Source organism: Neomonachus schauinslandi, chromosome 1 (assembly GCF_002201575.2).
Source record: "Neomonachus schauinslandi chromosome 1, ASM220157v2, whole genome shotgun sequence".
Lineage (NCBI taxonomy): Eukaryota > Metazoa > Chordata > Mammalia > Carnivora > Phocidae > Neomonachus > Neomonachus schauinslandi.
This window is the reverse complement of record NC_058403.1, coordinates 80,698,144-80,759,091: the sequence shown is the minus strand read 5'-3', so window position 1 is coordinate 80,759,091 and position 60,948 is coordinate 80,698,144. Positions and strand designations below refer to the sequence as shown.

The window sequence follows — 60,948 nt, the reverse complement described above, 5'->3', positions numbered from 1 at the left end:
GAATGCTTTTCTCCCCACACTGGACCTTCCAGCTGCTGCTTTTTCCATTCTATGTCTTTGCTCAAATGGAAGAGGCTTTCTCTAACCACCCATGGCTCTCTTCTCCCTTTTACTACCACATCACTCCATTTTATCTTTTTCTGAGCATTTGTCCCTTTGAAGTTATTTATTACAAGCTGGTGTGCCGCCTTTCAGATGAGTGAAAGTCCTGACTGAGGGCAGCCTTAACTGTCTTGTTTTCACTTTATCCCCCAGTGTGCCTTGCACCTTGGTGGGCACCCATTTATTAAATGAATTAAAAGCTAAGGGGTGAAGAGATCTGTCAGGGACCTATTACACCTAGTTCTGGTTTGAGACTTACTGGCCCAGTCATGCACTCATTTTCATCTCATTCTGCATCATTCCATTTATTAAGCCACAGCTTTGCACCTAGGTATTGTACTGAGGGTGTTTTTTTTTTAAGATTTTATTTATTTATTTGTTTAGAGAGAGAGAGAGCGCGCGCGCGCGCAGGAACAGAGAGGAGGGGCAGAGGGAGAGGGAGGGGCAGAGGGAGAGGGAGAAGCAGACTCCCGCTGAGCAGTGAGCCTGATGGGACTCCATCCCAGGACCCTGAGACCATGACCTGAGCCGAAGGCAGGCATTTAACCTACTAAGCCACCCAGGTGCCCTGTACTGAGGTTAGAAGAAGGAATCAACTCGATTCCATTCTGTCCTCAAGGAACTCAGTTTGGTAGACTCAGTGACAGCAACTATGCTTTCCAACAGACCCTAAAAGGGCCACATGAAGATAACTTTCCTCCATCGATACCTGGTCAGAACCGCCCGCCCCCCGGGCCGCCCCACCCACCTCTGGGGACCAAAGTGACCCCAGGCTGCTGAGGAACAGCCGATCCCCCTGGGGTCCAAAGCCAGGGCCTTGATGAGTCCGCGAACGCGGCCATGCTGGTGAGATCTGCCCTTCCCTGTCTGGGGAGCCTAGGCGACCGCCACCAAGCTCCCCGCAGGCCAGGGAGCGGAGCGCAGGCGGCCGATCTCACCGCTGGGTGTCCGCGGGGCCCGGTAGAGGGCCGGGCCATCTGCCGTGAGGCCAGCGAGGCGCGGAGGCGGCCAGGGGCGGAGCTCGCGCCGGGGCGGGGCCGCGCCGGGGTCGGGGGAGGGGAGCCGGCCGAGCCGCAGCGCAGAGCCGGGTAGGGCCGCGGCCACCGGAAGAGTCGCAGTCTCCAGCGGAGCCGGGAGAGTGGGGAGCGGAAGCGGCGGCCGCGGTGGCGGCAGGCGGCGCTGGGACCCGGGAGCGACCGGAGAACAAGGGAGCTGGCGCCGCGGCCGGCCGCCGAGCTAGGCTGAGCCGCTGGGCCGCGCCGAGGGCTGTCGCCGCCCGAGAGGCCCGGCCCGGCCGCCGGAGCAGGCCGCGCGCGGGCTGCCGGGCCCGAGGCCGGAGCCATGGGGGAGACCAAGATCATCTACCACCTGGACGGGCAGGAGACGCCGTACCTGGTGAAACTGCCCCTGCCCGCCGAGCGCGTCACCTTGGCGGACTTTAAGGGCGTTCTGCAGCGACCCAGCTATAAGTTCTTCTTCAAGTCTATGGACGACGATTTCGGGTGAGGATGGCCCCCGCCTCACCTCCGGGGGACCCCGGCCCCTCCGGCTTCTCGGGGCCCACTCGGCCAGTTTGGACTCCCCTTGCTACACTGGCTTCTGGCCCTACTCTGGATTCCAGGGGGCGACTTGGGCATTTGGGGCGCCCCTGGCTTTTTCAGAGGCTGGAGTTCTAGCCCCTTTAGGGACTCTCCTTTTACCTCTTGTGGGGGACCTAGGCCCTCCTAGTTTTAGGGGGACGTCCAATTCCCCAAGAGCAACCAGAGTTCCAAGTCCCCTTCACCTCCTCAGAGACCAGTGGCCTACGTAGACGGACACACACCCCCTCCACCCGATTCCAGAGCCAGAGTCCCCAACCTTCTGCCCGCCGGGGAAGCCACCTTTTTAGCAGAGACTTGGGGTGTTTGGCACTCGGCCTTTGCCCTCTCCATCTTTTCAGCTCCCAACTCAAAGCCGTATTTGGAGTAGTGCATCCAGGGGCTATGCTGTGGGACTTTGAACTGGGGGGAGGGGGAGTTGGGGTGGCGGTTCAGGGGCCAGGCTGCAGGCTAAGGCCAGCAAGCCTAATGTTTATTTAGCTGTCTCCCCTTCCTTGTGGGGTGTTAAGGATGTTGTCAAAGAATTGGAGTGCGTGACCCCTGAGAAGTCCCCACTGGCCTAGGTGCTGATTTCCCTTCAGAATTGGGGCCTTTTTCCTCCAGATGGTGACCAAGGGGGAGACCTTGGAAAGGGCCTCAGAGCCTGGATGGGAGGGCCAGGAAGAGTCTCTTGGTGTTCTTCATCTTCCTCTGCCTGGCGGGGTCTTCTCCACCCATCTGCAGGGCTTTGGGCAGGCGGAGTTTGGAAGCAGGGACTTCCCCTTTAAGAGGGGATGGAATGTTGGAGCCGGAAGGTTCTGTAGCAGCTGGCCTGGGAGGGGGAGCCTGGCCCATCCCCTCACCCCCCCCATCTCCCAGGGGACTGGGGGAGGGGGAGGCCCCCAGACTTGCCTGCCCCACACTAACTGGGCACTGGGCCTGGAGGCCTGTGGGGAAGGCCTTCCCGGGCCCTGAAGGCCTAAAGGCTGTCTCTCCAGCCCCAGCCTGAGGCCTGCACTGCTCTTTGGAGCTGAGGCCCCAGAGCTGAATGAGGGGAGACAGTCTCCTCCCTGGTGTTGATGAGTCTGGCTTCTCTTCCAGGACCCCTGCCCTCTTGGCCTGGGAAGCAAGCACCTTCTCTGTCTTCTGCCTAACATGTTTTGCTGTCATCTTTCCCCACGGAACTCAGGGTTTGATGAGCCCATGAGAGCCTGTGTGTGAGAGTGCTTTGAATGTGGGACATGGGTCGTGCTATGCAGCTTCTGACCATTCTTGCTTCTTTTGTTGTTCCTATGCTGGGGTGGGGTACTCCTGGTGTAGTAATGATTGTCTGGCTTCAGTCCAGAGACAGACACCCCTGATGGGAAGATTCTGAAGAGGGATCGATCTGCAAGGGGTGAGAGTGAGGGAGCAGAGGCCTTGGCCTGGTAAGAGAAAAACAGAGTTGGAAGAGACCAAGATGCCGCCTCAGGGTATGGGATAGGGGAAATCAGCTAGAGTGCAGTGTGCTGGAGCCACCCTGGGACTGGATACCTTGAGGGACTGGGATAGGCCTGTGTCTCTACCCTCAACTCACCCCTGAACCCAATGGGCTTAGCCCCCACCTCCTAAACTTATACCTCTCTGGGCTACCTCCCACTCCCGCCAGACTGCTGTCAAACCAGGCCTAACCATAGTCATAGGAGGGTTCCCATTACATCTGCTCACGGTTGACTTAATATTGTTCTTTAAATCCAGTTCACTCTCTCTTTCTTAGCTTGACCCAATCAGTAATATGAAATCACAGGTCTGATTTTCTACTTGTATTTCTTTCTAAAATATGTTAAAAATACTTAACTATTGAATTAAACATTCATTCAGGTGCACCTGAAGCGATCTTGCATACATGAGTGGTACTTGAACCATCCTTTGCAAAATATTATAGTAGACTGTTTTAACAGGATTGAGAACAAACCTAAAGGAGGAGATTGATTTTGTTTTTATCCCCAGAAGGATTATTGAGCAGGAGAGGGCTAGAGCTGTCTTGTCACAGAGAACTGGTAGCTGAGAAGTATATATATTTCATTTATTTAACAAACTCTTTTTATGGTACTTCAGTGTGCATGCACTGATCTGAATGCTTTTCAAATCTTTACTCATTCAATCATCTTAACAGCCTTATGAAATAAGTAGTAATATCCCCAGTTTATAGATGAAGAAATGTTAAGTAACTTACCCAAGGCCACACAGCTAGTAAGTGGCAGAGCTTGATTCTGCATCAGAAATCTGGCTCCAGAGTCTAAGACCTTAATCACACAATTGTAGGTGTTATTATCATCACCATTGAACAGCTACATCCTCTCTGAGGGAGATGCTGAGCCTTGGCAAACTGTAGAGGTGATAGGGCTGCCACTTATCCTAGCCCCATGAGACCAGGGTTGGGCAGAGGCCAGCGACCTCTGCTGACAGATGGGAGAGTGGGTCAGAGGAGAAAGGCTGCTCTCCAAGCTTACCCTCTGAGGTTCTGGTTTGTGAGGACTGAGGACTCCCCAACTCCCATCTGGTCTCCAGAAGTATTTGTCAAGTTAAGGTAGGCCAGACCCTCTTAAATTACTTGGGAAATGGAGGAAGAATAAACATTTTCACCACTGATGGATGCTAGAGTGGCCTTGAGCTGTGGGCGGGAGCAACATGGGAAGTTGGACTACAAACCATGTTGCTCCCCGCTCCATGTCACATACTGCCCTGCCTCTGGGCCTTCTACCCTGAGCACACTGCTCGTCCCTTTTCTTCCCCAGGTCCAAATTGCCCCATCTGCATTTAGCTTTTAAAGTTATGGCACTTTATCCCATTTATCCTTACACCTACACAGCTCCTAGCCAGGACCTGACACCTAAGTAATACTCAACAGATGTCTGTCCAGTGAACACATCTGCTGTTCTTACGGTTCTGACCACTTCCCACTTGCCACATACTTGTATGAACTATCCATTGGGCCATAACCTCCAAGGACAAGGCAGGCTCCTGGTCTGGTGCTTCTTGAGGTTTATACAATGGCAAGCACAGGATTTAAAACCCACTGGGCTCTTAGCAAAGGCTTTTTAATTGAATGAACGATGATGGACGATGAGTGATGCGTAGATTTGTTTGGTCCCCGCCCTTAGAAACTTACACCTAGTTGGAAAGAGTATGGAACCTGCTAAAAATTGACACAGCTAATAACTAGCTTTTATTGTAAGCCTACGTCATGCCAACATTTACAAATCACACTTACCAGGATAAGACAAAGGTTTGGAAAAGTTAAGAAACTTCCCTAAGATAGGAGGGCTAACAAATAGCAGAATTAGAACCCAGATTGGTTCAGCTCTGCTTACGGCGTGTGTGTGTGTGTGTGTGTGTGTGTGTGTGTTAGTGCTGTGCAACCCTGAGCCATTCATCTCCATGGTGGGAGGGGGAGGTCTCTCTGAGGTCCCCAAGGCTGTTGCTGAAGATCAGCTGATCGTTATGAGTCAGCAGAGCCTTGGCGACCTGTCGGTGACCCCTAGAAAGAGAGGAAACATCTGTAGCATTGGAGCTATGTGGTGGGGCCTGCTCGGGGAGGGAGTGGTGGGGACTCAGCAGCAGTTTCCCACCACAGGGAGACCCCCTCCAGAGCAGGTCAGTCTCTGCCCTAAGACCCACATACCCCATTTTCCTTTGAGCCCCAGTTCCCATATTGGACTGCAAGCTTAGGGTAACCCTATGGCCAGCCTGGCTCATGACTCTGAGCTACCTCCATGTCCCTTCTTTTCAGCATGTTCTATCCCTAGGCTTTCTGCCATCGTGGGCTTGACCAGGATGATTAGAGCTGCTTTCCCAGGGTCTTTGTGGGGTTGGAAATGGTGGAGGAACCAGAGCTGGATGGGAGGGAGAAGGGCAGGCTCGGTCTTCGAACTTGGCTGTGAGTCCAAGAATGTGAGCATCACCAGGAGCCAAGCATGTTCCCGGCTCTGGGCAGAAGCTGCTCCAGGAACAAGGAAGGACTAGGCTTCCCAGCCTCCCTCTCTGCTCACAACCCCAGGCATGTGTCTTTCTCTTGCCCCTGATCACATCTTTCCAGCTCTGTACTCCTGGGGTGTTTGAAACAGTCTGGGGCCCTCAAACTTTTTCATTCCTTTCCCTGGCCCCAAACTGTAATCATGGTCTGACTTCTTGCCTTGATGCATCCCTAAGCCAAACTGCATGCCTATACACATCCCACCCCCTTCATGCCCCACATCACTGTCTCCCCCCACAACACCACACACACACATCCACATCTCCTGTCACGGTATGAGAAGAAGATGTGAAATACCATGGAAAGACCATAGGTTTTGCAGTCAGGCAAGCTTGGGGCTGAATTCCAACTCTGACATCTTCCAGGCTCTGTGACCTGGGACAAGTTACTGAATGTTTCTCCATTTCTTTACTCGTAAAATGAGAATCTTGTCCATACAATGAAGGTGTTGTGAAGATTATACATTCTAACTCTAGGGAGATAAGATGGTATAATAGGTAAGAATAAAGGCTAAAGAATCACGCTGACCAGGATTCAAATTCCAGCTTTTATTAGTGGTGTGACCGTAAGTGAATTTCTGAACTTACTAAGCCTTAGTTTCCCCATCTGTATCTGTCTTAGCATTGCTGCGAGTATTAAATGAAATGACACAAGCAAAGTGTTGGCCCATGATACATGCTTAATAAATGAGAGCAATTGGTACTATTATCATAAAGGCAGTGGAGGATGTTCAGTAAATACCTTTCCTCCTTCTCTTTCCTAATTAAACTCCTCATTCAAACCTCCCAGAAGAATGTCAGGATTCCCAAGAAGGGAAAGACAGAAATAAGGATGTACTTTTTCCTAGTTTAGGGTCAGAGGGAAAGAATAAGTCTAGTCCAGAAGAGATATATTGGGACTGGGTAAAGCACTCTCATGATTCTAGGGAGTAGCCACATTCATGAGGGACAGCAATTTGTCAGGTGTAATTTGCAGTCACCTGATTGATAACTGAGAGGACACCCCAGGATGGCATCCGGCCTGGGCAGGGCTGATGTCTTCCTGGTGGTGCTAAAGAGCTGTCCCTAGGTGACTCCCACTTCTGCTCCCATCTGAATAGGCTTAGGCTGGTGGCATGATTCCCAGTTTAGGGTGGAGGAGCCCCTGAGTTAGGATTGTGAGGACCCTTCCATTTCCACCCCAGAAAGCTCACTTGGACACCCCCACCCTTTCCCTGCAGAGTGGTGAAGGAGGAGATCTCCGACGACAATGCCAAGCTGCCCTGCTTCAATGGCCGGGTGGTGTCTTGGGTAAGAAGCCCTCCTCAACCCTTCCTCCTCCTGCGTTCCTGCGGTGGGCTAGACAGAGGAAAAGCGTTGCTAAGATTATAGCTGATGGTTTTATACTTCAATATTGGACTCTCCCCTGAGTTTTCTACCTGAACTCTTTCTCACCCCAGATTCTGTAGCCTTGGTGAAAGATGGGGGGCCGGGGGGAGGTGGAATATGGAGAGAGGGAGGGACAGAAACACTCATCAGAGACACAAATGTCTCCGACGCCCTTTGAGGCACTTTGCCTCAGGTTCCAGCCAACCTCTGCCTTAGACCACTGACCCTTGTTCTCTGCCTCCATCCCACTTCAATAGCTCATGCCTCCCATCCTCCCCATCCACCAGCAGTGAGTCCATTCCTCATCTCAGCTGACCTTGCATAGTCCTGTCCCTTCTACCTCCATGTCCCTTGCTTCATGCTCCCCAAGTCTGCATGCCCTGCCAGAAGCCAACCATCTGCTATTTCCCTGGTGCCCCTTGTACCACATTACCCACCCATTCTTTCCCCATCAGTTGGTGTCTGCTGAGGGCTCACACCCAGAGCCAGCTCCCTTCTGTGCTGACAACCCATCAGAACTGCCACCGCCCATGGAGCGCACGGGAGGCATTGGGGACTCCCGGCCCCCATCCTTCCAGTGAGTGTGGCCTGAGGGTGGAGCAGGCCCATGGGGGAGGGATGCATCAGCTCAGCCCAGGGCTGGGGGGAGGGAGCCCCCAGCCTGCCCCCTCTCCCACCAAGTCCTCTCTTCCCTGCAGCCCTCATGCTGGTGGAGGCAGCCAGGAGAACCTGGACAATGACACAGAGACAGACTCCTTGGTGTCTGCCCAGCGCGAGCGGCCACGCAGGAGGGATGGCCCAGAGCACAGTGCGTCTTCCCTGAACAGACACCTTCCCTCCCCACCCCCACCCACACCTACCCCCACCGCTTCCATTCAGCTACCCACTTCTCTGCCCTTTCCTGAGCTCTGGGTATGCCTGGCCCCAGTGCAGCCCCTAGCCCAGCCCTGTGTCCTCCCTTCCCTCCTGCATCGGCACTGTGAACCCAGCTGCCTCTGTTCCCTGCAGCAACCCGGCTAAATGGAACTGCAAAGGGGGAACGGCGGCGAGAGCCAGGGGGTTATGATAGCTCATCCACCCTTATGAGCAGCGAGTTAGAGACCACCAGCTTCTTTGATTCGGATGAGGATGACTCCACCAGCAGGTGGGGCTTTGGTTTCATTGGTACTATGGGGCAGGTGACCCCCGAGCAGCCCTGACCCCATCTCCCCCCAGGATGGTGGGACCCTGGGAGGGCTGTGGGCTTTGCATGGGGGACTTGGGCCCTGTGGTGCCTCTTGTGGGGCAGGGCTGGGCCAGCCTGGTGGGGAACGACTGTGGGCCCCCCAGGTTCAGCAGCTCCACAGAGCAGAGCAGCGCCTCACGCCTGATGAGAAGACATAAGCGGCGGCGGAGGAAGCAGAAGGTTTCGCGGATTGAGCGGGTACGGGGCCTGAGATACCAGGGTTGGGTGGGGGCAGACTGTGCCCTGTCCAGGCAGATCCAGGGTGTGTGCTTCCTTAGACCTCCTCCTATGGGGCCAGCATTTGAGCCTTTTAGGGGAGGGGTTGCCGAGGGCTCGCCTGGAGGAGGACCTAGGTGGGAGCAGTGAGTTCTTGCCAGCCCTACATGCTGCTCAGGGCCTCTGTCTATTCCAGTCCTCGTCCTTCAGCAGCATCACGGACTCCACCATGTCACTCAACATCATCACAGTCACTCTCAACATGGGTGAGTCTGGTGAAACAACACTCTTGAGGGCCTACTTTATGCCAGACACTGGGCAGACTTGAAGAGTTCCAAGAGGCACAAGATATGTTCCCTGACCCTGAGGAGCTTTCTCTCATAAACATAAACCAGTACATAAATCGATCATTTCAGTAGCTCGTGATCAGGGCTATGACAGAGACAAGCACAGAGAGCTGTGGAAGCAGAGGGATGGCATCGGGGAAGGCTTCCTGGAGGAAGTAATTTCTGATTCCTGTCCCGCTTCCCTTTTTCAGCCGATGCTTGTTGCTCTCTGATTTCTGCCCTAGGTACTGTCTCTAGGAGATAGCTGGATGTCGTAAAAAGAGCCCCAACCTTAGAATTTAAGTCTGTGTTTGAATCCTGGCTTTGCCACTTAATGGCTTAGAAAAGCCACTGAAGATTTTCGAACCTCAGTGGCCTGCTTTGTGAAATGGGACAAAGAGTCCCTGTGGCAGAGCTAGCAAGGCCTGAATGGAAGCATGCTTGACCATGCTGAACACAGGGCCTGATTCAGGTTCGATGAATGTTAGTTCCTCCCATCCCTTTCCACCCTTTTCTAATAAGGAACTCAGAATTTGGGTGGGAACCTTGTTCCTCTCTTAAGGTTGTATTACTCTCTGTAGAAAAGTACAACTTTCTGGGCATCTCCATTGTGGGCCAAAGCAATGAGCGTGGTGATGGAGGCATCTACATCGGCTCTATCATGAAGGGGGGTGCTGTGGCTGCAGATGGACGCATCGAGCCAGGAGATATGCTGTTACAGGTACCACTGCCCACCGGAGATGGTGGTGTGGATGGGGAGTAGGGAGATAATGCCTGCTCATTTAGAGGCCACTTCTTGGTAGGGGGAAGACCTGATCACCAACCTCAGCTTCCCTATCTACCTCCCCATCCCAGCTGCTTATCCCACTTCTGGCCCTCTCTCCCAGGTAAACGAGATCAACTTTGAGAACATGAGTAATGACGACGCAGTCCGGGTACTGCGGGAGATTGTGCACAAACCGGGGTATGGATGGGATGGGACATTGGGAAGGAGGGGGCAGGCATTTCTGGCTGTTAGGCAAGGGGATTGGTCTGGACTCCGTGCATCCTGCCCTCACTAGGGACACCCTTGCTTTCAGGCCCATCACCCTGACTGTAGCCAAGTGCTGGGACCCAAGTCCACGTGGTTGCTTCACACTGCCCAGGAGTAAGTGGCTGGGGGACTCAGCCCTAAAGCTGGTGCTTGGCACACGTGAACCCTGTCTCTCCTTCCTTCTGTGTTGCCCTGAACCCTCATACCTACCCTGTGGGGCCTGCCAGTGGGCAGCGTGGGCAGCCCCTGACTCTCATCCTCCCTGCAGGCGAGCCCATCCGGCCCATTGACCCTGCAGCCTGGGTCTCCCACACTGCAGCCATGACCGGCACCTTCCCTGCCTATGGCATGAGCCCCTCCCTGAGCACCATCACCTCCACCAGCTCCTCCATCACCAGCTCCATCCCTGACACAGAGCGTGAGTGTCCAACCCTGCCCCCGAGGCCCAGCAGATGAGGCCAGGTGGGAGGGACTGATGAAGGCCCACATGGAGACTCTTGCTTAAAAGTCAGAGGGGGCTGGAGAGGGGGCTGAGTTTATTCCAGCTACCTCACACTGCAGCTTCCCAGAGTGGACACCCAACCCTCACAAAACAATGTTTGCCTCTGAACCTGTATTGAGCACCCCGCGAGCCTCAGTTTCCTCTAGTAAAATGGGACTAATGATACGCACTCTACCAGGTTCCGGGGCGAGGGAGGGGGTTTTAACAAGAGGGTATAAGTGAAGCCTCGATCCCAATATGTGGCATAAAGTAAGCACTCAGCAAATGACTGCCATATTTATTATAACACACATATTATACACTTTGCTAAGCACCTTCATTTATATTATTTAATTCTCTCTTCAAATACCCTTGCAAAATATGGGGCGCCTGGGTGGCTCAGTTGGTTAAGCGTTGGACTCTTGATCTCCGCTCAGGTCTTGATGTCAGGGTTGTGAGTTCAAGCCCTGTGTTGGGCTCCACATTGGGCATGGAGCCTACTTTAAAAAACAAACAAATCCTTGCAAAATAAATATTAAAGTCCCTATTTTTACAGAGGAGGAAACTAAGTGTCCTAGAAGTCAATAATGTGCCCACCATTGGTCCATAGTTATTAGGTGATAGAGCTGCAGTGCAGACTCCTCTCCACCTAACTCTGTAGCCCCTTTCTGCCTCACCATTCTGCCTCCCACCCCCAGGCCTAGACGACTTCCACCTGTCCATCCACAGTGACATGGCCGCCATTGTCAAAGCCATGGCCTCCCCTGAATCTGGGCTGGAGGTCCGAGACCGCATGTGGCTCAAGATTACCATCCCCAACGCTTTCATCGGTGAGAGGGCCCCATGGTGGGATGAAGGGCGGGGTGGGGAGAGGTAGGGCAGGGCAGGCTGGGGGCTGAAGATCTCCCTTAGGCCACTCCTTGGAGCTGGCACCAGCTCCAGCCTTGTGGCTTCTGTGAGGTCAGATGAGCCCAAGTCAGGTGGGCCTCCCAATCAAGTGGCGGCCTTGCCCCCAGGCTCGGATGTGGTGGACTGGCTATACCACAACGTGGAAGGCTTCACTGACCGGAGAGAGGCCCGCAAGTATGCCAGCAACCTGCTGAAAGCCGGCTTCATCCGCCACACTGTCAACAAGATCACCTTCTCTGAGCAGTGCTACTACATCTTCGGTGACCTCTGTGGCAGTATGTGCCTCCCCCACCTCCTTGCTCTGTCTCCTGGCTGGGAGTGGGGAGGGGCCCAGGGATGTGGCAGCAGACTCCAGGGAGCCCACATGAGGCGTGAGCAAGGCAGCCAAGGTGGGGGCCCAGCTTGAGGCCTGACACGGGCCTCCCTCTCTAGTAGAAGCAGATCCCAGTCGGGCCTTTTCACCTGCTCTGCGTCCCCGTCTTGGGGCTGGCATTTTCTAAGTGCCTCCTCTGTTTCTGGCACCATGCTGGTTTCTTTCTTTCTTTTTTTTTTTTTTTTTAAGATTTTATTTGTTTATTTGACAGAGAGAGACAGCGAGAGAAGGAACACGAGCAGGGGGAGTGGGACAGGGAGAAGCAGGCTTCCTGCGGAGCAGGGAGCTCGATGCAGGGCTCGATCCCAGGACCCTGGGATCATGACCTGAGCTGAAGGCAGACGCCCAGCGACTGAGCCACCCAGGCGCCCCGTGCTGGTTGTTTCTAAGCATCATCTCACTCTCACTCAGTCCTCACAACCCCGCCTCCTCACCTTTGGGGAGATGGATCACTATCCCTATTTCAGCTGAGGAAACAGACTTAGAGAAGTTAAATAGTCCACTCATTCTCACAGTCAGACACAGAGGAGTTAGGCCTTGGGTCCAGGTCTTTCTGGCTCCAGAGTCCTTTTTCTTACTACCATTTGGAGCTGCCTAGGTGTGTGGTGTTGCAGAAACATTATCTTAGCAAGGTCAAAGATCTTACCGTTGGCCCCTGATCACCCTCCCAGCACCAAGCAGGTTCCACCAAGGCAGGACCTGGGGCTGGCTTGAGGCCCCAAGTCCCCAGCCTCCTCAGACCCTTGAGGGTGGGCTGGGCCTTGGGATGAAACTGAAAAAAACTGTCAGGGCTGAAACTGAAAAAAACTGTCAGGGCCAGCTTGTAGAGGACTCTGCAAGCTGCCCCAAGCTTGACTTGATCCCGAGAGAGTACAAAGTCAATGAGGCTTTTTAAGGAGGAAAGGTCTGCAGGGAACCCTCCCTTCTCCTCCTGAGCATATAGACAGCCCTTGGGAAGAAAGGGGAGTCCTCAAAACAGGACAGCATTGCTCAGCCTGGGAGCAGAAGCCCACTCCCAGCAGCCGCCTCTGCCTCAGGGAGCCTTTTGTCATCCCAGTGGCGCTTGCTGGCTGAAGTCCAAAAACTGACTTAAAATGCTTCAGGTTAGGTTCTAGGACTAGAAAGGCTGTTGCTGCAGAGCACAAGGTCATGATGGAGGGTGCATAGGGCTTTGGAGTTGGACAGTTCTGAGTTCAAATCCTAGCTATGCCCTCACTGTGTGAACATGAGTTAAGTGACAGCCTCTCGTTGCCTCAACTTCTTGATCTGTAAGTTAGAGGTAATAGTAGAACCTATCTCAGAGCTTTTTAGAGGTTAAGACAGTGTGTATAATGCTTTTAGCACCATGTTTGGCCCACAGTACGTGCTTTAAAAAATTCTCCATTATTCATAAATTTAATTGATTCTAAGGTGAACATTTCTTTCACATTTTGGTATCTCTGAAATTGGGGTGCATCTTATAATTAATGGTTTCTTAGACTCAATCCTGTGTGGTTATTATTATCATCATTAGAAGAAGTCAGCCCTGGCCCTGAACCTCCAGGGATCCCTAAAGCTTCTCAAGACAGCTGTGGTTTTTGCTCAAGACCTATTGTTCTATCCCTGGGGCCTCCTGGGTCTTTTACCCATTGGCCAAGACCCCCCAGAGGCCCAGCTCAGGGATATGCTGACAGACAGGTCTTTTTCTTCTCACTGGCCAAGATCTCAGCCTCCTCAGCAGGCTCAAAGGAAAGAATTGGGGACCCCAATTCTTTGGGGAATCCCCAGGAGCCCACAATCACTCCCCTCAGGACAACAGCTCGGAGGCTGAAATAGTCACCAGCTCTTGGGGCATGAGCCAAGGCAGCCCCCTGTTCCTCACCACCACCACCACCCCCATGCTAGCTGCAGGCCTTGACAGGTTGATGGCTTAGCTGGTAGACTCCACAGACAGCCTCCGCCCTCTCAGATCCCCCTTTCCTGACCTCTTCTTCCCTGGAAGGTTGGGCTGGCTTACTTAAGGAATTGGAACAAAGGGCTCCATCTGTATTTAGCATGGCCCGTAGGGCAATTCCAGCTCTGTCAGAGCTCTGGGACCTGGTATGATGAGGTGTGAGCAAGGGGTGTCCCAGGCAGGTAACACTTCTGGTGGCCCCGTTCAAGTAGTTCCAACATTGGTGGGGGCAGCCTTGCCCTTAAGGAGTGAACAATTTACTGTGGGAGCCAGAGTCATGAAACAAGTAATGTTAATACTGTGAAGAATGAGGCCTGGCTGGGAATGGGGTGGAGGGCACAGAGGAGGCATCTAAGTTGTTCTCTTTCTGAGCCCTTTCCACCTTCCCCAGCAGCACCAGGAAATCCATCTGGACCAAGAGCCTTCTGTATGGGGAGGCTCTGAAAGGCCTATGTTCGTTCTGGCCTATAATGGGTATTTTTTTTAGTCCTAGATGAAGGGAGAGGGCAAAATTTCACCTAAATTTCCCCAAACTGCTCCCTACTCTTTATTAATGACTCACCTGGAAAAATAAGAAGAAAGTAAGCAACTCCTAGCTTCTGCTCTGGCTACAATTTGGATTGACCTCAGGTGGGTCATTTAACCTCTCTGGACTTCACTTTCCTCATCTGGAAAAAATGTGACTAATGCCCTCTTCATAGGATGGTGGTAACATTTGCATGAGGTGAAGAGCTTTGTATCGTGCCTAATGACTTGCAGGTTTGCAATACCTGTCTGCTATTTCAGCTTCCCACACTCCCCCCAAGTGAACAGAGGAGAACATTGCCCATTTAAGATTTGTGCTCCTTCTGCCAGCTTACTGAGGAAGGAGGAGAAACTGTCAAACCTTTGGAAGGGGGCCTCCCTGGGCCTGGGAGTTGGGTGTCAGGATTGGGCATTGAGCATCTGAAGTGGGGGCTTAGGGCCTTCCTGAGGAGGGTTTTCCTTGTGTGGTTTGTGTCTGCAGGGTCTCCCTCTCCACCGTCTCAGGTAGGTGGCAGAGGGGGTCTGAAGAAGTGAGAGATCTCTGACCTGTGCCTCTGCTCATTTGTGGAGGATAAACTACCACTGCTGTTAGGTGTTATCACAGATGTACCCCCCTCACCTAGGCCGGGGACCTCTCTCTCCTGACCTAGGGGTGTGGGGGCATGGGATAGACCCAGCTCATCTGGCCCTCCCCTCCACAGACATGGCCAACTTGTCCCTCCATGATCACGACGGTTCCAGTGGCGCCTCTGACCAGGACACGCTGGCCCCTTTGCCGCACCCAGGGGCCGCCCCTTGGCCCATGGCTTTCCCTTACCAGTACCCACCGCCCCCACACCCCTACAACCCGCACCCAGGCTTCCCAGAGCTGGGGTACAGCTATGGTGGGGGCAGCGCCAGCAGTCAGCACAGTGAAGGTAAGGTGGAGGGGGGCGGTGGTGGGGGCACAGGCGAACCCCAAGCTGCTGCTGCAAGCCCTGAGCGTCGCCCGCCCTGGGCCTGCCTGTCCCCTACAGGCAGCCGGAGCAGTGGCTCCAACCGGAGCGGCAGTGACCGGCGGAAGGAGAAGGACCCGAAGGCGGGGGACTCCAAGTCGGGCGGCAGCGGCAGCGAGTCGGACCACACAACCCGCAGCAGCCTGCGGGGGCCGCGGGAAAGGGCGCCCAGCGAGCGCTCGGGGCCTGCCGCCAGCGAGCATAGCCACCGCAGCCACCACTCCATGGCCGGCAGCCTGCGCAGCCACCACACGCACCCGAGCTACGGCCCCCCTGGCGTGCCCCCTCTCTACGGTCCCCCCATGCTGATGATGCCCCCACCGCCCGCGGCCATGGGGCCCCCGGGAGCCCCCCCGGGCCGCGACCTGGCCTCTGTGCCCCCCGAACTGACAGCCAGCAGACAGTCCTTCCGCATGGCCATGGGAAACCCCAGTGAGTTCTTTGTGGATGTGATGTGAACAGGGCCCCTCCCCCACTTGCATCCCACTCCCGCACCCGGGCGGCTGCGTCCCTCTCTCCGTCCGTCCGTCTTTTTTACTTTGTCTGGTACCTGAAAGGGAAATAAATTGAACTAAATTCAGGCGCGCTAACTGCTCGCTGGGCGCAGCAAGGGCGGGGTGCACCCACCGATCGCCACTGCGGCCCCTAACCTGCCACCGGCCCCAGCTTGCCCCTCTGTCCACTAACCGCTGAGGGCCTTCCCAGGATCCTTCATGTTACTGGGACCCGACTTGCTGGTGCTGCGCCTTATTCCCCACACACACTTCAGGAGTTGAACCCAGCGGTGCCCTTGAGGGCCTGCTCACCCCTTTATCCCCACCTTCCCGCCCCCCGCCACCGGCACCCCCGCAGCAACCTTGCACCGTTCATTCCAGCTACATCAGCCCTCCATTAACCGCATCCCCTTGAGCATGTGTGCCAATCTCTTAACTTTTCCCCCACAGTACTGACACCAAAAAATACTTGCTTCAGCTGCCCCTCTTCCTGACTGTCCCCGCCCCGCAGTGGTGGGGGGCTGCCTCAGTCCTGCACCCTAGAGCTGTAGTCACTTCCAATAACCATCTAAGCTATCTCAGCCTGTGCCTGCCTTTACTAGAAGCCCGAAGGGCCCCCTCAGTTGCCTGAGCTGCTAGTGGCTTCCAGGAAGCATATCTGCTCTACCCCTACATCTGTACTCCCATGCCTGTCCTGTGTGCTGGTTCCTTCAGACCTCTAACTCTACTAACCACTAGGCTCATCTCACCTCTGGGCCTGAAACATTTCTTTTCTTTCTTTTTTCTTCCCTCAATTTTTCCTGGGCCTGGAGCAGCCAAGAATTACGGGCTGTTTGACTTTCTGTGAGCCCCCAGCAAGGGGAGGCCCAGCCTCCGAGGAGACCAGGAACTCTGCTTCAGCAGCCCCTCAGGGCTTCCCAAGGATGTTCAGCTCCCACACCCCCACTTCAACATGTTGAGTCACTAGGCTTTTGGGGGGGGCTCCAGCCTCTCACCCATGTATGAGACTCTGTTCCCCTTTCCAGAGAGTGCCCCATCCTTATGTCTCCTCTCTCTCTGTTTCTCTCTCTCTCTCTCTCTCACACACACACACACACCACACACACACATACCTATGCAAGTTCACTTAAGCCTCAGGGCTGGTCCCTACCCAGAGGGCTGGATCTTCTCTCCCAGGTTGTAGGGCTGGTTCCCTGACTTCCCTCTCCCCTTCCTTATAGCCCTCAAGCCTCCCACACATGTCCCCATCATCTTCCTACTGGATAAAGCTCATAAGCTGGGTGTCAGTTTAGGCTCAGCAGAGGACTCCCCAAGCAACTGGCAGGTTGTTCTCACCCTGCCTCTTACCCCACACACCCTTCCCTGATTGCATAATTACCAGGATGCCCCAGAGAAAGGTTGGGCAGGGGGACTTCTGGGACTCCTACTAAAGTGCCAGGTTTTATTTTTTTACCTTATTCTCCAGTTTAAGCAAATCATGACGTTCTCTTTAAACCTCTTCTATAAATTCTCCTGGCTTACCTAGGTGTCCATATTTTTAGGACTGGGGTGTCAAGATTAAGTCTTAAGCTCCAGGCTTTGGGGCAAACCAGGGTAGGGACATTTTGGCGTTCATTCATTTAACCAAGACTTCCTGGGGTTTTTGGTGACCAAGGGCTGTGTTGGAAGCATGACTGTCTTGCCTACCTTCTAGGAGCTCTAGGTTTGCTCCCAACCCAGGCCATGGCTTTCTCTAGCCACCACTACAGAGCTGCCTCCTACACTTTTCCTTTCCTGACTCTGCCATGTTCAACTCCCTTGAGAATTCCTCCACTATTGCTCATGCCTTCAGTGTTGGTGCTCCCAGTGTTCCATCTTTGGTTCACTTCTCTTTCCTCTATGTTTACTCCTCAAATGATGTCATCTATCCTGATGTCCTCAATTGACACTGATATGCTGGTGATTCTAAAACACATATCTTCAGCCACAATTTCCCTCCAAATTTTAGATCTGTATTACCACCCACTGGACATCACCATGGACATACCCATATGGACTCAACTCATTTCCCGCATCAAGTGTGTTCCTCCTGAATTCCAATCTTGGTTATTTTTATCACACTCTACATAGGCACACCAGCTAGTAACATTTATGGGCTTAAATTCCTCCCCATATCTTACTAGTCATTATATCATATCCATTCCACTCCAACGATCTTTCTTGAATATGGTCCTTTCTCTCCCCCTGCCTCTACTCTAACTCACAGGAGCATGGGATTTGGAGCCAGGTTGTTCTGGGTTTGAATCCCAGCTCTACTACTTTTTGGTTTCGTGATAAGAGAGTTATTTAATCTCTCTGAGCCTCAGTTCCCTTATATGTAAAATGACGATAATAATACCTACCTCACAGGGTTGTTGTGAGGATTTAAATTAGATAATGTACGAAAAGTGCCTAGCACAGTGCCTGGCACACAGTAGAATAGGTGCTTAATAAATGGTAGCTATTATTATTATTATTATTATTATTATTATTATTATTATTATTATTTACTCTAAATGGTAGGATATTACTGAAGATAAAGCTTTTGGAAAGGTAGCAGTGAAGCCTTGAGTGCTGGTTCAGGAATTAGAAATGCCTATATTCGGTCACTTCATGGATTCACACTGTGACCACCGTTTGAGGGAGACCAGATCTTCATCCTGCCATGTCCTGGCTTGTAGCAGGAGGATGCTGGGACAGTAGGGTTTGCAACCAGGTTTGCCCCTTTTTGTCCTTCCTCCCATGATGGGCTCAGCAGCAGTGAAGGCAGCAGGGCATCTCTCCCTACAGAAAGAGAAGAGCTAACAGATTTTCTTTAGGTCCTGCAAGAGGAAGTAGGCCTTTCATGTCTGAGGGTTTGCTGTCTCTTCTCAGCTTGGATTTGAAGATTAACTCTGTTCATCAGAGAGGGGATTTCAAATTCCATGTCCAGTTAAATTAAACTTGCCAACGGTTTTTTAAGCAACATATATGCTGTCACTAGAAGGCACACAGGTCCTGGGCTTGAGAGGTCACATACGTATATATAGCTGGGATAGAACAGACATTCTTGAAAAGCTTTGGCTAGTTTCTTACAAGTATTTGCCTCCTTGCTCCCTGCCCTTTTACTTGGGTCTTGAACCCTGGGAAAAGGCTCATGTCTGGAACGAATATTTGATGAAAAACTCTTGGGAGAATCAGAGATGGTGTTAGAAAGCAGGAATTTCAGTACAAACACTTCTGCCAAGTCGTGTGTGTGTAAAGTGAGCACAGCCAGTCCTCGGACTCCGGAGACAGAAAAGACCTACAGCAATCTCAGTCTTGACAGATGGGCTTCAACAAATGGTATTAATTCTCTGAAGCTTTCCTCAACGCTGAAATAGGAACAGGATGGATTGCAGACTACAATTCCCAGAATGCTCAGTGGGGAAAGTGAAGTGAGTGGAGTGGCGTATGATGGGATGTGTATTTCGTGAAAGGGTGGATAAGGCCACGCCTATCCCTCCCCCAAGGCACGCCTTCCCAGCCGAAGGCATTCGGGTAGTTGTAGTTTTGCTAAACCTAGAAAGTTTAAAATTGTAAGCGAGAAGGTCGAGGGGCCTGACGGGATATGTAGTCGGCGCGATCGCTGGACGCGCACGCGCAACTGTGTTCGGGGCGGGGCCGCGGCACTGCGGTGAAAGCCGAGGCAGCGGGCAAGCGAGCAGGGGGTGGGCGGACATCTTGGGATCTGGAGAGTGGCCGGGCGGGCCGAGCAGGGGGTCGCGGAGACCAGGTAAGCTCGGGATCTGGTCAGGGGTGAGGGAGAACGCCTACCACGCTGCCCAGCTTTGCCCTTCCCTGCACTGCGCTACGCGGAAAGCTGCCCACACCCGGGACTGGCCTCAGCCTTCAGATCTGGAGGGAGCTGACGGCGGGGCGGGGGCGCCCGGGGCGCGGTTGCAGGACGGGCCAGGAGCGGCGCCCTCCACCTGACCCGTCCAGCGCCTCCCGTGAGAGGGAGACTTACTGGAATCCTCCCAGAGCGGGGACGCCGCGCGGCGCCCCCCTACCCGGGATCGTGACAACCCCCCCTGCTCCTTGGCGCCTCCTCTCAGCGCAAGGACAATTCCCCCATCTCCTAGGACAGTGACACCCCCTTGTGCCGCCTCCTTGGACTGTGACAAGCCTCCCACCCTGCGGTACCCCCTCCTCCCAGTTGAGTGACACCCCGCGGCTCTTCTTCCTCAGGCCTGTGACAGCCCCCGCACCCCCGTGGGGCCATATTTTTCCCGCGATGTCTTCCTCCCCAGGGCGAAAAGCCCACCACCCGCTCATGCCTCTACGCTTGAACCTCAAAGCAAGTTACGCAGCCCCAGCTTTCCCTTATTCACCACTGTCAGTCTCTCCCTACTGTTTTTTCCTCTTCAAAGCCTTACCTTTGTCACACTGGAAACTCCTTCCTCCAGATGTTCCCCCCAGCCCTGTTGCTGCTGCAGGCTCACCTGAAGTAGACCGCCTGGCTGTTTCTACCAGTCTTTCCCCTTAACTCAGTATTCCCTTCCTGCCCTGGGCCCAACCTTTGCTCTTTGGTGCTCTGAGGTCCCTACCACTTGATACCTGTGAACTTGCTTCTTTGCTCAGGGCTCTACCTCCATTTTGCATTTCTTCTCCCAGCCTCTTTGGGACTGAAGGGTGAAATGTGTTCACCACCACCTTGAGAGACCTCTCACTGAGTTTGGGAGACCCTGATGGCCACAGTAATAAGCTCTATTTTCCAGTTTAGAAAAGTCTGCTAAACTCCCTCTGCCCTGTGAAATTAATACCAGAGCTAATTCAGGAAATCTAGAACTAAATTAACCCTTTTTCTCCTTGCAAACAGTCTAAATTAATTTGACCCAAATAATTTGGATAATTCACATATTCCGCCCCTTGCTTGTAGGTACTCAGGCCAGAAATGAGTTATGTCATGGGTCTGGAATCATAGAATTTCAGCTGGATTGATCTCTTCATTTTATGAACTGTACCCTCACCCCTCACCCCCCACCCCCCTTATTTTTATTGCCTTTGGGAGCTGAGAGGGATCCTCCCTTTTTGAAAGGGAGGTGGTTAAAAATAACTCATAAGCAGCTTGGGTCATTGAAGTGTAGTCTGCCAGGGCTGGGGCCTTTCTACTCTGCTCTTTTGCCTGCTTATCTGACTGCCTGGGATTGGTTGGAGCCACACTCCTGGGTTGGTGTCAGGGCCTAAGGCCTCCCTTCTCTCCTCCCCACGCCCTGCACACCCTTTCCTGGAATGTTTAGACTTCTGTGAATTAGAGAGCAGCAGGTTCAGGCCCTGCAGTCTTCTCAGAAGGGTAGTGGAGCCTGAGAGACTGGGTGCTCCTAAAGCTGTGCCTGGGGGCCCCAGACCTGAACAAAGTGGAGTAATTCCTACCGCCATTCCTGCAGCCGCAGGCAGGCCTTCACAGTGACTCACCGGCTACAGTCTGAGTGAGAGTCTGCACAGGAAGGGGCCAAAAAGGATCCGTGCTGAGCTCAGCACTGTGAAGAGGGGGAGGGGGCTACTCTCTGGGCTCAGCCCCAGAAAAGGGAGGGTCAAAATGGCCTTAGAATCCTGGGCCCAAGTCCCTCTCCATTTCTTTCTCCTTTCCAGTGTGGGATAAACAGGAACTGGAGCCTGGCTAAGGGGAGGGGCATGCCTGGGGAGGGCTTCAGGGTCACTTACTGGAGGGTTGAGTCAGGGAAAAAAGCCCAGCCAGTGACCTGCACAGCCCCACAGAGGATGTTGGCAGAGGTTCTCAGGCCTTCCCTTACCCTGCCTCCGCCTGTCCTAGGTCTGTTCTCAGAGCGATGGGCCTTGGAGACTGAGCTGCCGCCATGATTGGAGGCTTATTCATCTATAATCACAAGGGGGAGGTGCTCATCTCCCGGGTCTACCGAGATGACATCGGGTGAGTCCCCTGGCTGAGCCAGCTGTGCCCCCACCCTTCATCCCTCCTCCCCAGCATGTAGGACCAGGTCCGTTCCTACCAGAGACTTGACTTGGGCCACCCCCATCCCTTGCTGCATCCTAGAAGCTCAGCTAATACAGCCTGGTTCCCATTAGGTCTGGTGGTATTGGCCTGGCAATAGGCGGGACCTGTGGAATGGTGTGGCCCCCACAGTCTTAGGAACTCTTGCCCTTCCTGCCGTCTGCTTCCCTTAGTGACAGACCTACTTGCTGGAAATGAGTGCTTTTGCCCTGGCAGATCAATTCCTCCTCTGAGGAGGAGGGAGATCTTTCTCCAGGGGCTGAAGTTAGTGGCCAGGCTAGTGGTACTAGTCTAAGTCTTGCTCTCAGAAGCCCTTCTCATGGTGAGAGCCTTCACTGGATTCTCTTGAAAGCCTCTCCAGGCTTCCAAATCCTCTCCCACTCTCTTTCTCGGGAGGAGGCAGGCTGCTGACTCAGCTGTTTTCAGTTCCTTGGGGCCACTCCTAGAAGAGAGGTTGTGAGCAAGCCTGAGGCACTCTCCGGGTCACTAAGGGAAGGGCAGGGAGCCATGTGGCCCTTTCTGGCCTATCAGAGTAGACCTGGAAGAGCTCCTTGTTCTGGGTCCCTCAGACCTTAACAAGGAGGCACAGCCTGCCTTCTCATTCTGCCCCACCCTGCATGCCGCTGTTCTTTCCTGAGTGAGGGGACACAGCCTCAGCAGCTCTAATGAGATTAGGCTCCTCTGGTTCATGCTGCCCTGTTTTTCTTCCTTTAAGAGTTTAGGATAGGTAGTTATAGAATGGGCCTGCTGCAGTGCCCTAGCTCCTTGGCTCCCAGCTCCCTGGCTAGTGGGCTGGCCTGGCCTTTGTGGCTGTTTGTCCATTGGCTGGTGGTGGGCATGCACTAGAGTTGTGGGAGTGCCTGGCTTGCCTGAACCTGGCTGGCTACACCCATCTGCACTCCCTCCTGCCCTGGATGGACCTGCTTAAGCCAGGGCACATACCGTCTTGCGTGCCTTGCTGTGCTTTCCCACCCCTTGCCTGTTGCTCGTCAGCTTCCACCTCATGGTGTCTGCTGCCCACCCCAGTGTGTTGTGTGTCTAATCCTCTCTCTCGTTGCTGTCACTCTCCTCTTCTTGCTGGCGTCATTTCTCTCATCCCATCTCATTGGCTGCCGTAGCAATAGGTAAGCAGCCTATCAAGCTGCCGCCCAGGCACAGGTGGGTGGGGGGCCCTGCCCCCCCATCATTGTTTTCTTCATCTGTTTTCATTCCCTGAACTCGTCCTGGAATTGGATCCTGGACAGGAATGAATGGCCCAGCTCCATGGCCCCTTGGTGCTTCTTTCTCAGTGGATTAGAGCCTTCTCCAAAGTCATGGTGGCTTTGTCTCAGTTCTAGAAAAGCCACGCCTCCCCACTGGTAGGATCACAAGTGGGAGAACTGAAGAAGAAGTAGGGTATCTTTCTCATTTGGGCCTGGAGCTTAATGAGAAGTTAGAGAGGTGGCAGCTGGGAAATTGGGGCCAGGCCTGGGAGTCGGGAACATACCTCCTTAAGCCTGGTGAACTTTATTAACACCACACCTGTCCTCCTGTCATTCCCACCTGACTTCCCTGTCTCTGGTGGCCTTCAGACACCAGCTCAGCTCCGGCCCTACTCCCATGCCTCTGCTGGGAGCCACAAGGGAACTGCCCCAGTGGTTTAGGCATTGGCTTCAGAGTACATGTCAGACTTAAGCAGTGAAAGGGGGAAAGGTTGTTAGCAGCTGTGGTTGATCCCCATGGAGTGAGGTTTGATGGGGTGCTGAGCAGCCCCTATGTACCTTTTCCCTCAGGAGGAATGCAGTGGATGCCTTTCGGGTCAATGTTATCCACGCCCGGCAGCAGGTTCGCAGCCCCGTCACCAACATCGCTCGCACCAGTTTCTTCCATGTTAAGCGGTCCAACATCTGGTTGGCAGCTGTCACCAAGCAGAATGTCAATGCTGCCATGGTCTTCGAATTCCTCTATAAGATGTGTGACGTAATGGCTGCCTACTTTGGCAAGATCAGCGAGGAGAACATCAAGAACAATTTTGTGCTCATATATGAGCTGCTGGATGGTGAGGCTGGCAGGGCGGTGGGCCCAGGGTGGGGATGGACCTGATGGGGCCTAGCCTGGAGGTAGGGGCACATGTGAGGTTCCCTCCAGTGTCCTGTGAACTTTCTTTCCTGACTGTCTGGTCTTTTGAGCCCTGAAAAGGCCAGTCTAAATTCAGCCCTAAAGGCTGCTCTGAAGTAGAACACAGAAATAGGCTAGCGAGTGGAGGTATGGGGAGATGGGGCGGAGGACCAAAAGATCTTTCAGGGGGCTAGGAACCTAACTGTGGGGCTTGGTAGCTGGGCCTCCTGCAGTTAAGCACATTTCCCTCTTACTTTTGTGGTTTGGGCCTTAGTTCACTGACTGTCCTTCCAGCTTTCTATCTCAACAGCTGCCTCAGAGCCTGAAGGAGGGTGAGATATTACCAACTGCTGGGGTTGCATTATCTCTGTTCCTCTGTAGGGTATGATTTAAGGGAACAGAGTCTTTCTCCCTTCCCAGATCTGTTTTCTAAGGACTCAGTGCTTCTTGATCTCTTACCCACTGTCCATGAGATTCTTCTGATTTTCTCTGTGAAAAAAATCTGACGTTTTAATTATGTTTTCTTATGAAGCACAAATCCCAGAGTAAATGCTACAAAGCTAGAGGACATTGCTGCAGATGATCCCGTACTCTTCTAGGGCTGTGCTGGCCAGATAGGTCCAGACTAGGGGAGGGATTGGACTGAAGGAGCCTTCAGTTTTTTCCAGGGGCTGATGGTTCCCTTCCTTTTGCAGAGATCCTGGACTTTGGCTATCCACAGAATTCAGAGACAGGAGCACTGAAAACCTTCATCACTCAGCAGGGTATCAAGAGCCAGGTACTCAGTGGGACAGCCACAGCAAGGGTGGGGCCCATCCTCATTGAGCCCCCCCCCCCCCCAGCCTTGTCTCAGCTGACTCAAGAGCCCGCCTTTGACAGGAAGTGCTGGCCTGAGCCCTCTACCATGATTGCAGGCCTATTTTGCTGTATGTGGCCCTCCACCCTAGGAGCAGCTGACTCAGCATCTCTGTTACTGGGAATACAGTTCAAGCAGTTTCCTTCTGCACTGGGGAAAGGAAGGGTGTGGGCTGCCCTGGAGGCCTGGTGTTCCTCAGGAGGAGAGAGCGTGGGCCCTCCTCTAGGATCCAGGCCTTATAGCTGCCTTCTTCTTTTCTGCCTGCTGCTTCCCGTCTGTGCTCCCCTCCTGCTTCCTGTGGGCATCACATTGGCCCTTTGGCCTCCAGCATCAGGTAAGCTGTTCCCTCAGCTTCCACCTTTACAGCTTTGCTCCAGTTTTCTTCGGGCCCTGCCGCATGGAGCTCATGGGGAGGATGAATTACAGGGTGGGGACTAAAAGGGAGGGGGAATGAGTGGAGTGGGGATAGAGACAGGATCATTGAAGGTGGAGAGGAATGAGGCCATTAGTATTTTTCTCTGTCCCCCCATGTAGACAAAAGAAGAGCAATCCCAGATCACCAGCCAGGTGACCGGGCAGATTGGCTGGCGGCGGGAGGGCATCAAGTATCGCCGGAATGAGCTCTTCTTGGATGTGCTGGAGAGTGTGAACCTCCTCATGTCCCCCCAGGGTGAGAGCCCTCTCGTGATGAAGCTAGAGAGGCAGGATCAGGGCAGGATTCTCGTCCTAACTCCAATGTTCCCATGTATCTGTCTATCACCAGGGCAGGTGCTGAGTGCCCATGTGTCAGGCCGGGTGGTGATGAAGAGCTACCTGAGTGGCATGCCTGAGTGCAAGTTTGGGATGAATGACAAGATTGTCATTGAGAAGCAAGGCAAAGGCACAGCTGATGAAACAAGCAAGAGGTGCCTGAGCAGGGTTGCTGGGAGAGGGTGGACCTTGGAGGGCTGAGCAGGGCTTGGGCTATCACAAGTTCCTTCAAGATACCATTTCTGCAGTAATGCAGACTTCCTCTTCCCAAGGGTGTGCTTGCCTGGTTGCCAGCTTTCTCCATTCTGGTAGCTTTCCATAGTCTGTAGCACAGGCCTTACCCAGGATGTGGCAGTTTTGGGGGTGGGATAGCGTCCCAGCCAACTTTCTCCTGCCACACTCCTGTACCAACGAGGAGACCTTCTGCCCCTGCTCGCAGTGGGAAGCAATCAATTGCCATCGATGACTGCACCTTCCACCAGTGTGTGCGACTCAGCAAGTTTGACTCTGAACGCAGCATCAGCTTCATCCCACCAGATGGAGAGTTTGAGCTAATGAGGTGCCATTGGGGTGTGAGGAGGCAGGGGGTGCTGCTGGCCAAGAGAGACGGGGGAGAGGGAGGAGGACAGGCTCTCCTATGCCAACCTTGCTCCCCACCCCTAAAGGTATCGTACCACCAAGGACATCATCCTTCCTTTCCGGGTGATCCCACTAGTGCGAGAAGTGGGACGCACCAAGCTGGAGGTTAAGGTGGTCATCAAGTCCAATTTCAAGCCCTCATTACTGGCTCAGAAGATTGAGGTGAGAACAGGGAACTTGGGGAGGAGAAAGCACTGTCTCCAGGTATAAAGGCAGCTGATGTCAGGGCTTGACAGAGCGCCCTGACCGTTGTATCGCTTCTAGGTGAGGATCCCAACCCCACTGAACACAAGCGGGGTACAGGTGATCTGCATGAAGGGGAAGGCCAAGTACAAGGCCAGCGAGAACGCCATCGTGTGGAAGTGAGTCTCCTTCACGAGGCCACCGCAGGGCTCAAAATGCTTTGGTGTACCCTCTTTTTAAGTTTTACCTTCATTGTCTTGAGAGAGAGAGAGTGTGTGTGTGTGTGTTGTGGGTGGGGGGTGGGTACCTGCCTTTTTCTCCAGGAACCTCTGCTTGTGCTCTCACTCCTGTACCTCTGTGTGAGTGTGCACATGCCTGCACTTAGGTGCATGCATGCGTTTATTTATCAAAATGTTTCCATGTTTTTCCCTGTTTGCCCGTGTAATATTTCTGTGAAATAGAAAGCAGGGGATAGCATGCCTGTGTATCTAAGCTGAAACTGCAGCCAACAGTGCTAAAGGAATAGCATACCCAAGGTTCCATAGCAAGTGGTTATCAGGTTCTTCCCCATACTTTTTGTCCTAGCACCTCCCACAAGCTCTTCAGTTCCCTTCCCCTGACCCCTCCAAAAAGGCACCCTCCACCTTGAAACTCCTCCAAGCTATCAGGGGCACTTCCTGCTTATTGCCCCTCTCTTCCCAGGATCAAGCGCATGGCAGGCATGAAGGAATCGCAAATCAGCGCAGAGATTGAACTTCTGCCCACCAATGACAAGAAGAAATGGGCTCGACCCCCCATTTCCATGAACTTTGAGGTATGGCAAAGGAGGGGCCTAGAGCCATGGCAGGGTGTGCTAAGAAAGATCTTAGGATTGTTCAGGTCAATTTCTGTACCTTACTTCCTGCATATGAGACCTAGAGAGGGGAAATGACTTTTAATTCATAGACCCATTCCTTCCCCCTTCAGGCCTCTTACTAGAAATTGCTATTCACACTGACAAATATCTTTGACTTCTAAAGCTGTCATAAAACAATTTTTTGGAAAAATTTAGATTGCTTGAATGCCAAGTAAGACACAAAGTTTATTTACAGACAGGAGAATGGGCTGACTTTGCTTTGTGCATGTTAGACATATAATTTTCTCCACCTTATTTTTTAAGCCCATAATATTGAGCAGGATAAGTGTGTTCTACAGTGGGTCTTTGGTTGTTGCCTCCTGCTGATTAAAGGAATTGATTCAGGTTATCACAGGCAAGGCCTGACTTCAAACCCAAGTGATTATATTAGTTACTCTTGGATATGCTCTCTTCTTTAGTAACCTCTTAAGAAGACTCTTCTTAAGCTTCCCCCAGCTTCTTTCAGGACCCCAAGCATTCAAACACCTGTAGTAGCGAGAGATGAAGTAGGTCAGGGCTACAGAACTTCCCAGAGTAGAGCAGCTGTGAGAGGAAGCCCACATTCCTAACTGGAGCTGTCCTTTGCCCAGGTGCCATTCGCACCCTCTGGCCTCAAGGTGCGCTACTTGAAGGTGTTTGAACCGAAGCTGAACTACAGCGACCACGATGTCATCAAATGGGTGCGCTACATTGGCCGCAGTGGCATTTATGAGACCCGCTGCTAGCTGCCTAGTAGCAGCTAGCCTGTCTCCCCACCCGCCCTTTTCCACAGGTCTGGGTGCCCTGGGCCACCACACTTCAGTGTCTCCTCCCTCCTGCTTTGCTGCCTTCCCTTTGCACCAGCCCCTGAGTCTAGGTCTGGACCAACCACATTGCGAGTGGGACTGGTGGAGCAGTCCCCGGGCTCCCTGGGAGGGTGGTTTCTGGGGCTCCTACTTCACCATCCGTCTGCCCTGGCCCAATGCCAGGCTCTGTGTTCTGTGACCAAAGCCAGGTGGGCTCCCTCTCCTCCCCTCCCCTGTGGCCACATCTCTCTGGAGTGGGAGGGTTGGCTGCCCCTCACCTCGGAGCTCCCCCAAAGGCCAGTAACGGATCCCTAGCCCTCAATCCCTACTCTGCTTTGGAATAGTGTGAGCTTCATTTTGTACACGTGTGACTTTGTCCAGTTATAAACTCAATAAACTCTGTAGAGCGGAGTTGCTAAGTGTTAATGCGGGAGCTCGGTGGGGAGGGGGACTGTTGGAATTGCTCTTCCCAAATCTCACGCTGCCTGCTATGAGTAGAATTTTACATTCTGAATTCTCTTAAGACTCTTATCTTGTGTCGATTATTAAGCCCTTCATGGTTATCCAAGCCCTTATCCTGACTGGTGTTACCCCAGGTCTCCTGTCTCCCCAAAACACAACCTCAAGGGCAAGCAGCTCCACCTGGTCCCAGTCCCCTGAGGGTAGAGATTCTTTCCCTAATTCACTTTCAGCTTTAGGCAGGTATTCTGTAATTAGCAGAGATTAAGCAAGTTTTACATTTGGATTTTCCCACCATCCTGAGAAACTGACATCTCAATTCTGTCCTCTTCCCAATTACCCAGGCTTCCCAAACATTGGTGAGTGGGTGATAAAAGAGATTCTCTTTTCTGTAACTTCCTCTTCTCCAAAGAATCTTGTGATGAGCTTGTCCTTGAGGGGAGTATTCCATACCCTGCTGGTGTATTGGAGCAGATAAAAGCAGATTTACCCTCACCATCTTTCCCTTGTTTGTCTTCAGCCATTTTAAACCTAGAAAATCTATTAGAGAAAATTTCAAATATAAACAGAAGTATCGAGATATAATGAACCTTCGTGTCCTATCATTCAACTTTAACAATTATCAGCTCATGGCCAGTTCCTTAGTATCTCGTGATTTGTGTTCACACGTAATCCAAGAGTCCTGTGGAATTTTTTTACTTGTGTCTGGATCTAAACAAGGTCCACTGTGGTCAATGAATGCTATTTATTTATCTATTTATTTATTTATTTATTTGAGAGGGGCCAGGGGAGGGGGAAAGGGGCAGAAGGAGAGGGAGAGAATTGTAATCAGGCTCCTCATCCAGCATAGAGCGCAATGCAGGACTCAATCTCATGACCCTGAGATCACCACCTGAGATGAAATCAAGAGTCCAGTACTTAACCAACTGAGCCACCCAGGCGCCCCTCACTTTTTAAATTCTATAAACCATAGGTTCTCCTCAGCTCTTGCAATGTTGTTGAAGAAGCCATCGTTTGTAGTTTCCCCATCAATTCCTCTTCCAGGGGCACTTAACCAGGACGCTTAATGAAGCGTCTGCCTTTGGCCCAGGTCATGATCCCAGGGCCCTGAGATGGAGCCCCACATCGCATCCGGCTCCCTGGTCGTCGGGAAGCCTGCTTCTCCCTCTCCCACTCCCCCTGCTTGTGTTCCCTCTCTCTATCAAATAAATAAATATTTTTAAAAATTCCTCTTCCATCTATTGCCTATAAAGTGGTTGTTAGATCTAGTAGCTTAGCTTTTTAAACATTTTTTTTAAGTTTTATTTAAGTAATTTCTACACCCAAGGAGGGGCCAAACTCGGGACCCTGAGATCAAGAGTTGCATGCTCCTCTGAGCCAGTCAGGTGCCCCAAGCTTTTTAAACTTTAAATAGTTGGATTATCTTTCTAGATGGCAAAAGGATAATGGATCTTAGGTGAAAATCTTTAGGTTGGAAGAATATTCATGTTAAATGTAAAGCAGTAGCATCATTTGGGGGAAATTCCTAACTTCTAGAGGGAATCAGTGAAAGTAGCTTTATACACTCATTTACTGAGCTTCCTGGTGCAGAGAAGCCTGTTTTGGGTGTGTAGGTAGGGAATAAATACTGATGAATTTGCACTGGTCGATCTCGTTTTCTTGCCCTTTGGCGGTTAAGTGAGCTTGTGCCTTGGGGGTGACGTTTGGACTGAGTGAGCACAATTTGCACAGGTCCGCTGACCTGTCAGAGGTGAGAGAACTGAGGCTGGCCGCCCGGCTAATACAACAAGCCCGTAGGCCCTGGGGACCAGAACAAAACCCGTGGGCCGCCCAGAACTGTGCAGGAGGCTTCTGAGAGGCCAGGGACCGACCATGAGTCAGCAGAGCTCTCGGTGGTCTCCAAAATGGACCCGGCTGGGCGCGCTGAGACAGGCGCGCCTCAAGGGAACCCAGAGATCTAGCGAGGTCCGTGTGCTTTATCAACCGCCTGTCTCTTGGGAGGTTCCCACCCGCGGGACGACGGCCGTCTCGTGCACCCCGCCGCCGCCGCCGCCGCCGCCTTTCGGAGCGCCACCTCCCAAAAGGCAGCGAGAATCGCACATGTGGCTAGTTTTTCAGCGGAAACGGCGTTGCGCAGGCGCAGAGAGCAGCTCGAGCGTAGGCTCTGAGCGGCGCTTGCGCACGGTTCCTCCAGCCCCGTTCACCCGGTCCACCCGGTTCCGGGCACTCCGCGCCTTTCTTACATCACCACTACGCATGCGCCGTGGAAGGAGGGGCGAGCTTTTGGGAGACTGGCAGGAGGCGCGTCTTGGCTGCCGCCTAACGGCGCCTGCGCGGACGGGAGCCCGACTGGAACATGGCGACTTGCGCTGAGATCCTGCGGAGCGAGTTCCCCGAAATTGACGGACAGGTCTTCGACTACGTGACGGGTGAGCCGAACCGAATCTGCGCGCTGGGGAGGCCAAAATGGAAGTCATTGGGAGAAAGACTAAGGGAGGGCAGTGCTGGGACCGCTGCTAGGCCTCTCCTCTGCGTGACCTCTTGTCCCGAGGGCAGGTTAGGTCTGGAGCGCGGAGTGGGGCCTGTTTCGGGGACTAAAACGGCTTGTGTGTCTACCCTACCCGGTATCTTCCTCGACCTGCCACGCCCGGCCCAGGCGTCTTGCACAGCGGCAGCGCGGACTTCGAGTCTGTGGATGACCTGGTGGAAGCGGTGGGGGAACTGTTGCAGGAGGTGTCCGGGGACAGCAAGGATGACGCGGGCATCAGGGCTGTGTGCCAGCGCATGTACAACACTCTGCGCCTGTACGTGCCAGGGTAGGGGGATTCGTGGGGGCGATGGGAGGGCGGACGGTAAGGAGACAAGACGTAAGGGAAGAAGGTCTGATGGCTGTAGAGCTTTTTACTCAATTCCTAACTCTGCGCTTTCTGTTCCTACCCTAAAGGGATGAGCCACAGACCCAGGGAAACAGCCAGGTGCTACTAGACGCCCCCATCCAGTTGTCAAAGATAACAGAAAACTACGGTGAGAGTGAGGGAAGATTGAACTAGCTGCTCTCTGCCCTTGTCTCAGCCTCCACCCCCCACCCAGCCAGCCTTCCCGTGGAGCCCAGGACTCCTGGTACCCCTTTCCAACAGAACGAGGATGTAGAAGCTAGTTGATGTCTTTACTGAGGGCAAAGAGGCCATTGATGAAGGGAGTAGGGTTGGAGAGTTTTCCAAGCTCTTAGGTAGGGTAGGAAGCGTGTGGGCCTTGGGGCTGGACACTTAGGTTTACTTACCAATTTTGTGACTTTCTAATCAACTGCATGAGCTTGTAGGAGTTGTTTATCTGCCTCAGTCTCTATTCTTAATCTGGGAAGTGTTTTTTTGTTTGTTTTTGGTTGAAATATAGGGAGGATGATAGCTATTTCTGGGATTGTAAGGCTTTCCTTTAAATGTCTATGTCTGTGTCTGGTTCATACTAGTTACTCAAAATGTTAGTTTCCCTTCCCTCAGGGAGAAGGTGACTGCTTTTCTTATCGCTTACAGACTGTGGCACCAAACTTCCAGGACTGCTAAAGAGGGAACAGTCCTCGGTGAGGAGGAGGAGGAAGAAAGGGAGGGGTCTGTGTCTGTGGTTGGGGTGGAAATTGACTATCTTTAAATATTGGAGGATTTTTCCGGGGGTTTCTGATTATGTCTTTTGTTGAAAGCAGGGTAACTTAAGATGTTCTTTATGGGGCTCCTTTCTGAGCCTGCAACCTAGGCTGAAATGGTTGTGTTTGGACCTTTAGACAGTGAATGCAAAGAAGCTAGAGAAGGCTGAGGCTCGACTGAAGGCAAAGCAGGAGAAGCGCTCAGAGAAGGACACACTCAAGACCAGCACTCCTCTGTGAGTTTAGCAAGAAGGGCTGAGAAGAGAATAGAGCAGTCTCTATTGGGATGGAAGGGTGGCCGTGAATGCTAAAAACCATTCATTTCTCCCTTTGAAAGGGTCTTGGAAGAGGCATCAGCCAGCCAGGCAGGCAGCAGAAAAGAGAGTCGGTTGGAATCATCTGGCAAGAACAAATCATATGATGTGCGAATTGAGAACTTTGATGTGTCTTTTGGTGATAGGTGAGGGAGTGGCAGTGGGGAGGGGTTACGTTTTTCTTTTTCCAATTAAAGGAGAATTTGGATAGATGAAATGGGGCTTAAAATAACATTAGGTTTTTTGAGGTTCAATTTGCTGTATACTTGTCTCTGGAGCAGCACCCTTTGTCTTCTTCCTACTACCCCTGCAGGGTACTACTGGCTGGAGCAGATGTGAACCTGGCGTGGGGCCGCCGCTATGGGCTGGTGGGTCGAAATGGGCTGGGGAAGACGACACTCCTGAAGATGTTGGCCACTCGGAGCCTGCGAGTTCCAGCCCACATTTCCCTGCTGCACGTGGAGCAGGAGGTTGCTGGAGATGACACCCCTGCCCTGCAGAGTGTGCTAGAGAGTGACACCATGAGAGAGGACCTTCTGCAGAGGGAGCGGAAGCTCAGTGCCCAGATTGCCACTGGCAGGTAAGGGCTCCAGATGGGGAATAACCAGCAGCCACGGTTCTTCAGAGAGTGCGTGTCGTACTGCCACAATCCATAACTTGCACGCTCATCCTAGTGAGCAGCAGAGCTTAGATCCTGGTGCTGTGGAGCTGTAAAGCCCTGTTCCTTCCACAGTGCCCACTGGCCTCCCTGACTTGAGCAGGTGCTTCCTGTAGTTCATTCCTGTCCTGGCAACAAGGCAGTCAGTGGCCTGCTCTCCAACTGCGTAGAGCCCAGGGCATTCTCTCTAGACTGCCCCCAGTCAGGCTGAGCGCTCTTCCTCCATTCCCACTCCAGGGCTGAGGGCTCAGAAGCTGCACAGTTGGCGGAAATATATGCCAAACTGGAGGAGATTGAGGCTGACAAGGCACCTGCCAGGTATTTAAAATTCCCCTTCCCTCCTTCAGATTTCACCTTTCCCTTCTGTTATCTGTTTCAACCAAGTTCTTCCATTTCTTCCATTTCTAGGGCATCAGTCATTCTTGCTGGGCTTGGCTTTACCCCTAAAATGCAGCAGCAGCCCACCCGGTGAGTGGCCCTTGCCATTCTTGGCTGTGAACACTGTTGGCTTTGCGTCTGCCTATTCTGGTGAACACCTACCCCTGATGTGATCTCCGTTTCTTTAGGGAGTTCTCAGGTGGCTGGAGGATGAGGCTGGCCCTGGCCCGGGCTCTGTTTGCTAGGTGAGTCTCCTGGGTCAGTGTATGGATACTGTGGAGGATGGGCCTTGGCTCGTGGGAAGTCATGAGCTGCTGACCTAAAACCTCAAGGCTTACATTCTTCTTTTCTATAGGCCAGATCTTCTGCTGCTAGATGGTGAGTTTGAAAGGGGGCACCCTGACTTTGGGGTGGGGAAGGATGGCAACATCCAGGTTCTATAGCACTTTAATCCCAAATGTATCCTCCCCCACTTTTCCAGAACCCACAAACATGCTGGATGTAAGGGCCATCCTGTGGCTGGAGAATTACCTGCAAGTGAGTGGGCCTATAGGTGTTAGAGTAGGTCTAGGGAAGGTCTGCCTCTAAGACACCTGGGGGGCTGGAAGCTGACTGCTCTCCCAAACTGGGCCTGCCATCCTGTGACCCCTCAGACATGGCCCTCTACAATCCTGGTCGTCTCCCACGACCGCAACTTCCTGAATGCCATAGCCACAGACATCATCCACCTGCACAGCCAGCGACTAGATGGCTACCGGGGAGACTTTGAGACCTTCATCAAGAGCAAGCAGGAGCGGCTGCTCAATCAGCAGCGGGAGTATGAGGCACAGCAGCAGTACCGCCAGCATATCCAGGTGTGGGGACAGGCTGGGGGCCCATCCCGTGGGCATCGGAGTTGGCCGGAGTGAGGGAACCTGACCAGTGCTGACGCTCGTCCGCCCACAGGTTTTCATTGACCGATTTCGCTACAATGCCAACAGAGCCTCTCAAGTGCAGAGTAAACTTAAGATGCTGGAGAAGCTGTGAGTACAGTGCCCTTGACCGGGCCCTGACTCCTAGTCTCTTAATTTCTTCCCTCACTTTGCGGTCCACCCCTTACCCTCCCATTCTAGATCTCCCCTTTTCTAGAAACCAGCTTTAGTTTCCTCTCCAACAGGAAAGCAGCATTTTACACTGCTGTTAGTCTTGCTCCCCACAGGCCTACGCAACCACTAATTTACTTTCTCTAATCTATTTGCTTATTCTGGACATTTCATATAAATGGAACCCTATAACATGTGATGTTTTGGGCCTGGCTTATTTCACCTAGCATAACATTTTCGAGGTTCTTTCATGCTATAGCATGTATTGGTACTTCCTTTTTATGGTCAGATAGTATTTCATTGTAAGGATATACAGCATTTTGTGCATTGCTTCATCAGTCAAGAGATACTGGAAGTTTCCTTTTTTTTGGCTTTTATGAATAACAGTGCTATGAACATTTGTGTACAAGTTTTCATATGGACATATGTTTTCTATTCTCTGGGGTATATACCTCGGAGTGGAATTGCTGGGTTACAACATAATTAATTCTATGTTTAACATTTTGAGGAACTGCCAAACTGTTCTCTAAAGCAGCCATACCATTTTATATTTCTACCAGCAATATACGAGGGTTCCAATTTCTCTGCATCCTTGCCAACACTTATTATCTGTCTTTTTAATTTTAGCCAGCCTAGTGGGCGTGAGTGATATTTCACGGTGGTTTTGATTTGCGTTTCTTTAATGACTAATGATGTTGAACACTGGGGGCTTAATCTTAAAGCAACCTTCCTAGGGGTGCTGGTTGGAGGAGGGCAGGGAGGCGAGCCTAAAATCAAAGGCTTAGGTTTTTGTGACACTGAAATATTTATCACGGTATCTTAACTGGTAGGCCGAAAACCTACAAAAAGGATAACCCTATTTTTTCAGCATATAGTGAACTAGAAGAAGGTATTCTAAAATAATGTAGTTTGGATGGTGGGAGTACAAGCCTTCTCTAAGTTTTCTCTGAATATATATTACTTGTATAATAAGAACAAAGTTAGTTTTAAAGCCATAAATTTAGGGGCGCCTGGGTGGCTCAGTTGTTAAGCGTCTGCCTTTGGCTCAGGTCATGGTCCCAGGGTCCTGGGATTGAGCCCCACATCCGGCTCCCTGCTCGGTGGGAAGCCTGCTTCTCCCTCTCCCTCTGCTGCTCCCCCTGCTTGTGTTCCCTCTCTCGTTGTCTATCAAATAAATAAATAAAATCTTTAAAAATAATTAAATAAAGCCATAAATTTAGTCTGCCGCCTCTCTCCTCAGGCCAGAGCTGAAACCTGTGGACAAGGAGTTGGAGGTGGTGATGAAGTGAGTGCTGGGCCGAGAGGCTGGTGGGGAGCTCGTGTTTCTGGCTGCTCCCATGTTCCTCACGACCACCTCCTGCAGGTTCCCTGATGGATTTGAGAAGTTCTCACCGCCAATTCTGCAACTAGATGAGGTGGATTTCTACTATGATCCTAAGCACGTCATCTTCAGCCGTCTCTCCGTCTCTGCTGATCTCGAGTCCCGCATTTGTGTGGTATGGTTGCTGTTTCTCTGTTTCGTGAGCTGGGACTCTCCCATCCCAGCACATGGTGTGGCTTGGCCCAGATCCTCAGCTGCAAAGGGAAGTGGTGTGCAGGAGCAGGAGTTGGCCTGGGCCAAGGACTTTGCTCTACTTCCCTGCAGAGATAGAAAACCTGTTTGGTGGTATTTTATGAATATGTAGGGCAAGACTTTATCTTCCTAGTCTCAGATCTGAGTTTTCTCAAACCACGGAAGAGGGAGAAATCAGGGTCAGATTTCAGGTCTTGACTCTGCCAATTGCTAGCTTGGTCACTGAGTGGAGATAGCAGCTACCACTCGGTTACTGGGAGGATTCAGTCCCCTGCACTTAGTAGGTATTTAGCTGTCAATTCCCTTTACATTTTTTTTTTTTTTTAAAGATTTTATTTATTTATTTGAGACAGAGAGAATGAGAGAGAGAGAGCACATGAGAGGGGGGAGGGTCAGAGGCAGAAGCAGGCTCCCTGCCGAGCAGGGAGCCCGATGCGGGACTCGATCCAGGGACTCCAGGATCATGACCTGAGCCGAAGGCAGTCGCTTAACCAACTGAGCCACCCAGGCGCCCTCCCTTTACATTTTTACTAGTTCCTTCATTTTTATGTCTAGTTTCTTAATATTTTTTTTTTTTAGTTGTTGAAGGAGTCATTGGTCAGAGCCAGTTCTCCTCTCCTTTGCTTCTGTGTTCTGCACATGGCCGCTCTCCAGCATTCTCATGGTTCTTTGGACAGGTTGGGGAGAACGGGGCTGGGAAGTCGACCATGCTGAAGCTGCTTATGGGGGACCTGGCACCTGTTCGGGGCATCAGACATGCTCACAGGTAAAGCCCCCGGTCCCCAACGACTGTGTAGCTACACTCCGCTATGGGCATCGCCTCCCACCCCGTCTTTCCCCCTCTCTTTCTGCCTGTAGGAATCTGAAGATCGGCTACTTCAGCCAGCACCACGTGGAGCAGCTGGACCTGAGTGTCAGTGCTGTGGAACTGCTGGCCCGCAAGTTTCCCGGTACCGTAGGGATTTGGGTCGAGAAAAGAGGTGACCCCTACAGCTAGGCCTACCTTGGGGTGGGGTGCTGAGCGGCGAGCCCTGAGTCTAGGGATAAGGACATGGGCACTTGGAGGTAAGGCTGAGGGGAGGGTGAAGGGAGGGAGTCGGGTCAAGAACCCACTTGATGGGGTGAGGCCTGTTCCAGGGCGGCCTGAGGAGGAGTACCGTCACCAGCTGGGCCGGTATGGCGTCTCTGGAGAACTGGCCGTGCGCCCTGTTGCCAGCTTGTCTGGAGGCCAGAAGAGCCGGGTAGCCTTTGCTCAGATGACCATGCCCTGGTGAGTTCTTGCCTTCTCCTCTCCCCATCTTGCCTAGTAGGAATTGTTTGTCTTGTCTTCGTATCAGGGGAGTTCATTTTCTCCCAACCCCCATAACTGCCTGCCTCCCTGGGTACTGCCTTCCAGCCCCAACTTCTACATTCTGGATGAACCCACAAACCACCTGGATATGGAGACGATTGAGGCTCTGGGCCGTGCTCTCAATAATTTCAGAGTGAGTGTGCCTTCAGGCTGCCCACTCCTCCCCAAGCCTCAGCACCCCTGAGGCCCCCCCAACCCGAGTGCCTCCCGCTCTCCTCTCTTTCAGGGCGGTGTGATTTTGGTGTCCCACGATGAGCGCTTCATCCGGTTGGTGTGCCGGGAGTTGTGGGTGTGCGAAGGCGGCGGCGTCACCCGGGTCGAGGGCGGGTTTGACCAGTACCGCGCCCTCCTCCAGGAACAGTTCCGCCGTGAGGGCTTCCTCTAGGGCCACAGGCTGAGGACTGTGCCCAGGACGTGGACTGGTCTCTCAGACCCCTGGGCCACCATGTAGGCAACCATCTCCAGGCCACGGACTTCCCCCGACTTTGGGGACAGCCTTATCTCCAAATCTCCTTTTGACTGGAGCATCCTCTGCACAACCCAGGGAGCCGCATCTAAGTGTCTGTGAGGACTGGTCTTCAAGGGAAGGGGTGGGAGGTGCCCTCTGGCTATAGATCTCCCCGCTGCCCTGGCTCTGACTGGGCCCCAAGTGGCTGCTGTGTAAATTAAATCTCCCCCTGCATCTCCCTGGCCTCCTCTCTGCTGCTCCCTGGCAGGACTGCAGTACTTGTCCACTGTTAGGGGGTGTGGGCTCTGTGGTTTGGGGTTTTTGTAACACTTTTATCAGTCATGCAGATGAAGCCATGGCAGAACGAGTCTCTGGAAGGAGACGTCATTAAAGCCGCTGGGCCTCAGAGGTCACCTGCCTGACTTCAGGTGGGCCGAAGGGCAGCGTAGTACATCACTGGGGTGCTGTTCCCCATAGCCCAGGCTCAGTCTTAGCTGAAGGGGGCTTGGGTTCTGCTGCCTCAGCCCCACTGCTTGTGGGAGTGAACTGATGCTGTAAGCTGGTCTCCAACATGTTTTGTCAACTGCTTAGTGGTCTCTGACTTAGGCTCACCCTGCTTCTCTGATCTAGACCCTCAGATGGAGCTGAAGAGAAACCAAGAAACTATCTTTGTCCCCATTTTGCTTGGGTGGTTTCATGTTCTTTATTTTCCCTCGAACCACATAGGTAGGGGCCTGGGATGTAGGGAATTGAGAATGGGGTCGAGTGGGAAGAAACAGCACTTTGTTTTCAAATGAAGCGATCTCGGAGAGGAGATGTTTAACAGAGGTAGTATGGCTTATAAAATTGTTTCTTGAGGACTCAGCTGCTCTATGTAATTGTAGGAGGCACTAAAATAGGAACCTTGCGTTTCTGAAAGATAACGGAGAAACCAGAGTCTACAGAAGGAACTGGCTGGCCTCATGGAGAATTGTAGTCACAGAGCTCAACCTAGGATTCTTAGCCCCTGAGGCTATCGTGGTGTGTAGGTAGCTGGGGGAAAGAACCTGTTTTGGAGGAAAGGAGAATAAAGACAGGAAGGCTCTGTTAACTACAGAGCAGGTGCTGATGGACACAGGAAGCTGGCCAAAGGGCCACTCGTCGGCCAGCCTCCTCAATCTCCCTCCCTCTCCCATGTCTGTGGCCATGCGCACCCTCAAAGTCCTGAGAGCCTTCTCACAGCCCCCACCAAACTCCCAACCTCAGGCCTGCAGGTGGGCCAGTCGGGGGCCATCTGGGGTGGGCTCCGTGCCTGCCTGTTTGCCAGGCTCTCAGCCCTTTCACCCCTCAGTAACTTGTGAATCCCTGTAGGAGTCTTCAACTCCTCAGTCAGTAAAAATTCAGTGGAAGGGTTCTGTGACACAGAGTCTGCTGCTTTGGAGGTGGCTTTGTGTACAGAGAGCACAGGCATTGGAGCTGGGCCTGAGATCAAGTCCCAGCAACATCACTAGTCATAGAGGGAACCACCAGCATTAGCTGGGTAACCACAGCAAATCGCTGAACCTTTTTGAACACCTGCCTCCTTGGTTTTTCTTTATAGGATTGTTGTGAGGATTAGCTGGCAAGCACATAATACATAAGCACTCAGAAAGTGATTCTTGGGCGACCAGTCTATGATTTGAAGACTATTATTTGAGAAAAGAGGTAAATTTTCTCTTGAGTGACTCCAGAGGTAGACCAGTTTGGGCTCAAAGGAAGGAAAACTTTTTCAATAGCTCAGGCTGCTTTCTGAGAGTGAGTCCCCATCTCAGACTGTTCAGCCCTTCCAGGCTCTGGAGGAGGGCTCTCCGGTAGGGGGGGCACTAGATAGCCTCCGGGTTGGCTTCCAATTTTATGATTCCATGAAAGAAACATGAAGAGCTTTTATATATGACAATATAAGCCTATGCTGCAGGACTTCAGAAAGGTAGGATGAATGAATTGCAGCAGCTGAGAAAGACTCTACAATAAGTATAAAGTGAACTTCTGGAAATTAGGGAAGGGGAGTTGGCAGAAGATTGTTGTCTTGAGGGATGGAGAATGTGGGCAAAGTCACGCAGCTCCATCCTAGAGAGCACAGGGCAGGGAGGAGAGAGGCAGGTGACACAGAAGACTGCTCTTGATCATCCCAGGTAGCCCATCATGGCAGCCGTCCCTTTCATGCTGTGGAGAGCCTTTCTAACCCCAACCACTGGGAAGCTGATCCTTCCACAGCTGCTGGTGCTAGAGCTGCCCTGCCCACGTGAGGTCTTTAAACCAACCCCAAGCTGGCGGGGTTGAAAGGCCTCAGTCTGCAGGCTCTTCATTGAGATCCTGGCCTCCCTGCTTCTGCTGGCCTTCCCACACTCAATGCCTTCTCAGACAACCTGGCCGGTTCCCAGTGGACCGGGGTGCGATGAGTCTCTGTACCAATCTGCATGCTGTTCAAAGATGCCAGTCACAGAATTATTTATTCCGGTGTGATCTTAACTGTCTTGAGATTTGCTCGATGTAGACATTCTACTAAGCTCTCACTTGTTTCCAGGTAAATTTTAGCACAGAATAGGAGAGAAGGTGCCTTTTACCCTGTCTGGCCATGCCCCAGCCAGATCTGTCATTTTGGAACAGAACATCCTGCTAGGAGCTCCTCCCCAGGCCTGGTCGGGTCCACCCACAGATAGAAACCAAACAACGCCCCGCTAGCGTCAGAGCACCATGGCTGTGCATCAGCCTGAGCATGCAGACTGGATGACAGCCTCCAGGAGGTGCCAGGTGGGCTGGCAGGGTAGGTTCATCACCCGACTGCAGGGCTGGGAGGGTTTTTCAAACCTAGAGCGATGAACTCTGCTTCAACCCCACGCTCCTCCGGGTGGGTTTCCCAGCACTGTGTGCTGCCCCCATGACAAGCTGCATGCGGTTATTATTAAGATCGTAGTTTCCAGGTTGCCTTGATATCCCTGAATGGCTTGCTCGTTTTTGCATCTTCTATGCATCTTCCAAGCTCAATTAAAATGCTTGGTAAGTGAATATTTGGGGAACACTGATGTGAGAAAAAGTAGACAACAGCATTGGAGGAGGAGAGAGCAGAGGCAAGGAGACCAGCAGGGAGGCCATGACCAAAGTCCGGCCCTAAAGACATGGGGTCAAGATGATGGAGGCGGAGGTGAGACCAGGGAGGGTGGTGTGCAGACTGAGCAAGAGGTTTTGAGTTCTGCCCAAACGAGGGAGGGCTCCTTTTTCTGGACCTGAGTCTTGAAATAAGTGAAATGAAATGAAAGCTTTACGACACTAAGGTTAAAAAGGGATCCTTTTGAACCTCCCCTTGTTCCTTTCCACACAATGCTAAGGAAATACTAACGGTTACTATTTATTGGGGTCTTTTGTAACAGGTACCATTGTAAGTGCTTTACTTGCCCTAAATCAGTCCTCACAACCCTACAAACTGGCAAAGTTATCCCCATTTTACAGATAAGGAACCAGAGTTGACAGTGGGTGTCAGGGCTGGGATTCAGGCCAGGCTGGCTCCAGACCTCAGCTCTTAAGCTGCCACTTAGCTCCTGCTGTGACAGGCTGAACGGTCCAGTTCGTAATTCCAACACTTAAAACTCATCATTCATTGCAAGGGGCAGGAGAGGGGTGAGGTTTGAACAAGCTTCTCTCAGGAGCGCAAGCTGATGAGCGGGAGTACCTGGCACAGGGCCGACATGCTAGGTGCTCAGGGAATCATTAAGTGGTCTGAAAACACACAGTACAGCGAAGAGTCTCACGCGGGGTCCGTTAGCCCAGCTCTACCACTGAGGGCATCTTGGGCAAGTCAACCTCTCCGAGTAAATTCTCCTTATCCATAAAATGGGCATAATGCAGTTTGTCCTGCCTGCTTCTTTGGGTGGTTGGATGGATTAATTGAAACAAGGTCTTGTACAAACTGAATAAATTTTTTCATAAACTATAAAGTGCTATGGATCCAAAAGGGTATCATTTCATGGGAGAACTGATGTGGCGGCAGCCTAGAGTCTCCTTTGGAGATGAAGAATCAGACATGAGCACACACATCATCAGGATGTCGCCGCAGGAGGGCCACCCCACAGCCCTCCTTGTCTGCTGCGCCAGACGTCAGCATGTGCGCGGGAATGCGGCACGAGAGCACCCAGCACCCGCTGACTTGCATGCGGTTGGGCAGAAATCACCGTGTAATTTAAGCCCATTATAATATGTATATGTCATGCCCTGTCAGTAATTCTAGGTTTGTTTTCCTTATGTTAAATAAATGGGTGGTTTGGAAGTGATTTCTGCTTTACTGTATATAGAGAGACCGTTGAAACCCTAAATTAGAGTACATGAATGTCAACCAACGCTACAGCATTTTTAACCCTGAAGAATGCTTCACAGATGTTCTCTTTTGGTCTTATCCTCCCACTAACCTTGTGTTAGATGGCTTTTGCTGAGTTATTCCCATTTTACAGAACAGGGGTGTGAAGCAGAAAGATGTAAGGTGTCTTGTTCAGGTTCAAATACCTGTTTTCATGCAGAGAGGGGCTGAGAACCAAATTATGTGGGTTTCCAGCCTCGCCACATCTCTCCAGATCAGCTGTTCACAGCTTTGTTCTCCTGCTCTTTGTACAATGGGTGACATTTTCCTGAGCATGCCCAGGGTCAGGAGCCCTTTTGTCCTCTTAGGGAAGTATTTGAACCTGGGATGAGGGTAAGTGACTGTGAGTCTGATTTGTTTTAACTTGTAAATTAGGGAGCTAGCTCTGGAATCAGAAAGAACTGCATTTGAGTCTGGATTCTATCATTGAATGGCTATGTCATCTTGGCAAGTGAAGCTGCTCAGTGCCTCAGTTTCCTGATCTATAAAATGATAACAGCAATGGTCCTTACACTATAGGTTTATTGTGAATATTAAATCAGATAATACAAGCAAAACTCTCATCATGGGCCCACTAGTTCCATAAATGTTAGCCATTATGATGATAATTAATATTTGTTGTGACCTTCACTGCTTTACTGATTTTTAGTGAGGTGATATTTATGATGCCCTGTGGCTGAAAACCACTGAATTTAGTCGTGGTGCCTCAACCAAAATGACAGGTACCTACACCTCCAACTTTGTGTCCTTAGGCCTAGAAAGGACTCCTTGGATTCCTCTCCCACTGCAAAGACTTCTCCTCCAGATTCTTCTACACATACACACACGTGCCCCTAGACTCTAATTCTTTCTGGATATTCTATACTCAATCTGTTCCATCACTCAATACTTCGTTCCAAGTTGGGAATTCTCCATCAGTAGAGGAGTCTAGGTTTTTCTTGACTGCTAGGGACCTTTGAGTATAGTCATTCTGAACCTTCTTACCCCCAAAGATTTCTTCCTCCTCTTCTTCCACAAACTCTATAGTCAGAACAGATGTATGGCACACCCAGGACTTGGAAGTAGAGTTACCTTAGAGTAAAATTTGTAAGAACAAATGAACAATGGTTGAGATGTGGAAGTCATTCAAGAGATTGTTCATTGTGGTTTGGTGTCAGGGTTGGGGGAACATTTAAGAACTATTAGGTGAATGAGGCACAATTAGCCAAGGAAGAATAAGTGATTGGAATCAAGAGTGCCAGGATCCTGCAATGGAGAAGAGAAAGGATGAGAGACCAAGCATTTTCAGTGGGTCCCCAGACTTGCTGGGCAGAGGCAGACTCTACCTGGTCTGGGTTCCTTGGCTTGGGACTTGGCTTGTGTGGCCTTTCTCACCCAGAGAGGATGTACCGACCAGTAAAGTTGGATTTTCAGGTCTCCTGTCAGCTGCATTTCTAATGACACATTAATAAACTGACATCTGGTTTAAGTGACTTGGCAAGTGGCTTGATCTGAGTCTCTTCTGAGATTGTGGCTTGACCTAACAGTAATATACAGAGCACTATGTACCAAGCATTGTTCTAAGTGTTTTACATGAATTGACTAATTCTCACAGCAAAACAGTGAGGTATGGGTTATCTTTGTAAGTGAGAAAATGGAGGCCTAGAAAAAATTCAAAAAGCAAAAGAAAACTTGCTCAGGTCCAGCCAGCTCGTGAGACTCTGAGCTGGGCTTGTGCTGAGGTCACAGTGAGCCCAAAGCTCCAGCCTACCCACTCTAGCACAGCAAGGCGCCTCGACCACGTTAATATTTAGTACCTGAGGTGGTGAGGAGCAGCTCTGTGCTATGGTGACCTCAGCAAGTACTGGGGCCTGAGGAGGGCCACATCTGAGCAGCCTGCCAGCCCTCCTGGGGCATACTGCCATGTTTCAAAAGATAATATGAAACAAACCTAATTTGTTAAATAATAATTTTCCCATTAATATTTAATCAAAAACATAATATGGTACTAATCACAGTTTCTGATCAGCCTTAAATAATCACAGTTGCCAACCCAAGTTAGTTGATTCTGGCCCCAAAAGGAAAGAAACACTTTTTTTTAAAGATTTTATTTACTTATTTGTCAGGGAGGGCCTGTCTGGGAGCAACTAGCTCAGGTCCAAACAGCCCTACTGAAAACAGCTGATAGAGGTAACCCCAGGGTGGCCCCCCAAAGAACTTGGAAATGAGGGCATAAGCTACCTTCTGAGAATCAAACTGAATGATCGGCTCCTAATGGACCAGAGAGAGGATATAGACTAGCTGGTCTAAACTTCCTAAAAGAGGGATGTATCAACAAACAGTGTCTATCCCAGCACCAGCCAGAAGGGTGGCCTCGAGGCTGCTTTAAGTGCCAGAGCTCCTAATAGGAGACCCCTTCCTGTAAAAATGAACAGGTCAGGCCATCAGAGCCTGGTGCCATCAAAGTTCTAATCATGCTGGCACCCCCCTTGTTTTGATTCTGCGTTCATGAAGTGATCCCTTAAGGATCTCGCTCCCCCAAACTGGCCTATTAGGGAAGATGTGGCCAAAGCCTGAGCCCGGGACTGGGACAGAGCTGGCTGCCACCTGGTCCTGCCATTTATCAGCTCAGTGCCTCAGTCCAAGTTCTCTAACTTCTCAGACTACAATTCTCCTTTGGACAAGATGGGAGGATAATTTGCATAAGCTCACTAAAAAGACTGGGGCACCTGGCTGGCTCAGACCATACAACTCTTGGGCGCCTGGCTGGCTCAGTCATTAAGCATCTGCCTTCGGCTCAGGTCATGATCCCAGGGTCCTGGGATCGAGTCCCGCATCGGGCTCCCTGCTCCGCGGGAAGCCTGCTTCTCCCTCTCCCTCTGCCCCTGCTTGTGTTCCCTCTCTCAAGGCAGGGTCACAGGAATAAAGCACAAGTGCCCAGCTGCTAGGAACTTGTAGAAAACTTAAGGGTTTAGACAATAGATACACTGCTTTCCCTGCATTTTCAGGCTTTTTCGGATTCTCTGTGATGTGAATGTCACTTTTTTCTTTTCACATTAACACGGACCTATTTAAATTTAGAGGCACTTTATTGATTAGTGTTTTGTTTTTTTTTAAAGATTTTATTTATTTATTTATTTGAGAGAGAGAGCGAGAAACAGCATGAGAGGGGATAGGGTCAGAGGGAGAAGCAGGCTCCCCGCCAAGCAGGGAGCCCGATGCGGGACTCGATCCTAGGACCCTGGGACCATGACCTGAGCCGAAGGCAGACGCTTAACGACTGAGCCACCCAGGCGCCCTGGATTAGTGTTTGATTATAACCAGGTACTCTAGCCCAGCCAAGTTGACGCAGGAGGCTAACCACAACCAACCCCATTTACTTCTACTCTAGTTCTCCCCTTACAGAGTGGGCTCACCCCAGCCAAACTCCCAGTGGCTCCCTCCGAGTGCTCCCCTTCTTCAATATCAGCCCATGCTTCCCAATGACCAGTCCCTGCCCTTTTTATTATGAAGGGAACATAGCAAAGGGCATTTGAAAGCGAGGGGGAAATTACTCACAATGCTTTCATTTGTATCTTGCCAGATCTTTATTCATGAAAACACTACATATAATTGCATTTTTACAGTCATGGGACCCTTGCTGTTTTGTATTTGTCTTTAAAGTTAACATTATTGGGACACCTGGGTGGCTCAGTCAGTGAAGCATCTGCCTTTGGCTCAGGTCATGATCCCAGGGTCCTGAAATCGAGTCCCGAAGTGGGCTCCCCACTCAGCAGGGAGTCTGCTTCTCCCTCTCCCTCTTCCTTTGCCCCTCCCCACCGTCGTGCTTTCTCTCTATCTAATAAATAAAACCTTAAAAAAAATAAAGTTAACATTTTTATATCAAAAACTCTTTTTTGTAATTGTTATTACAGTTTTCATAATTAAAAACTTTAATGGATACAAAATAGTCTGCTGAGCAGATGTATTGTAGCTTACTTAAACTTTTCTTTGTTGTTGGACATTTGAGTTGCTTCTAAATTTTCACTATTATGGATAAATGCTACAATAAACATCTGTGTGCACACCATCTGATTTTTATTTTTACTCTTTTTAAATTTGTTTTTTTATAATCTCTACAGGCAACATGGGGCTGGAATTCACGACCCCAAGATCCAGAGTCGCACTCTCTACTGACAGAGCCAGCCAGTCGCCCCTCTGAGTTTTTAATTGGTAATATAGGAATTAAAATATTTCCACCAAAGAGCTATAATGATTAAATGAGATAATGTGGGAGCACCTGGGTGGTTCATTTGGTTAAGGGTCTCACTCTTGGTTTTGGCTCAGGTCATGATCTCAGGGTCATGAGATCAAGCCCTGCATTGGGCTCCTCGCGCAGTGGGGAGTCTGCTTGAGATTCTCTCTCCCTCTCCCTCTGCCCCTCCCCCTGTTCTCTCTCTCTCTCTCAAAATAAATAAATATTTTAAATCTTTTAATAAAAATAGGGGCACCTGTGTGGCTCAGTTGTTAAGTGTCTGCCTACGGCTCAAGTCATGATCCCAGGGTCCTGGGATTGGGCCCCGCATCGGCTCCCTGCTCAGCGGGAAGCCTGCTTCTCCCTCTCCCACTTTCCCCTGCTTGTGTTCCCTCTCTCGCTGTCTCTCTCTCTCTCTCTCTGTCAAATAAATAAAATCTTTAAAAATATATTTTAATAAATAAATGAGATAAGGAGTATAAAGCACTTGATACAGAGCTTTACATACAGTAGGTACAAAATAAATGGTGGTCACTATTATCAGAACTTAATTCATACCGATTTGGACCAGACTTTCTTTTGTGTACCTGCTAAAGACTCTCAAGAGAGGAAGAAGAAGCAAGGAAATTTTATAGAGTCTGAAGGGTTGTATCAAGGCTGTAGTCATTCGTTAAAGAACCTCTGTTAACAGGATTTTTTCCTTCATCGGTGCCCACAGTTCTTGGTCACGCCGCTTCGAAGAATGAAGAGGTAGACCAGACAGAGTGGTGGGCAGCAAAGCAAGGTTTATTGAGCGATAATAAAGTGACAGTACAAAGCTCCCGAGGAGGGAGGGGACCTGAGAGGATTGCCAAGGGAGTTTCTAAGTCTAGGGGTTTTTATGGGCTTGTTGGCGGCTGTTTTCATCTGATGAACCCTCCCTGCGCCTGTCATCCGGAGGGCTCCTTCCAGGATGGTGTAAAATCCTCCTAAGCGTGTTTTCCTCTTAGGGCAGGGCCCCTTGTCCCTGCCTGCCTGTCTTCCAACTATCTTTCATCACCTCCACAACTCTCTGCACTCAGTATCTCACTCACACTTCGTTTTAACTTTCCTGAATTTTTTTTCTTATTATATACAGTAGCTTTATTTTTCTACAGTATCTTAGAAATCTTCTTTAGAGAACTTATTATGCTGGGAATTTTAAGATCAGCTCTCTATCTCTGTGTATCTCTGTCTTGGCATTGTATTCCCTAAAGCCTATTGAGCACTGGAGATTTTAAGTTTCTGAGACAGTGGAAATATAGACAAATTTTGTGCAGCAAAATGCATTCAGCTGTATAGAAAAGGTAAAATTACCCACACTCAGAGAACAGTTGAGCTTGCAGAACATGGTACAAGGTAGACAGTGTCAGAAAAATAAACAGATATTAGGGTAATTCCTGAAAAAGAAAGAAGGGAAGCAGCATAATCTATCTCAAAATAACCTTATCTATCTATCTATTTACTTACAAAAACGCCTTCCTCCTGAAATAATCTCCCCTTTCTCCTGGATTCCAAAGGCACTTGGCATCCAACCCATTAGAGGGCAGAATGTGTTCTCTGCCTTGAAAGGAGCGTCACTGGGATGCCTGGGTGGCTCAGTCAAACGTCTGCCTTTGGCTCAGGTCATGATCCCAAGGTCCTGGAATCGAGCCCCACATCGGGCTCCCTGCTCAGCGGGAAGCCTGCTTCTCCCTCCCCCACTCCCCCTGCTTGTGTTCCCTCTCTCGCTGTGTCTCTCTCTGTCAAATAAATAAAATCTTTTTTAAAATTTTAAAAAAAGAAGAAGAAAAAGAAAGGAGCATCCATTCTGTCCAAGTTGCAGAACAAGGGAGGGTCAGCATTGGGCCAGGTACACAATACCAATCTCAGAAAAGGTTTGTGGAAAGGAATATTCTTCTCTCCTTAGCTACCCATCACTGGCCGCATCCCAGCAAGTCCGTAGGAGTATTTGCATGATTTGGTGATATATGTGGTTCTTTTGTTTGGAACGGCTGGTGCAGCAACTCTGGGACATAGAATATGCCAGAGCATTTATTTGGACATCCCTATCACCCAGGTTGCTAGTGATGATATTAATTGTGCATTTCAAGGCTTGATCTTGAATTTAAAAAAATGATGCCCTATGTTCTTTTATTTTGCAGTAGATCTTTTAAACAATTTATTATGAAAAATTGCAAACATATACAAGAGTAGAGACACAGAATAATGAACCCCGTTCATTATTACACGTTACCAGCTTCAACAATTATCCTTCATGGTCCAGGTTAATCAATCTTGTTTCATGTGTACCCCATATTCTGCCTACCCTGTGAATCCCGCTCCCCTCCCTTAATTTGCTGTGCTTCATCCCCACCCCAGGATAATATTTACAGTGTTACATACTCCCATCAGGACGAATGTAATATTTAATTGCTATTTTGTGATAGTTTTAATATTTACAACAGGATAAGGCTCAGTTTTTTATTTCTCTTCATTTTCTTTGCAATTTATAAAAGGTTTTCTAATAGAATTAGTAGTGTAAAATGTCAAGTTACTCATACAACCATTCTCCAGTAATCACCATGATAGTATATAAGTCAACACATCATAGAGATGCAATTTTCTTGTAGGAAGTAAAATCCTTTTTTTATTGTTTTTTATTTTAATTTCCACGTAGTTAACATACAGTGTTAGAATAGTTACAGGTATACAATATAGTGATACAACAATTCTATACATTACCCAGTGCTCATCGTGATAAGTGTACTCTTGGGGCACCTGGGTGGCTCAGTTGGTTAAGTATCCCACTGTTGATTTCAGCTCAGGTCACGATCTCAAGGTCATCAGATGGAGCCCTGTGACAGGCTCTTGTGCTCAGCACAGAGTCTGCTTGTCCCTCCCCCTCCCCACTTGCACTCTTAAATAAATAAATCAACAAACAAACAAATATATAAATTAAGTCTTTTTTAAATAAGTGTACTTTTGGGGCACTTGGGTGGCTCAGTCATTAAGCATCTGCCTTCAGCTCAGGTCATGATCCCAGGGTCCTGGGATCGAGCCTCGCATCTGGCTCCCTGCTCAGCGGGGAGCCTGCTTCTCCCTCTCCCACTCCCCCTGCTTGTGTCTCCTCTCTCGCTGTGTCTCTCTCTGTCAAATAAATAAAATCATTTAAAAAAAAAGTGTACTCTTAATTCCCTTCACCTATTTCACCCATTGTCCCACCCTCTCCCTCTGATAACGATTAGTTTGTTCTCTATAGTTAAGAGTTTATTAAAAAAAAAAAAGGAGTTTGTCTCTTTGTCTCTCTCTCCCTCTTTTTTTTCTTTGCTTGTATTGTTTCTTAAATTCCACATGAGTGGAATCATATGGTATTTGTCTTTCTCTGACTGACTTACTTCATTTAGCATTACACTATCTAACTCCATCCATGTCATTGCAAATGGCAAGATTTCATTCATTTTTATGGCTGAATAATATTCCAGTGTGTGTGTGTACACACACACACACACATGTATACATATGTGTATACACGTATGTGTGTATATGTATATATATGTATATATATACATATACACGTATGTGTGTATATGTATATATATATGTATATATATACACACCTCACATTTTATCCATTCATTTATCAGTGGACACTTGGGCTGCTTCCATAATTTGGCTATTGTAGGTAATGCTGCATAAATGCATAAACATACGCTTTTCTTGCAAGAAGTAAAATTCTAACCTTTGAAAAATTGATTGATTGTTTAGAGAAGTTTTAGGTTCACAGCAAAATTGAGGGGAAGGTACACAGATTTCCCATATACCACGTGCTGCTACAAATGTTAGCTTCCCCTATTTTTAATCCTCCCCATGGGAGTGGTACATTTGTTAAAATTAATGAACCTATATTGACACGTCACTATCACCCCAAGTCCCTGGTTTACATTAAGGCTCACTCTTGGTGGTGTACATTTTACGGGCTTGGCAAATGTATAATGACACATATCCACCATTATAGTATCATACAGACTACTTTTAAAAGTTAAAAAAGTCCTCTCCTTTCCTTCCCTTCCCTTCTTGAATAATTCAGTCCTAAAGCCGTTAAGTGAGGTAGAGCACGGTAGTTGTTCACACTAGGATGGGGTCTACTCGGTGATCCTGAGCAGATGTCCGAACCTGAACAGGATGAGGAGGGCATCCGTGTACGAAGGTTGCCCCATGGGAAGCAACAGCGCCTGAGTGAGGTGAGGACATGCATGCATGGGAATAGCCCGTGGCAGGTATCAGAGACTCAACAGGGTTAAGACGGTGTACCTGCAGCAATGGGGGTGGGAGTGCAGCTGGGGTGGAGAATCAGAGCCCAAGCAGGGCAAGGAGGGTACTCTTGAGGTGGGAAGACCAGGACAGGTGTTGGACAAGGTTGGAGTGGGGAGGGCCTTTGCTGAGGGGGCAGGAGGATGGCAACACATGCAGAGTGTTGGAGACCAAGCGGAGTAAGAAGGGCATCCGGATACGGAAGATGGAGGCAGCAATAGGGGGACTGAGAATACAAATAAATATATTAGGGAAAACAGGAGCCAGGTTTCTCACAGTCGGAGAAGGATATGACAATATGGAAAGAGAGAAAACTAGAACAAACATTGTGATACTGGATGAAAGTTGGAGCTATTGTTGTGAACTCCTGGTTTTCAATACAAAGAGATATGGAAATAAATACACTTAGGTGTGCAGGTAGCTCTGTCCCAGCTCTGGCTATTGAGAGGGCCTTAAAGACATGACACCTCCATCTCAATTGCAGTGAGCACACACAGTGCCCGAATCCTGGCTTCTAAATACCATTCTCCACTGTAAAGTCTCAGAGCTCTGTCATGAAAAAGCTGGTTCTTGGGCTGAGGGAGGAAAGATACAAGATGAGTCTAGAAACCTTGTACTAGAAAGCAAAGACATGAGGAAGGAATGATTGGGACATGTAAGAAGGACACAAAAGTCAGCTTAAAGTACTTCCACTGGACAAATTAGGGATGATTTTAGCATCAGCATAAATAATGATAGTAAGAGATTATAACCCCTATATAAAATAGAAAACCATGAATCCATACTGATATATATAAACACATGAATAAATTAAAAGTTTGGTGAAGAGGGACACCTGGGTGGCTCAGTTATTAAGCATCTGCCTTTGGCTCAGGTCATGATCCGGGGGTCCTGGGATCGAGCCCCATGTCGGGCTCCCTGCTCAGCAAGGAGTCTGCTTCTTCCTCCCCTCTGCTGCTCCCCCTGCTTGTGCTCTCTCCCTCTCTCAAATAAATAAATAAATATTTTTAAAAAACATTTGGTGAGGAATGAGATACTTACATATTTTCAAACTACTTCCACCCAAAACATTTATTATAAAAGAAAAAGGAGTTACTTTATAGTAGAGAAGCCTAGCAGACACTACTTTGAACATGTAATCAAAGCCAACATCATCAGGAATGTAAAATCAGAATTTTGTGCCACCTAATAGGATACAGTCAAAAGAACACAGCATCCCTTCTGCAATATTCCTGCCAAAGAGCCATAACCGGAATCTAATCATGAGGAATCATCAGACAAACCCAAACTGAGGGACATTTTACAGAATAAATATCCTATACTTTTTTTTCCTTAAGATTTTTTTATTTATTTTGGAGCGAGAGCACAGGGTGGAGGGGCAGAGGAAAAGGGAGAGAGAGAATCTCAAGCAGACTTCCCGCTGAGCATGCAGCCCCACACGGGGCTGGATCTCATGAGATCATGACCTGAGCCAAAACCAAGAGTTGGACGCTTAACCAACTGAGCCACCCAGGCCCCCTATCCTGTACTCTTTCAAAATGTCAAGGTCATGATAGTCAAGGAAAAACTGAGGAAGTATTCCAGAGAGAATAGACTACAGAGATAGGAGAAAATGGAGCATATGATCTGAACTGGATACTATTATTATTATTATTATTATTATTATTACAGAGGACGTTATTGGGACACTAGACAACTGGATTGGGGTTTGAGGATCAGATGGTAGAAATATATCAAGTTAATTTCCTTATTTTGATGGTTGTACCACAGTTATGTAGAAGAATCTCTTTGTAGAAAATACACATTAAATCGGGGGGGGTCTTTGTACTGCAAATTTTCTGTATACTTGAGATTGTTTCAAATTTTAAAAACATCTTTAAAATATAAAAGTAATACATGAGTGTTGGAACAAGTTGAAGAATGTAGTGGTATATTCAAATAAAGTTAATACCCCCACTCCCTCCCAATTCTAGTCCCCTCTTCCATAAAGAAACCATTGTTACTGGTTTCTTAGACATCTTTCCAAACTTCATCTATAATCATATGAACATGTAAACATATAAATTTATATGCACAGAAACACTCTCTCTCATTGTGCCAGCTATTAACTTTCTCCTTCACTAAACAGAAATCCTTAATTTTTGTAAAATTTTATTTTGAAATAATTTCAGACTTGGAGAAACGTTGCAAAATGTTACAAAGCATTCTGCTCTTCCCCTCAGCCAGATTCCCCAAATGTTACCATGTTGCCACATTTGCTTTATCATTCTGTGTATATTTGTGTGTATGTGTGTGTATAATTTTTTCCTAAACTGTATGAGAGTAAGTTGTGAACATGATGTTCCTTTATTTCTAAATACGCCAATATGTTGTTGTCTAAAAACAAGGACTTTCCTTACATAACCACAGTACAGTTATCAAAATCAGGAAATAAACATTGATACAGTATCATTATCGATAAAGTTTATCCAAAATTTACCAGTTGTACCATCAATTTCCTTTACAGAGAAAGAAAACAAGACTTTTTTGATCCAGGATCACACATTGCATTTAATTGTCCTATCTCTTTAGCCTCCTTAATCTGGAACAACTCTTCAGTCTTTCTTCATCTTTCATGACCTTAACATTTTGGAAAAGTACAGGACAATTATTTTGTAAAAAGTCCCTCAATTTGGGTTAGTCTGGTGTTTCCTTATGATTAGATTCAGGCTATTATTTTTGGCAGGAATATCACAGGAGTGAGGCTGTGCCTTCTCAGTGCGTCTTATCAGGAGGCATGTGATGTCAATTTGTCCCATTACTGGTGATGTTAATTTTGGTTACTTGGTTAAGGTGGTATCTGGAGGTTGCTATGCTGTAAATTGCATTTTTTCCCTTTGTAATTAATTAGTATTTTGTGGAGAAGAAATACTTAATCTTTATGTAATCAAAATTATCAATGTTTCTGTGTGTCAACTATACTCAATAAATAAAAAATAAATAAATACAGCAAAATCATCAATGTTTTGCAAAAATGATTTGTTCTTTTAAAGGGTGTGGGTTCTTAGGGTGCCTGGGTGGCTCAGACTCTCGATTTTAGCTTAGGTCATGATCTCAGGGTCATGAGATCCAGCCCATCATCTGGCTCTGCGCCCAGCAGGGAGCTCAGTGGGGAATCTGCTTGAGATTCTCTCTTTCCCTCTCACTCTCTCTCAAATAAATAAATCTTTTAATCAATCAATCAATAAAGCGTCTGAGTTCTTGCCCACTACCCCTAGGTAACAGAGATTTTCTGTCACATTATTTTTCTTTTTTAAAATAAATAAATAAATAAATATATTAAAGATTTTATTTATTTATTTGTCAGAGGAAGAGAGAGAGTGAGCACAAGCAGGGGGAATGGCAGGCAGAGGGAGAGGGAGAAGCAGACTCCCTGCTGAGCAGGGAGCCCAACATGGGGCTCTATCCCAGGACCCTGGTCATGACCTGAGCTAAAGGCAGACGCTTAACCGACTAAGCCACCCAGGTGCCCCTAATCTACTTTCTGTATACCGACTTTACTAATTTGGAAACTTTATTTCTCTGTATAAATAGTGGAGTAATGGGGCACTTGGCTGGTTCAGTCGGTGGGGCACACAACTCTAAATTCCAAGGTTGTTAGTTCAAGCCCCATGTTGGGCATGAAGCCTACTTTAAAAAATAATAATTAAATTAGGGGCGCCTGGGTGGCTCAGTCGTTGAGCGTCTACCTTCAGCTCAGGTCATGATCCCAGGGTCCTGGGATCAAGCCCCACATCGGGCTCCCTGCTCTGTGGGGAGCCTGCTTCTCCTTCTCCCTCACTTGTGCTCTCTAGCTCTCTCTCTGTATCTCTCCAATAAATAAATAAAATCTTTAAAAAATAAAAATAATTTAATTAATTAATTAATTAATAGTGGAGTAAGTTTATTATGGTTCGGAAAATCCTCATGGATTTCAATTGGGATTGCATTGGATGTATAGATTAACTGGGGAAAAAATTAACATTGTTAGTTACTAAGCCATTACTTCCAAGACAGTGGAATAACTTTCCAGTTATTTTCACAGTCATTCTGTGTCGAGTTGTTTTTTTTTTTTTTAAGATTTTGTTTATTTGAGAGAGAGGGAAAGAGAGCATAAGCAGAGGGAAGAGGCAGAGGGAGAGGGAGAAGCAGGCTTCCCGCTGAGCAGGGAGCCTGATGTGGGGCTCCATCCCAGGACCCTGGGATCATGACCTGAGCTGAAATCAAGAGTCAGCCGCTTAACCGACTGAGCCACCCAGGCGCCCAAGACCACATTCTTTCTTATAGCTGTATAATATGGAATTGGGGATTTTATCCATTCTAAAAGGCATATGGTGGTTATTTATTGTATTTTTAAAATTTCCCTTGTATTATTTTTAGTTGTAGTGCATTGTGGTTAGGGAACATACAATATTGATACACTGGAATGAATTTTGGCCTTTTTTTGTGACCTAATACATGACTTGTATTTGTAAATCTTTTGAATGCACACGAAGAGAGTGTTCCCTTTTTGTGGAATGAAGCATAACATGATGGTTCGGAGCACAAGCTTTGGAGTCAGATTGCCTAATTTCAGATCTTGCTCTATACGTTAATGACAGTATGAACTCAGAGAAACTTATTTAATTTCCATGCCTCAGATTCTTTACTAAGTGGGAATAATAACAGTATTTACCTTTTAGAGTTGTTACAGGATTAAACAAGCTAATATTCGTAAAGCACTAGAACCATGCCTGACAAATAATAAGTGTGATCTAGTGTTTGTTAAATAAATAAATGTATCTAAACTTATATATTTTAAGTCTTTTATATTCCTTCTTTTTATTTTTAAAATCTATCAGTTTGGGGCACCTGGGTAGCTCCGTTGGTTAGCATCCGACTCTTCACTTTGGCTCAGGTCATGATCTCAGGTCATGCGATCAAGCCTGGTTCCATGGTCTGTGGGAAGTCTGCTGGAGATTCTCTCTCTCCCTCTCCCTCTGCCTCTGCACTTCCCCCTGCTCTCTGTCTCTCTCTCTCTCTCTCACTCAAATAAATAAATAAATAAATCCTTAAAAAATAAATCTATTAATTTACAAGGAGAATGTATTAAATCTCTAACTATAATTGTTATTATACTTATTTCTTCTTGTTGGTCAACCAGCTCTTGTTTAGTATATTTTGAGACTTTGTTGTTATATTCATATTATATATATATATATATATACATATATATATATATCTTGTTGTTCTGTTGGGTTTCTTAATAAATATACAATGTCCTTCCTTGTTCTTTGTAAATTATTTATTTATTTTTCTTTATTTATATTTATATTTATTTATTATTTTCTTTGTAAATTTTTTTTTTATTTGACAGAGAGAGACACCGCAAGAGAGGGAACACAAGCAGGGGGAGTAGAAGAGGGAGAAGCAGGCTTCCCGCAGAGCAGGGAGCCGGATGCGGGACTCGATCCCAGGACCTTGGGATCATGACCTGAGCCGAAGGCAGACGCTTAACGAGTGAGCCACCCAGGCGCCCCTCTTTGTAAATTTTTTTAATGTTTTATGTTTCTTTCTTTTTTTAATTTTTATTTATTTGACATAGAGAGAGCAAATGACAGCACGAGCACGGGGAGAGGCAGAGGGAGAGGGAGAAGCAGACTCCCCACTGAGCAGGGAGCCCGATGCGGGGCTCGATCCCAGGACCCTGGGATCATGACCTGAGCTGAAGGCAGACGCTTAACTGACTGAGCCACCCAGGCACCCCTCTTTGTAAATTTTTTAAAATTTAAATTCTACTTGGTCAGATATTAAGATGGAGACTCCAGCTTTCCTTAGGTTACGACTTCTTTTGACTTTTCTTTATGTTTATCTTTCAAAGACATGTTGTTAGTTTTTGTTCTTATGAAAAAAATAGAGGGGCGCCTGGGTGGCTCAGTTGTTAAGCGTCTGCCTTCAGCTCAGGTCATGATCCCAGGGTCCTGGGATCGAGCCCCGCATCGGGCTCCTTGCTTAGCAGGAAGCCTGCTTCTCCCTCTCCCTCTGCCTGCTGCTCTGCCTACTTGTGCCCCCTCTCTCTATCGCTCTGTCAAATAAATAAATCATATCTTTTTAAAAAAGAGTTATTTATTTTAGAGAGAGTGCAAGCAGGGGGAGGAGCAGAGGGAGAGGGAGAGAGAGAGAATCTCAAGCAGACTCCCCACTGAGCAAGGAGCCAGATACAGGGCTCGATGTCACCATCCTGAGATCATGACCCGAGCTGAAATCAAGAGTCAGATGCCTAACCAACTGAGCCACCCAGGTGCTCCTAAAAGGCTGGGATTTTAGCGTTTTGTTGTTGCTGTTTTTATTTTGGATTGTTGATAAGGGATTATGGATCAGTAGTTCCAGTTGGTTATTTTTTTTATGATTTCCTGCTTTCGTTTATATTGCTGATATCTTCCTTTCTCTCCTTACGTATTTATCAAAGCCTATTCTAAATTCTTGATTCATCTGTTTGAATACTTCTCCTTTAGAAAGGATATATTGTCTAGTTTGCTGTCTTTCACCTGGACTCCTCAGGTGTCCCATCATTTTGGCCTGGGAGCTCCTATCCCCCTGGGAGTATCAGCATTCTGTCTAGTAAGGTTCGGGAAGAGTCTGCTGGTCCACTTCAGTCCATGTGGTCCTCGTGAGTTCAAGGAAAGTGGAGGGGAGACTCTAGGGCAGAGAGCACCACAAACACTACAATTATTCACTTCTAGCAGCTGTCATCCACCCAGATGTTTAAACTTTTAGCCCCGTAGGGAGAAGCAGGAGGGGAGGTGGTAATTTATCAGCCCTGGGGTTTTAGAAAGAAGAAATGGAGTGACTGCCCAGGTGATTCAGCCCCCTTCCATTCTGCTAATTCCTCTCCTCGCAGGGCCTTTGCACTACCTGATCCTATCTGTGGAGGATTTTGATAATTCCTTATTTTTACAAAAATGCAGTCATACTGCACACATCATTCTGCAATTTGCTTTTTTCTTTTCTTGGTATACATAAGTGGAACTCATTCTTCTTAATAACATCACAAAACAACACAATATTTCATGATATGGATGCACCTTCACTTACTCAACAGTTCTCCTCCTCATTGACATTCAGGTTGTTTCCCTCTTTCTTTTCATTCCTAAACACAGGTTTGTGTCCCTGACTATATTCCTTACACACTAGTGTATTTATTTCTGTAGGATAGCTTCCCTGATGTATGGTAGAAGGATGCATAAGGAGTACTGGTAACAGTGGTTACTTCTTTTGTTGTTAAGATTTTTTTTTTTTTTAAGATTTCGTCCATTTATTTGACAGGGAGAGACACAGCGAGAGAGGGAACACAAGCAGGGGGAGTGGGAGAGAGAGAAGCAGGCTTCCCGCGGAGCAGGGAGCCTGATGCGGGGCTCGATCCCAGGACCCTAGGATCATGACCTGAGCCGAAGGCAGACGCTTAACCGACTGAGCCACCCAGGCGCCCCAAGATTTTTTCTTTTTAAGTAATCTCTACACCCAACGTGGGACTTGAACTCATGACCCCAAATTAAGAGTCATGTGCCCTACCGACTGAGCCAGCCAGGTACTCCAACAGTGGTTACTTCTAAGAGTGGTCCAGAGGAAAGAAAGAGAGGCTCACTTTTTAGTTTTCACTGAATACTCATCAAGACTTTATATCCTGGGGCGCCTGGGTGGCTCAGTTGGTTAAGTGTCTGCCTTTGGCTCAGGTTGTGGTCTCAGGGTCCTGGGATGGAGTCCCTGCATTGGGCTTTCTGTTCAGTGGGGAGTCTGCTCCTCTCTCTCCCTCTGCCCACCCCTGTTTGTGCTTCTCTCTCTCTGTCTCAAATAAATAAATAAAACCTTTTAAAAATAAAAGGCTTTATATCCTGACTGTGTATTAACTTTACAATACTAAAAAATTAAGCACAACAGGGGCGCCCGAGTGGTTCAGTTGGTTATTGTCTGCCTTCAGCTCAGGTCATGATCCCAGGGTCCTGGGATGAGCCCTTGCTCAGTGGGGAGCGCTTCTCCCTCTGCCTCTGCCCCGCCCCCCTGCTCTCTCCCACACACTCTCTCTCTCAAATAAATAAAATCTTAAAAAAATAATAAAAATTAAAAATAAAGCACAACAATGTGAATGTACTTAACACTACAGAACTGTGTACTTAAAAATGGTTAAGGTGGTTTTATGTTATGTATATTTTACTACAATTTTAAAAAGTAAAGAATAAAAATTAATTAATTGATTGATTAAATTGAAATAAACCCTGTGTGATCTCACCATTACCTAGATTAAAAGCCCTCTGATGCCTTTCCACTAGTTTTCAAGTAAATTTGAAGGTCCTTAAGAAGGCTCTAAAGCCCTGAAAAACCAACCCAGTAACTACTGACCTCTCCAGACTCCCTCTCTCTCTTTTTAAAAAGATTTATTTATTTACTTTAGAGAGAGAAAGAGTGAGGTGTGTGTGGGGGGGGGAAGGGGCAGAGGGAGAGGGAGAGAGAAAATCTCAAGCAGACTCCCCACTGACCACAGAGCACAACACTGGGCTTGATCTCAAGATCCATGAGATCACAACCCGAGCTAAAATCATGAGTCGGACTCAGCCAACTGAGCCACCAGGAGCCCTTCCAGACTCTCTAGCTTCACTCACTGCTTGCTTTCAGGTCACCAACTGCACTAACTTTCCTTTATTCCCTGTAAAGGCTCCAAGCTTTCTCCCAACTCTGGTCTCTGCATATACTGTTCCTTCTTCCAGGAACCTTCTCCTCATCCTCTTTACCTAGCTAATTCTCACTCCTTCAAATCTCAGTGTTCAGAGTAGCTATCTTTGGCTCTTCCCCCAAGACAAGGTCAAGTTCCCTTATCATGATAATTGCATAGAAACTTGTACTTTCTTGTAGCCATTATTATAATTATGGTTGAAAAATCTATAAATAAATAAGATCTAAACAAATAGAGAAACATATTGTGTTTGGGATTGGAAGATTCAATATAGTAAAGATGTTAATTCTCCCCACATAGATATACAGGTTTAATGTAATTCCTCTCAATATCCTAGCAAGATTTTTTTGTAGATATAGACAAGATTATTCTAAAATTTAGATGAAAAAGCAAAGGAACTGGGATAACTAAAAGAACTTTGAAAATAAGAATAAAGTGGGAGGAATCAGTCTACACAATTTCATGATTTATTATATATCTAGAGGAATCAAGACTGCTTGGTATCAGCAGAGGGACAGACATACAGGCTAATGAAGCAGAATAGAGAACCCAGAAATAGCTCCACACAAGTAAAGCTAACTGATTTTTTACAAAGATGCAAAAGTAGTTCAATGGAGGAAAGATGGTCTTTTCAACAACCAGGAGCAATTGAACATCCACAGGCCAGAAATGAAAAATAAAAATCTTGACCTAAATCTTACACGTTATAAAAAGTTTTTTCCAATGGATCAAAGATTAAAATGCAAAATTGTAAAACTATAAAATGTTTATAAACTAATATAGTAGAAACTCTTTGGGATCAAGGGTTTGGTGAAGAGTTCTTAACATAATACCAAAAGCATGATATGTAAAAAGAAAAAAACCAATAAATTGAGGTTTTGATTTGTTTTGGCAAGGATGTGGAGAAACTGGGACCTTTGTACACTGCTGGTAGGAATGTAAAATTATTCAGCTGGTATGAAAAACCTCAATAAATTAAACATAGAATTACCATATGACCTAGCAAATCCACTTCTGGGTATGTACCCAAAAGAACTGAGAATAGAAGACAGGTGTTCAAACAAAAACTTGTACACAAAGACTCATAGCAGCTCTGCTCACAATAGCCGAAAGGTGGAAAAACCCCAAGTGTCCATCAACTGATGAATGGATAAACAAAATGTGAATATCTATCATTACAGTGGAATATTATTCAGCCCCCAAAAGGAATGAAGGACTGATACACACTACAGCGTAGGTGAACCATTGAAAATACTATGTTAAGTGAAAGAAGCCAGACACAAAAAGTAATGTATTATATGATTCGATTTATATGGAATATCCAGAATAGGGAGGTCGAGAGAGAGGAAAGCACATTCTGAGAGGAGGCAGAAATGGAGAGTGACTAAAGGCTTTGGGGTTTCCTTTTGGGGTGGTAAAAATGTTCTGGAACTAGATAGTCATGATGGTTGCACAACATTGTGAATGTACTAAATACCACTAATGGTAAATTTTATTTATGTGTACTTTACCACAATAAAAATGGTGAATTTTATTGTATGTAAATTATACCTCAATAAAACTGACATAAAATATTAATTGGAACATTCATAAATGCTAAGACTTGTAATTGAGCTTTTAATGAAGATATCAACCTATCTCCCTTCA

General features: G+C 48.9%; 3 protein-coding genes across 13 annotated transcripts; all 3 read left to right on the top strand.

The window, feature by feature from the left end:
- Window positions 1-1,144: 1,144 nt before the first annotated feature.
- On the top strand, window positions 1,145-18,055 carry DVL3 (dishevelled segment polarity protein 3). Of its 4 annotated transcripts, XM_044920071.1 has the most exons (17): window positions 1,145-1,604; window positions 6,914-6,983; window positions 7,517-7,638; window positions 7,760-7,894; window positions 8,116-8,205; window positions 8,391-8,484; window positions 8,699-8,768; window positions 9,410-9,549; window positions 9,716-9,792; window positions 9,908-9,975; window positions 10,130-10,279; window positions 11,047-11,172; window positions 11,359-11,520; window positions 11,864-11,871; window positions 13,103-13,112; window positions 14,784-14,999; window positions 15,099-18,055. In XM_044920071.1, the coding sequence occupies exons 1-17, from the start codon at window positions 1,444-1,446 to the stop codon at window positions 15,533-15,535; spliced, it is 2,136 nt and encodes a 711-aa protein (XP_044776006.1). In that variant the 5' UTR covers window positions 1,145-1,443; the 3' UTR covers window positions 15,536-18,055. The 4 variants fall into 4 exon arrangements, with proteins under 4 accessions (XP_044776006.1, XP_044776009.1, XP_021548158.1 ...); XM_021692483.2 differs by lacking the exons at window positions 11,864-11,871; window positions 13,103-13,112 and having other exon boundaries at window positions 1,149-1,604; window positions 7,760-7,869; window positions 8,070-8,205; ... (2 more) ...; window positions 15,099-15,509; window positions 16,387-18,055; XM_044920074.1 differs by lacking the exons at window positions 11,864-11,871; window positions 13,103-13,112 and having other exon boundaries at window positions 1,147-1,604; window positions 7,760-7,869; window positions 8,070-8,205; ... (1 more) ...; window positions 11,041-11,172; window positions 11,359-11,526.
- A 1,042-nt stretch (window positions 18,056-19,097) lies between these two features.
- Window positions 19,098-28,197, top strand: AP2M1 (adaptor related protein complex 2 subunit mu 1). 5 transcript variants are annotated; one of them, XM_044914684.1, is made up of 12 exons: window positions 19,098-19,343; window positions 21,384-21,500; window positions 23,354-23,619; window positions 24,374-24,456; window positions 24,863-24,868; window positions 25,069-25,204; window positions 25,298-25,439; window positions 25,724-25,843; window positions 25,950-26,085; window positions 26,188-26,226; window positions 26,834-26,920; window positions 27,592-28,197. In XM_044914684.1, exons 2-12 carry the CDS (start codon window positions 21,427-21,429, stop codon window positions 27,724-27,726), a joined length of 1,224 nt encoding a protein of 407 aa, XP_044770619.1. In that variant the 5' UTR covers window positions 19,098-19,343; window positions 21,384-21,426; the 3' UTR covers window positions 27,727-28,197. The 5 variants fall into 5 exon arrangements, with proteins under 5 accessions (XP_044770619.1, XP_021548385.1, XP_021548386.1 ...); XM_021692710.1 differs by having other exon boundaries at window positions 19,225-19,343; window positions 26,188-26,285; window positions 26,809-26,920; XM_021692711.1 differs by lacking the exon at window positions 24,863-24,868 and having other exon boundaries at window positions 19,236-19,343; window positions 26,188-26,285; window positions 26,809-26,920.
- Window positions 28,198-30,522: 2,325 nt separating this feature from the next.
- On the top strand, window positions 30,523-37,928 carry ABCF3 (ATP binding cassette subfamily F member 3). Of its 4 annotated transcripts, none has more exons than XM_021692401.1 (21): window positions 30,523-30,674; window positions 30,902-31,049; window positions 31,190-31,269; window positions 31,776-31,822; window positions 32,021-32,118; window positions 32,220-32,342; window positions 32,510-32,776; window positions 33,092-33,172; window positions 33,263-33,322; window positions 33,421-33,477; window positions 33,588-33,610; window positions 33,714-33,769; window positions 33,886-34,086; window positions 34,178-34,254; window positions 35,555-35,599; window positions 35,678-35,810; window positions 36,565-36,653; window positions 36,746-36,837; window positions 37,025-37,157; window positions 37,284-37,371; window positions 37,465-37,928. In XM_021692401.1, exons 1-21 carry the CDS (start codon window positions 30,602-30,604, stop codon window positions 37,621-37,623), a joined length of 2,130 nt encoding a protein of 709 aa, XP_021548076.1. In that variant the 5' UTR covers window positions 30,523-30,601; the 3' UTR covers window positions 37,624-37,928. The 4 variants fall into 4 exon arrangements, with proteins under 4 accessions (XP_021548076.1, XP_044775994.1, XP_021548077.1 ...); XM_044920059.1 differs by having other exon boundaries at window positions 30,581-30,674; window positions 30,902-31,031; XM_021692402.2 differs by lacking the exon at window positions 37,284-37,371 and having other exon boundaries at window positions 30,581-30,674; window positions 37,465-37,501.
- Window positions 37,929-60,948: the final 23,020 nt, after the last annotated feature.

Coding starts and splice junctions, on each gene's coding strand:
- DVL3 (XM_021692483.2), top strand. CDS start 1,444: ATGGGGGAGACCAAGATCATCTACCACCTGGACGGGCAGGAGACGCCG. Junction 7,639..7,759: donor TCCCGGCCCCCATCCTTCCA/GTGAGTGTGGCC, acceptor TCTTCCCTGCAG/CCCTCATGCTGGTGGAGGCA. Junction 8,485..8,698: donor AGGTTTCGCGGATTGAGCGG/GTACGGGGCCTG, acceptor TGTCTATTCCAG/TCCTCGTCCTTCAGCAGCAT.
- AP2M1 (XM_021692710.1), top strand. CDS start 21,427: ATGATTGGAGGCTTATTCATCTATAATCACAAGGGGGAGGTGCTCATC. Junction 23,620..24,373: donor CATATATGAGCTGCTGGATG/GTGAGGCTGGCA, acceptor TTCCTTTTGCAG/AGATCCTGGACTTTGGCTAT. Junction 26,921..27,591: donor CCATTTCCATGAACTTTGAG/GTATGGCAAAGG, acceptor TCCTTTGCCCAG/GTGCCATTCGCACCCTCTGG.
- ABCF3 (XM_021692401.1), top strand. CDS start 30,602: ATGGCGACTTGCGCTGAGATCCTGCGGAGCGAGTTCCCCGAAATTGAC. Junction 30,675..30,901: donor GGTCTTCGACTACGTGACGG/GTGAGCCGAACC, acceptor CGCCCGGCCCAG/GCGTCTTGCACAGCGGCAGC. Junction 35,811..36,564: donor TCGAGTCCCGCATTTGTGTG/GTATGGTTGCTG, acceptor TTCTTTGGACAG/GTTGGGGAGAACGGGGCTGG.